This window comes from Nicotiana tabacum, chromosome 6 (genome assembly GCF_000715075.1).
Source record: "Nicotiana tabacum cultivar K326 chromosome 6, ASM71507v2, whole genome shotgun sequence".
Classification (NCBI taxonomy): Eukaryota; Viridiplantae; Streptophyta; class Magnoliopsida; order Solanales; family Solanaceae; genus Nicotiana; species Nicotiana tabacum.
The window spans coordinates 69,028,022-69,100,110 of NC_134085.1; the positions used below are offsets into that span (position 1 = coordinate 69,028,022).

Sequence of the window (72,089 nt, forward strand, 5' to 3'; positions counted from 1 at the left end):
ATGGGCTGCGACGGGCACCCGGTACCTTACTCAACCGAGTACCAACATAACATATCTTTTCTTATCATACTATCATAGATAACTGAGTCGTAGAAGCTGTTGTGAAGTAGGTAGAATACATCATGTAATGCCAACTTATACATAAGACATATGGGTCTCACCAAAATAACCATTCGTACACTGAACATAGGCCGATAAGGCCATACAATCATTTACGTACATGACATCTGTCTACAAACCTCTAAGGATACATAATTGTCATAAAGGCCAGGAGAGAGCCCCACCATATCAAACAATATATATCTAAATCATACTGACTAAACAAGCAACTCCGGAGCAAATGGAGTGCACCAACACCTTCTGTTAAGCTGATCGCCTACTTAGAGGACTCTCGACCTGTCTATCGAGACCTGCGGGCATGAAATGCAGAATCCCCGAGCAAAAGGGACGTCAGTACGAATAATGTACCAAGTATGTATGGCACATAAATAAGTACATAAAATACATGTAAGAAATATAGACTAAACGACTCAATCTGTAAGTCTAGATAACTTTGTAAATCATGAAATACTTATAGTGGCATGCATATGCGTATGAATGTCATGTCGCGCATAGGTACATGTGTTCATAACATTATCAAGCCTCTGAGGGCATCTCATCATATCATCTCGGCCACTTTGGGCAAAATCATCAACGTCATACCAGCAGATCAGGTGGTGGTGCATATATAACACTGTAACCTTTCACCATATCCCACATACATATGTTTACTGTGAAAATGGTAATAACAATTAAATTTTATTTAGTGGTTCTAAAAATACATGATCTATTTTTATGCTAGTTGTAAGGCAGTTGATGCTATGTAAAAGACTAAGAAACAAAATAAGAGCTTAAGGATGAGGGGTTAATCAAACCGAATCGCTGTCAACCGGGGTCTCGAGCTTGCCTATTCGAGGGCCTCGAGGTCGAGTCTAAAGCTCGGCTGGGAGCTATCAAAGATGGTCGATGGGGAATAACAGTTATAAAAAAATCAAAGACGGCTCTTTATGGCCAATAATAAGCAATAAATGATGACCAATAAATAGAACACAATAGATATGAGCAATAAATAAGATAACGAAACCAAGGGAATGTGTTAGAGAGCAGAGAGAATGTTCTAAAATATTTAGTATGGAGCAAAATAACCCTCCCAAATAACAAGGATCTCCTTTATATAGGAGGGGGAATCCCAACATAGTGCAAGTTCATTAATTACAAAGATATGGGGGTGGGACAGCTAGTTGACACCATGATTCGCGTCTAAACTTAGCTTACTAGACCTCATCAGCCCTAGTTGTGCGCCTTGGGAACTCCCCACCTTTCCATAATAGCCATTGGTCTGTGTTGCCCCGAGGTCAAGCGTCGGTAGCCCTCGAGGGTGAGCCTCGACCCTAGTCTCAAACCTTGTGAAATATGCTTACGAGCCATCATAATGACGGAAAACTGGATCCTCCGATTTTACCGTACACAGATAGTCCCCGCGTTTCTTAGAGTGAAAGTGATAAAAAATGACCTTGAGCTCCTGCACTTTCGGTATTCCCGTAATGACGGCAATCATAAGGTACCAAGAGACGACGTACACACAGCCCCTGAAGCCTTCACATTAATTACGGCGGTTGGCTGTCCCTTGGCATCCTTCAATGTGCATGTCAGGCCTCTATAAATACTTCTCTTCTAGTTCCTTACAACTCACTGCACCACCAATCCTCCCAAAAAGGTTCTTTCATCCTTTACTTTTGTTCTTTATTAGAAACTCAACTCCCTTTTCTCTTCCAGAATCTTTTAGGAATGGCAAAAACGTCCGCCTCTACTTCTCATGAGAGTGTGACCTCCTCCTCTTCACTTATATCTAAAGGCAAAATGTCAATTCCTCTTTTTGCTGAGGAATGTGTTCCGAAATGTTTTGCAACGGCTTCCGATTTCAAGGACGAGAGACCTTCTTCAAAACCTGGGCGTCACGAGCTCGTATCTTAATATATTAGATTGGTATCAGACGTCGAAATGGTGAGGACTGATTGCCATTGGGGGGATGCGGTGCTTGGGGAGGTCCCTTCTTAGGAGGAGGATGTAACAACATATAAAGCCGGTTTTCTTAGTGTGTATACTTACCCATTTACCCTTGGGCTGGTGGTGTAATCCTTGCCTCCGATTGACCCCATTATTCTCGACTTTTTCCAACGGTGCCAAGTGACCCTCGGCGAAATTCAACCTTTATTCTAGCAAACTATCTACATGATCAAGTACTATGTGAGCACGATTGAGGAGATGCCTTTAACCCTCGATCACCTGATCAGGATGTACAACCCCTGTCTCTTCCGCGGGGGTCTGATTAAGCTCCACTGCCGAGCTCCGAGGGCCCTATTTGCTTGTATCGAAGAAGTTGGGAATAGAGGTTAGATGAGCCGCTTTGTCCGAGTAAGGACTTCGGACCTGATCCTGACATAAATGATGTCATTCCCCGAAAGGTGGAATATAGAACATAAGTAGATACATTATCTAGCATTTCCTTGCATCTTTTTAGGTACACCTTTCCATGCGCTTAATTTTTTCTGCTGGTGCAGCCCTGGCAAATTATCCTGGCGCGGTCACGAACCTCTTTGGTTGGGTCGACCGAATGGACTCGATTTCTCATATGCCTAGCGAGTGTGGCGTGACCTATCTCGAACTCGATGGGAAGCTAAGGATCATGGTGAACTTTCGCCCCTGTTGTAGTCGTACTTTTTAACCTGCATTCTTACTAATAATGATCCCACTCCTTGTGCTTACCTCTTTTATTCGTGCATGTCTGGGGGAGATTCCCTTGATGAAGGGAACATCACTCGGTGAAGAGAGTACTTTGGGATCCGATAAAGGGAAGAAATGGCAGGGGGAGTCGTCGAATGATCCTTCAGAATCCAAGAGGTTCAAGGTGGAAGAAACTAGGGCCGACTCGGTTTCCCCAACTTCGGGAACAACTGGAAGTCCCCGAGTTGAAGGCGAGGGGGGAAATAATTTCTTGTTAATGCCCGAGGGAGGGGAAAACCTGATGATTCTCAGGCCGCAGAGAATGTGGCTCTTGGGCTGGAGCTTGATGGTGTCGTGGTCCAACTTCGGAATGAGGAGGCCACTGAGGGGGTATCAGGCGATGTCTCTGAGCCGGACGATAGACAGAATACCCCTCGAGATGGAGCGCATTTGGTAAGTGGTTCGGAGGAGCCCAGTTCTGGAGCCCTTCAAGGAGAAGTGATGGCCCTGATTGACTCTGCTGGTGCTGTTGTCATGAGTGATTCTCCTCAAGGAACGACCTTACCCCTAACTTGTCTTTTTCATGGTTTCAAGCCAAGGCGCTTTACAACCAGACTTTTGCCCGATTTCAGGCTGAGGTGACGCATTATGAGCGTGAGAAGAATCACCTTATTGAGCAAGTTACGTAGTTTGTATTTTGATATTGTCTGAATGTTTGTCGGATCCCAATGTTTTAATGTCTCTAATGTGATCCATGCAGTTTGAGAAGGAAGGTGCCCTACTGAGAGAGAGGCTCCGAGCTAGAGATTCTAAAGTCCTCAAACTCAAACGGCATGTGGGAGAGATAAACTCTGAGAGGGATATTCTTTGGGAAAGGATGGCCTCAGTTGGTCGTCAGCTTCAAGATGCGAGAGTAGACAATGACAAATATAGAGGTCTCCACTCCGAGTTAGTAGTTGCACTTTTTGGGATAAAAACAAAAGCTAAGACGCTTATAATGTGCACAAAGAGGATGCCATTGTAACAAATGCCCACACCGAAAGAGTGTCTGAGGGGGCTAAGAGGGTGAATGCTATAGAGGAGAGAGCTACTGCCCTGTTTGCTTCTGAAGATGTGCCGGGTAGTGGCTCAGAAGATGATGAGAATGGAAGAGGGACTGTAGCTAGAGCCATTGGGGCACAACCTCCGGTAGAGCTGTTGAAGATACAGACTGATGATGGGTCGGGGTTCTGTTTGGCCCCTTTTTTGTAGGGATTCTTCAAAATCCTTGTAAATGTACCTCCGCGAGCCATATGTATAATAGGATTTTCACTTTTTATCATTTATTTTCCCCTTTTCCTTTTGAGAATAATAAGCGATACTTTTGAAGATTGATTCGAGATCTTAGCCCTTCGATTATGACCTCGGGTTTTTTCTATTGCTGAGCGACCCATGATGCTCGAAATCGATCCATTCGAGTTAGACCTGTCTTTTATACATTGTGTCAATGTGACCTACAATTTTAGCTCTAGCGACAGTGGCTCTTACGCGTTTGGTCGGTGCGACCTTTAATTTTTAGTGCTGGGAACAATGGCTCTTATGCGTTTGCTCTTGGGCATATTCCGTAAACTGTTTTGGGTTAAGTCTCTGAATTAGGTTATGACTCAAGCTCATTCGACCCTCAAGTTTTTGAATTGCAAGCTGGCCCTTACGCTCTTATGCATTGGGCCGGTGGGACCTTTTATGTGGGCTGGCGACAATGGCTCTTACGCCTTGGGTCGATGAAACCTTTTATATAGGCTTTGATTTTCCCTCGTTAAGGATTTTTTGACAGCTTAATAAAAACCTGGATTGTTAGTCATTATATAGAGATGATCGAGCACCTCAGAAGGTTTGGCTCGGAGGCTGAGTATCTCTAAGCCAGTTATTTAGGAGCTGACGTGGTCAAAGCTTTTTTGCCTATGTCGAGGGTAGCCTATTTAACCCGTTCTTTCCGAAGTATATTCGACGTAATTGAAGGCTTGTGATTTGTAGCGACGGTCGGGCATCCCCGAGTCGTATTAGTTTGGCTGGTACAGCCTTGTGATCGGAGTCATTTGTGTTTGGCTGGAGCCTTTAAGTCCCGAGTGAAGTAGTTTCATTGCCTATATCAAGGGTATGCCTGTTTAAGGGTTTTAAAAGTTTGATATATAGCCGAAACTTTGAGATCGGGTTTATTCCTTTAGTAAGGTCTTACAAGTTTTACATACCTTTGAGGTCTTATAATTTTGGATACTTTGTACAAGTATGGTTCATGCCTTGTTTGAGGTCTTACAGATATTGTTGTTGCGTTATGCAGGTCTTACGAGACCGAGGCTGCCCGCATGTGGTCTTATGGCCTCGGGTTTTGATAAGTCAATGGATATGGCGATTGACGGCAGTCCCCGAGTGGCCGATGGTTTCTTGGCTCGGGAGCCATTGCTTGTGAACTTAGTATTGCCTCATCGAGGGCTTATGCTTTTGGAGTTTCCGACCCGGAGGTCGTGTAGCCTTTGAGTTTTCGACGCCAATCCCCGAGAGTTCGGGACGTCTGTGGCTCTGGAGTCACTTTGTGATCTTGTTGTTTCCTCATTGAGAGCTTATGAAGTAGGAGATCCGACCTGGGGGTACCCGGAGGTCATATAGCCTTTGAGTTTTTGACGCCAGTCCCTGAGTGTTCGGGACATTTTTTGGCTCTGGGGCCATTTTGTTTTGCAAAAATATCAAGCTTCATGAGATGCTAAATGCGTTTGGGAAGTATTCTTTGATTACTTGATACAAGTATACATGTTTTTGTCGTTGCGGGCTCGGTTGTTCTATGCGGACATGGTTCGTTCGACCGTTTGGCCTGCTATATTATTTTCCTACCGAGACCCTTCTTGGCGTATCTTGGCTTCTCTAAGTTGGTGACCCTCCAGGGGAATGCCCCCCATTATTCGGGGTTGATTGCAAAAGAAGCCTTGAATACTTATTGAGTCCTCCTCATGTAGCATATGGGTGTTACCTTATTAAAAACCTTGCCGGTAAAACCCTTTTTGGGATAAAATCCAGTTAAAGGAACAGAGTGCAACACATGCCATAGAAATAGTATTGTTTCAGCATCGATATGTTCCAATTGCTTGGAAGCTGGTCGCCTTCCATGGTGCCGATCTTGTAGGACCCTTTGCCGATTACTCCAAGGAAGCGGTACAGTCCTTCCCAATTCTGGCCTAGCTTTCCTTCATTAGGGTTTCAGGTGTTGAGGGTGAATTTCCTTAGGACCAAGTCCCCGATTCCGAGATGTTGAAGGTTTGTTCTCCTATTGTAATACCTTTCGATCCTTTGCTTTTGGGCGGTCATTTGGACCAGCGAGGCCTCTCGCTTTTCATCTAATAGATCGAGAGCTGTGGTCATAGCCTCGTTGTTCGAGATCTCAGTGGTGTGTCGGAATCTAGCGCTTAGCTCCCCGACCTCCACTAGTATCAGGGCCTCGGCGCCATATACTATAGATAAAGGCATTTCCCCTATGCTTGACTTTGAAGTTTTTCGATATGCCCACAGAACTTCGGGCAATATTTCTCTCCATTTTCCTTTAACGCTTTCCAACTTCTTTTTTATGTTTTGGAGGATAGTTTTGTTTGTGGATTCGGCCTGGCCATTTGCACACGGGTGGTAAGGCGTTGACATGATTCTCTTGATTTTGTGATCCTCAAGGGACTATGTTACTTTGCTTCCGATGAAATGCCTCCCATTATCGCATGTTATATCAGAAGGAATCCCGAATCGGCACATAATGTGGTCCTAGATGAAGTCAATGACTTCTTTTTCTCTTATCTTCTCAAAGGCCTGTGCTTCCACCCATTTTGAGAAATAGTCAGTCATAAATAAAATGAATTTAGCTTTACCTGGAACCATTAGTAGGGGTCCGACGATGTCCACTCCCCATTTCATGAATGGCCATGGCATTAAGACCGAATGCAGCTGTTCGTCGGGTTGGTGAATCATAGGGGCAAATCTATGGCATTTGTCGCACTTTTGGATGAATTCCTTAGTGTCCTTTTCCATGTTCTCCCAATAGTAGCCTGCCCTGATCACCTTTCGAACTAAGGAATCGGCACTAGAGTGATTTCCAAAAGTACCCTCATAGATTTCTCGGAGTGCATAGTCTGTGTCCCCTGCCCCCAGACATACTGCTAGGGGGCCAATGAAGGTCCTTCTGTATAGAGTCCCATTTTCATCGAGTGAGAACTGGGCTACTTTGGTTTGCAGGGCCATTTATTCCTTTGGGTCCATGGGTAATTTTCCGTCTTTCAGATAGTCAATGTATTTATTTCTCCAATCCCATGTTAGGCTAGTAGAATTGTTCTCAACATGACCTTCCTCGGCCATGGATTTGGAGAGCTGAATAACAGCCCTAGGGAGTAGGTCATCATCTTCAACAGATGATCCCAGATTTGCGAGGGCATCGTCCTCGCTGTTCTGCTCGCAAGGTATGTGGACCAGGGTCCATTCTTTGAAGTAGCGTAATGTGATTTGGATTTTGTCCAAATACCTTTGCATCTTGTTTTCTCGAACCTCGTAGCTCCCATTTACATGGTTAACTACCATGAGTGAATCACATTTTGCCTCAACGGACTCAGCTCCTAGGCTTTTGGCCAATTCTAGACCTGCAATCATAGCCTCATACTCGGCTTCATTGTTATTCAATTTTGCTGTTTTTATAGATTGCCTGATTATGCCACCCGTGGGCGGCTTCAGGACTATACCAAGCCCGGATCCTCGTATGTTTGTGGCACCGTCGGTGAATAGAGTCCATATCCTGGAAGATGCGCCCGATTTTAGCAAGAGTTGCTTTTCTACCTTGGGCATGAGGGAGGGTGAGAAGTTGGCCATGAAGTCTGCCAGAATTTAGGATTTGATGGCCTTTCGGGGTTGATATTCGATATCATATCCCTCGAGTTTGATAGCCCATTTGGCCAATCATCCCGATAGTTCGGTCTTATGCAATATGCTTCGGAGAGGGTACGTTGTTAAAACACAGATACGGTGGCATTGAAAATAGGGATTCAGTTTTCGCGATGCGCTTATTAATGCAAGAGCTAATTTTTGTAGGTGCGAATACCTAGTTTCGGCATCCCCTAAGGTCCAGCTTACATAATAAATAGGAAATTGCGTACCTTTCTCTTCTCAAACCAGCACACCACTTACTGCTATTTTGGATAAGGCTAGGTATAGATACAACGTTTCATCCTCTTTTGGCGTGTGGAGCAAAGGCGGACTAGTCAGATACCTCTTCAGTTCCTTTAAGGCGTGTTGGCATTCCGGAGTCCACTTGAAGTTGTTTTTCTTTTTGAGTAAAGAGAAGAAATGGTGACTCCTGTCCGACGACCTTGATATGAATCTACCTAGAACCGCTATTCGCCCCCGTCAGCCGTTGCACGGCCTTTACATTATTTACCACCATGATTTATTCGATGGCCTTGATTTTGTCGGGGTTGATCTCGATCCCCCTGTTCGATACCATGAAGCCTAAGAATTTGCCCGAACCCACTCTGAAGGCACATTTTTTGGGGTTAAGCTTCATGTTGTAACTTCTGAGGATGTCGAATGTTTCATGCAAATGGGTCAAATGGTCCTCTGCGCGCAGGGATTTAACTAGCATGTCATCAATATAAACTTCCATGGATTTGCCTATTTGGTTATCGAACATTTAATTAGGTACCATACTTCATGATGAACGAAGTATTTTCCCTATCCTCGGGGTTCATTTGAATTTGGTTATACCCCAATTAGGCATCGAGAAAGGTGAGGGTCTTATGGCTGATCGATATTAGGAAATGGGAAAGAATCCATAGGGCACGCCTTATTTAGATCTTTATAATCTACGCACATTCTCAAGTTATTTCCCTTTTTTAGCACCAACACAATGTTGGCCAGCCATTCGGGATACTTTACCTCTCTGATAGACCCTATTTTAAGGAGTTTCATTACCTCGCCCTTGATGAATGCGTGTTTTACTTCGGACTAGGGTCTTCTTTTTTGCTTCACCAGCTTAAACCTAGGGTCAATACTCAATCGGTAGGTGGTTATTTCCGGCGGGATTCCTGTCATATCTTAATGGGACCAAGCAAAACAGTCGATGTTGTTAATAATGAAGTGAATGTGTGTTTTCCTGAGTTTGGGGGTTAACCCCATTCCCAGGTATACTTTTCGGTCCGAGAGATGCTCAATCAAAACAGCTTCTCCAGTTCTTCAATTATCGATTTTGTTGCATCTCACTATTCGGGGGCAACGAAAGTTCGAGGAGCAAGGAAATCTTCTTCATTGTCCTCGGGGGTTTGTATGCTCCCAGACTCATCCGAGGCGGAGTTTATGGGTCTTGGTACCTCCTAATAAACTGCGAACATTTCCTTTGTCGCATGTTGCTCACTATATATGGTTGTTATGCCATCTTTTGTTGGAAATTTTATCATCTGGTCCAGAGTTGACGGCACCGCTCTCATGATGTGTATCCAAGGCCTGCCAAGCAATGCGTTTTACCTCATGTCACCAATGATGACATGGAACTTGGTATTCTAAACTGTACCGGACACATCAACCGGGAGGACGATCTCTCCTTTCATTAATTCGCCGGCCATGTTGAAGTCGTGGTGGACCCGGGAGGCAAGTACAATTTAGTTAAATAACCTGAGTTGTTCTACTACCTTTGACCTGATTACGTTGGCCGAACTGCCTGGATCTACGAGCACACATTTAATTTGAACGTTGCTTAAAAGGGATTAAATTGCCAGTGCATCGTTATGTGGTTCTGCCAAGGACTCGGGATCATCCTCGCTGAATGTGAGGGTGCTTTTGATCATGCGGTCTCGGATCGGCCCCTCGATTGTAGCGGACATTTTTATCCTTTTGATCACGGGTCCTTGGGGAATGTCGGTCCCCCCGACAATCATATGAACAACATGCCAAGGAATCTCTCTTTTTTCCCAGGTTGGATGTTTTCGAGTTTCCTGCTGAGTTTCTCGGTGCGCTTTCTAGTTAATGTGAGGACCGGCGATAACGCCATGGACATCGCATGAGGTTGTACCCTTAGGAATCGGCTCTGGTGTGTTCTCAGGGTTTCTTGGTGGCACACCCATACCTGGAGTAACTGTACCGCCCTTCCCATAGTTTTTGAGGCTGCTGTTTTCAAGCACGCTTACTAGTTTAAGCATATTGACCTAAAATCAAAGATCTTGGACAAGAAAAATCGTGAAAGATAACTTGCGTTGTGTAGTAAAACTAGCAAGATAATAATCACTATTATTCTTAGCCCCACATACATATGTTTACCGTGAAAATGGTAATAACAATTAAATTTGATTTAGTCGTTCTAAAAATACATGATATATTTTTATGCTAGTTGTAAGGAAGTTGATGCTATGTGAAAGACTAAGAAATGAAATAAGTGCTTAAGGATGAGGGGTTAATCAAACCGAATCGCTATCAATCGGGGTCTCGAGCTTGCCTGTTCGAGGGCATCGGGGTCGAGTCTAAAGCTCGGCTGGGAGCTATCGAAGATGATTGATGAGGAATGACAGTTATAAACAAATCAAAGACGGCTCTTATGGCCAATAATAAGAAATAAATGATGACCAATAAATAGAAAACAATATAATGAGCAATAAATAAGATAATGAAACCAAGAGAATGTGTTAGAAAGCAGAGAGAATGTTCTAGTATATTTAGTATGGAGCAACAGAACACTCCAAAATAAAAAGGATCCCCTTTATATAGGAGGGGGAATCCCAACATAGTACAAGTGCATTAATTACAAAGATATGGGGATGAGACAACTAGTTGACACCATGATTCGGGTCTGAACTTAGCTTACTAGACCTCATCAGCCCTAGTTGTGTGCCTTGGGAACTCCCCGCCTTTACATAATAGCAGTTGGTCTGTGTTGCCCCGAGGTCGAGCATCGGTAGCCCTCGAGGGTGAGCCTCGACCCTAGTCTCGAACCTTGTGAAATATGCTTATGACCCATCATAATGACGGAAAATTGGACCCTCCAATTTTACCGTACACAACATATATTATAAATATATACACGTATATAATGCCATCTTGTCATGGGTCAATGTACATGTATAAATGCATGAAATTCATAAGAAATACATTAATAATATTTCCTCGGATTGCCATAAAAATAAATATACCTTTCGGATAAACATTATCAAATACGTATTTTTCTGAGACCCATAGAAGATATAATATTAATTCACACGGGGAATCAAGAACATAAGCATCTCTAGTATTTCTAAGATTAGAGTCATTTATGGAAATTGTTCATTTGGTCATTTCTTTTATTTCATATGGATCATGCAAAAAGGAAAGAAGGGGTATCCTTATCATACATGGAGTAGGAAAATATCCGTATGATGTTCATGGAAAAGGTTGCAAGAACTCACGTTTTTGTTGAAAACTTGAATAACGGCTAACGTTATGATTTGTAGTGCTTCATAATTATCACATGAAGGCTATCGTTTTTGGATTGAAAGAATTTTTTTGTTGAAAACTTTGTAGGGATTTCTAACGTTCTGTTTGAAGGAATTTTTGTAGGACTTTTCTATGCGATTTTAGTTCTAAGGTGCCAAACCTCCATCTGATTATAGTATTGAATATCTTAGCAATGGAGTAGTGTGTAACTAGCATAATAATTAGCTACCTAATGAAACTTGATCAAGAGTCACAATTTGGACATTGTATTGCTGCCACGTGACATCCCCAAGACTTATCCAAATATCTTAGATAATTACCAATTTCTTTATTGACTTGGTAATTCTCCACTAATCAATAATTAACCAAATACCCACATAATTAAGAATTGTCTAAAATTACTTAAAATTCTACTTATTTTTAATACACTTTATATATCCTACTATACTTGTCATACGGTACCTTGTATATTACTATTCCGTAAATATCGGGCATTAATGCTCGACCCGTATTTTATCCCAACATGCCAAACTTGGACGAAATTCCTTTTCTTTGATTTGCTTATCCTTTCACTTTCATGGATTTACATATCACTTATTTTAAATAGTGTAATACTTATAATCCCAAAATAAATCTCATTCCTGAATTTACGTCGATTAATCTTACGACGAAGCTTTAACGTACAACAACACTTTAACATATGAAAATATGAAATATAATATCTCATTTCTGCACTTTCATCACTTTACGTATGGCATACTTTCACGCATGAAAACGTGGGGTGTAACATCATTCCCTCCTTTGGAACATTCGTCCTCGAATGTTGACTGGTGCACTTATCATTTTCGTAACTTATGTCTGCCGGATACTTTGTACTCTTCTTTCCATCTTGAAAACTTGTTCTATGAGTAAATCCAAATGCCAGGGCATTCCCCCATTTAGGTCTCCTTCTCACACCATGACTTGTGGTCGGAATTTGTCTAATCTTGTAACTATTGCTACCTTTTGTCATGCAGCATGTACGACTTCTTCCTATTATGTGCGCCTATTGGACTCTTTCCTTTAGCTTTTAGCCAATCACCTTTCCTTACTTTGGGATCATATATAGAACTTGATAAGATGTCCCTCTCGGTATCTATAGGTGTACTGAATTTCTTTGCTCGGTACTTTGTTGAACTTATAAATATTGCTATATCTTGTTTCATAGACCCAGTTATCTATTCGTATGACTTTACTATGTCAAGATAGGTCATACTACCAAACTCCAGGTTACTTTCGTCGTTTATCCTATAAGTATAAATCTAAGTCTTTTAATGTTCATCTTAAGAGTGACAGCCTAATCTCATCTCATATTTTTATAACTTTTATTCATCCATTGTTGATCCACATCAATGTTGATCTTCAATCTTTCATTGGTCACTTGAAACTTCTTACGTAATACATTGCCACTAGGGCTTACATTTCATCAACGAATATATGAAGTGTTTTCCATAATCGTATTTCATAGTATCGCGATGTGATTCACCTTATCGGGCTATTCTGATCTCGTATCGTCCGCAAATCTTTTCTCTTTCTCCCCGTTTTTTTCTTCAAATCATTATTAAATCGAAGTCCCAATCGTTATCTTTTATCTGTCATAGTTACACCTTTATTTCACTACCAGAGCAGCATTCCATCTCTTCTAAATCTTGCTAGTCTTAGTCTACTTTTGAGTTCTTTCAGCTATATTGAGCCTTCTATAACTTAGAGAACCCATTAGTTCTCTTATTTTCATGGGCTTAATCCCGAGAACTTATTTATTCTCGTCACTTTCTCACTCACCCTTTTGTTCTTACTCTTGTCTTCCTAAAACCTTGTCGCTTTATCCTACTTTAGCTTGCGGCCTACATATATCCCTTTATATTGCTCGTAATCTTGCTTTACCATAGATTTCCTTGTATTATTTTGGAACATCAAGCGAGACCTCATCGTCTCTATATCTTTTTTATTCTCTTGACTAGGACTCTCGATACCTAGACCATAGGCTGGAAGATATGCTACTGATGATTCCACTATTATTCCTGGATACTGAATCCCCATGCTTCTAGCCTTTTATCCATAGCATGGACTATTCACAACCTTCTGCATTTAAAATATCACTTTACATTCTTCTATCTTTCTTTCATAACCTCCCTCCCCGCATAATATAAATCATATCCACCATTTGAAGCTCTATTATAATACTTGCACCTCTAGTGCCTATACAATCCGGTAGGAGCTCCACACTGACTCCTTATGAGGCTGGTACTTCTTCTAACTGGATTTATCATAGAGCCGTTATAGGATATGATTGTTGTACTATCTCTCTTGTACCTATGATATTAAGAGTGATTCTGCAATGTTCTCAATCATGATGTCTATAATTTTCTGCGTCCAATACTCAGACTCCTGATTTACTTAGTTGGTGTAACCCTTTAGTTTCCTCTTCCTTCTAATCGGCCTTTATATAGGATTAAGCTATCTTCCAATCTGCGCCTCCTGTCATTACTCATTACCCTATCCCTTCATGGGTGTTAGGGAATATCCATGATACAATCTTCTAACAACTAAATCCTTTGTATATGCCCTAGGCTCAATTCATTCTTTTAACTTATACGAGAGTCTTCTAAGGCTGTATGATTGTCAACATATATGCTACATGGATAATACTCAAAAATCTTGAGTGTATCCATAAAGTACTAACTCTGGATCATTGGTCTAATAATTCCTTTAATTCCATCTCGGCTTTTTTTAAACTTACTCAATTACTTTTTCTGGTCTTTCTGCCCCCTTGTTGCGTGCATACTTAACTTATCCTAGTTCCCGCGCATGCCGGATTTTTTTTTGTGCAACTCATATGGTCTCGAATATTACCTTCAATTTTTCTTACGGTTCATTGGCCACGGTAGGTTCCACTTTATTTTGGAGTGCGAACAATTTTTGTAGTGAGACTGCTTTTGCATGACCATTTCTACTTCGAGTTTCTATGTTTAGGTTGAAGCCTTTTTTTCTTATTTCTTCAGCCAGTCTTCCATTGTAGTACATAACGAGGACCCTCTGACTCTTGTAAAGCTACAAGCTTATTACTTTGTATACCCAATGGAGTTTTTGATGTTCTTCCTCGCCTCTAATTATTCGTAGATACTTACCCCCACGCTCTTGTGCTTGTAGGGTTGCTTCTGAACGGATATTTTGACTATCTTCTTAGTGGCATTCTCTTTATTTCTGTAATACTCATACGGTACCTTTTTAACTTCCCTAACTATTATACAAATATATATCAAGTATTACAATGTTATTACTGGGAGGATGAATTCCCCATGTTGGGGTTCCCTGTGTTTATCTTGCACTGATCTGCTGATTTATCTTTATCCTCTCGTCTAGCTATAACTAGAATTTTCCTGAATCAACTACTAACTACTCGTTGGTCCATTCTCATATGAATACTCTGTGTAATCTTTCTTGGGTTATTTCCTATGTCTTAACTTACCTTTCGCACTGGCTACTTATTTATCCATAAAATCCCGAGCATGAACCCTTACTTCCTTTACTTGACGTCGTGTTTGCATATGCTCTGGAATCGTAGCATATATGTAGGCTTTGAATAAGTGCAATCTCGTCCCTTTTTCATTTTATCACATTCTTCCTTTACCTTTCTATAATTACTAGAACCACTAAATTCTGACTTAATGTCATATACTACATATTTCCCTCGTTAGGGGAGTATTAATATTTAGCGCTACGATGATTGGCCTATAGATGTTTTACCTTTTCATCTTTGGTGTCTTCTCACATTAGAGATGACCCTTACTTGCCTGGCGGTAATTCTTATGTGCCAATGATAACAAATTCCTTACTCGTGAAGGTGACACTTTGTGTATCTGGCAAATATAGTCCCTTAAGCTTAACTTTGCTCACATTGCTTGCTTTAGGGAAGTGTCTTCCTGAATGACCATTCTCTGAATTTCTCATAAGTCTTCTTCTGTTGTCCATTGTAATATCGCCGAAATGCAATATGAAATTCTCATGATGCTGACCATTGTCAAATCTCTTAGTCCCTAATTCATATTTAGTTTATCTTGTTAGCCAGCCTATACCGATTTCTATTATTCTAGGGTCTAACTTTTCCTCCGGGTAATCACGTTAGAATCACGAAATTATTTCTCGAAATGAGGATATGATTTTATGGCCTATACTCTTTTGTTGTCTCAAGGCCTATCACCTCTTGTTTCTTCCTTCACCAGACTATAGACTTTGTAATACTATTATTGTTTCTACCATTGTCATCTATGTATCACACCATATTCATAATGCTTCCTTATCTCTCTCCTTATTTCCCTACTAATATTTCTGCCTATCACTTTCTTTTGAAAACTTCAATAGGACATTCTTTTCTTTTTAGCTCCTCTTGCTCCATTCCTTGGTTCTTCGGTTTGCCAAGTATTTTTGCTCTACTAGCGATGGAAGCCATACAAAGGTAATATTTATCCCTTCAAGGCTTCTAGTGCCTATCTTTGTAGCACTCATATCTCGATGTACTATTATAGAGTGCACCATCCCGGTGTCTCACAAGGAGATCCACTACCATGTTTGTGCTATCCTTCGGAAATTTCAACTAACGCAAACAATTCATCCACCATTTTGGCTCACTCAGACACCGACCGGATCGTGGTATTATGGCCTTCTCTTAAACCGTACTGGTTAGCTCCCATAGAGCATAAATCCGATCGGTGTGGTCAACTATACATACCTCTGTTACTATTGAAGGTAACTCAAAATGCTTATATCTCTCTTCTTGAATGGTAAATAAGGATAATCTTTATTAACAGGGCGCCTTGTACTCTTCTTTAGCTTGAATCTTTTGCTTGTTGAACTTGTATTTATCTTCTGAATCTCTCATTGTTTTTCATCATTAAGTTGGATAGCTATTCTTGCCTCAAGGTTCCTCATCAAAAGGCTTACACTTTTTAGTATGCATATGATCTGCTGAGGACCTCACATTTACTTATCATAAGCATGATGCAAAGTCGAGTTCCTCTGACTCAATCTTCCATATCCATGTCTTTTACCAACCGTATTTGTGGATGTTGGCATCATCATATTATGAATAATATAGAGGTTAGGAAATTGATTTCTTACAACTGAGCTCTACCACACGATCTAGAGTAAGAAGAAAGAGTGACAGTCCTAAAAGCCCTGTAGCCTCCTACTTATAAGTGTGGTGCACGACACACCCATATATAAGACTCTACCAGACATGGCTTGTAGACTCCCTAGAAGAGAACTATTCTGACACCACTTTTGTCATGACCCAAATTGATGGGCCGCGACGGGCACCTGGTACCTTACTCAATCGAGTACCAACATAACATATCTTTTCTTATCATTATATCATAGAAAGTTGAGTCGTAGAGGCTGTTATGAAGTAGGTAGAATACAACACGTAATGCCAACTTATACATAAGATCTATCTTAGATCTATACTTATTACGAACCTCTTAAGTGTTTTCTTGAAGGTTCTTCGATTTTCTTTTAAAAGGACTTTTCATTTTTCATTGATTAAGGTTTCTCTTAACTTCTTTAAAAGATATCTTCTCTTATTTTTGGTGTTGTTTTACGATTTTACTATTTTCAAACAACTTGTTATGCTTTCCTTCTACTTGATTCAGCATGTTGAAAACCCTGATTCCTCTTTGGTCTCATCCGAGTTCTGAAATTGTTTGTTTAAATTAAGTTCTTTGTTTTTGACTTTCTTTTACTTGTTTGACTTACCTGATTTGATTTCTTATCATCTCTTAAACTCGACTACTATCAAAGCCCTAATTTATTAAAAGTGTTTTCCTCACTTGTTACTGTGAGACCTTTACTTGCTTCTAACCCTCTTACCTGTTATTGTGTTCTTCTTCACTGTTGATTCTATGTGACTACTTGACTACTGTGCTTTGAATATTTTTATTACTACTGAATCCCAACTTACCTCTACTGCTACTGTATGTTTGTGTTGCCTTTTTTTTGTCAACATATTTGACCTTGCATGCCTGTTCATTCATTGCTATTTAGATGTTGAGGTGCATAATCATGACACTTTCTTGATTGATTCTTACTCCCTCAATCTTACGACTGATTGCAAAGGGTTCCCTTATAAACCCTAATTTTTTACTCATTGGTTTAAAATTAATTGATCCCTTTCCTTTACTGTGATGTTTGATCTTACTGAATCCTCTCCCAAAACTTAGCATATTTTGTACTTAGACTTTAATATTTACTTCATGCTTTTACTACCCACTTATATGGAAATAATCAATTTGTCCCAAACTAATTTCTTTCCTTAATTAAACCCGTTAGTATCCGTTTAAGCAGTGATTCCTTAATTAAATGGAATCACTTATGTTAATTGATTCTGATTGTAATTATTTCCATGTCTGTGTTAAGACTTTACTTATTATATTATTTTTCACTCGGTTTCAAAACTATAAATACCCTCACTCTCTTCTTTCAAAGAGATGAACAATTTTGAGTCCCGAACATACACTTACACTCAAAAAAACTCTCTTTCTTTACTACTACTTGTGCTACTACTTTGTCTAGCCGGCTGAAAGCCAAGGCTAGACTGTGGAATCTTGCTTACTTTTCCTTTCTACACTTTGCTTCTCTACTGGTATGTCCTAGTTAATTTTTTAACGCCACAACAACAACATTTTTCTTTGATTGTTCCAATTTCTTTCATTCTTCTCTACTCCTTCTTATGTTTCTGCAGTTAAGTTATATTACTAGCATGTTGTAATATATTCTCTTCCCCTTTAAATTAATTCTTCCTTATGTGCGTACTCTGTCAGTCATTTGTTATGTGTTTGCTGACTTAGGAATCCCAAACCCCCATATCCCCTCTATGTGTTTGTGTTTTCAGGCTAGTTTGTGGGTATGCCAGCATCAGCTATTCCTGTGCATGACCAAACCTGACCCCTACCGGGGTCATATGCTTCATATAATTTATTCCCAAAACCCCTTGACCCCTTTGTGTGACTATTGATTCTGTGTGTTTGAGTTTTGTTCATTAACCCAACTAATTTTAAACACTTCTGCTACTAATTACTTTCAAAATGGACTTGTCAGTCCGGTTTTAAACAAACTCTTTTTTAACTATGTTTTGCACTTTCACTATATTCCTAGAATTCAGGTTCTGCCCCTCTGAACTTGGACACTTGAGCTCCCTCTGAGCTTGGACACACAAGGGCTGGCCCTTCCACACTCTCGTTTCTGTCTGGTTATGCAAACCTTGGTGTGAGCACTGCTGGGATCCCATGAGGTCCTTAGGGAACTTTGACACACCTATCATGAGAAAGGCTTTGAAACATCATTGGCATTGAGGTGGTTTATTCCATAACTCAGAGAGGAAGTCAGAATCAGGCTTCCTATGGTAGTAACTTCTTATTTTGCACCTTTTCTGATGTAATTCAATCATTTGGTCTGTAATAATTTGTAACAAATATTGGGTTGGCTAGTGGAAAGGGATAGGGTGATTATGCATGCTTTAGCGATTAGAAGGGTAGATAACATGTCTATGGGGTGTATCTCGATATGATCTGTTAGAGAACATGCATATAGGATCTGCTTTGGTTTAATGAAATTCTGCATGCTTTCCTTTCACACAAATAGAAATCATACCTATAGGATTAAAAGTCATTTTTTATAGAAATTATGCCTATAGGAATTTCGCTTTGATCAAATAAATCCTGCCTACTTCACTTCGTGTTCAATTAGATATCATGCCTATAAGACCAAATCAGCCTTTAATACTTAGATACAATGTCTATAGGAATTAAAATCAGCTATAATAGAGATCATGCCTATAACATCTAAAACCAGCTTAGTTAAAAATCAGTTTGACTCATGTCCGTCTGAATCATATTAATAACCTACTCCTCTTAATTAGTACGATTAGAAAGAATGCCTATAGGATCCAAATCGCTCATTTAAAAATTAATCACTGTCTTACTTTACTCTTAATCAGCGATAGATATCATGCTTATAAGGCATCACCATTACACGCCTAGGCAAGCTTTAGATAATAATGATAAAACTAAATCTGCCTTTTTAATTAGAAATTGCTACAACCAGTAGGCAGGCCTGGTTCAGACTTCTTATCCGAGTTATGTAATAAATTTGGTCTGCTTCAACACTTTAAACACCCTGACTTTGTACTTTAAATTCTGACCCTAACTGTGTTGAAGTCATGCTATTTATATGCTCTATTTGCGGAGGTGTACATAAGCCTTTAAATTGTTTATATGTTTCCCCTAAAAATGCAGTCCTACATGTTTTGTGTGCCGCTCTAGACTTTTACCTTTAAACTTAAGATTCAGCTTAAAATCCTCCCTCTTATAGGAATAGTAGTCCTAAATCCTTCCGGGACTGATAGGAATGGGACGGGTGATAGCATGCAATAGAGGTCGAGACCAGTCCGCGCTTTAATACCTTAATGGGGTGGGAAGGGTAGATATGGATATGATGACCGGTGCTCTAATATCGCGTGTATCCCCTCTTCTGAGGAGTGTCATACCGGGTATTGCATTGATGTGATCCATATTATAAACAAACCTAGGACCCCCATCCCTCCTTTTTACATTCTCAAGTATGTTTAAACTATAACTCCTTTTCAAAATTCATCGTTTAATAGTCATTTTCAAACCCTTATGTGTTCAAACCTAAATCTCCTAGTATTTGAGCCTATACTTGTCTATTTGTTAATTGTACAAAATTCACAAAACTATCTGGCCGGGAACCACACTAGTGGATCCTGAGGGGTGCCTAACACCTTCCCTTTAGGATAATCTCAAGCCCTTACCCTATCTCTGGTTATCCAACAAACTTAGAAATGAACCCTGTAGGTGTCCTAATGCAGCTTAAATCATTAGGTGGCAACTCTTCAAATATGAACCCAATTCCCAAAAGGAATGAGTTGTCCCATACCCAAATGGCATAAACCCGATTTTCCGATGTGAAGAGGGAAAAGGGGACACGATAACATGGCAACTCTACTGGGGATTTTAGGCTTTTAACATTTCAGATTATTTTGTGAATTTGTACCCCCTTATCTGCAATCACTTGTTTAAATTTCCTTAAGCATTTAATTCCTTCTTCAATTACGAAACTGACATGTCTTCTTTGTTTCTTTCCTTTATTGCCGCTTTAAATTATGAAATTGTTGTATTTATCGCTTTCCTAACGTGCAAATACATTCTAACATGCTTTTAGTTATTGCATAATCATGCTCAACATCATACTCCACTCGTGCCAAACAAATACTATAGCAACGCTTTTAATGAGTGGTTGCGCTCTTCCTATATCATTACCCCCTAAATTCGGAAAGGCATATTTGCAGTAAAATTAGTCGATCAGTGGAGCAGTCGATAGTTCCGTGCCATCCCCCCTTGAGTTGTCCGCTCAAGGGTACCAGTCAAAACCCCATAGAAACTTACTCTGTTTAAGTTGTGCATGCATCATGGTCAAACCTAGCCGGGTGAGTTATGTTGTCCGCATAATGATCCTTTAAGATAGCCTTGTCCAGAAGTCCACCGCGTTTCCCTAAAGCGAAATGAACGTCGTCACGTTCTGTACATTTATGTGGAGAACTAAATGCTTCATGCTAATTGTTGATATTAAATAGTCGAGTCTGGTGGGGGTAAGGGCCTAATCTTGTTTACCTTGCAGAAATATGAAGAACGAGGTCCCCAGCTTCGGTATGGTTAGCACACCCTCACTATTGCTAGACTTGTGGAGGAATCTTTCGTCAAATGACCAAATCAATGAATGAAAAGAGAGGGCCGCCAAATCCAGCAAAAAGCTGAAATATTTGGAATACAGCCTGTTGGAATTGGAAGGAAAGGTGAGGAAGAGAGTCGCCGATTGCCAAGACGCTGAGGGAAATGAAGGAGAACATTTGGCAAAGGCATTTTTACTGGTGAACCTACGTGAACTGGAGGATTTGATAAACGAGAACATTCAACCTGAGGAAGGTCCTTCTTGGACCAAATAGATAGGAGTTTACCTTTTCGCTTTATAAATGTAATAAGGCCAATGGCCATTAGTGACTTTTATTTTCCTGTTTATTTAGTGTCAATTTGGGATTCGTCTTATTTTTTACCAATAAAATGAGGCATTTAGCATTCTAAGTTCTCCAAAATAATTTTTCGCTAGGCCTACCTCGAGCACAAAGAGGTTCCCAGATTAGGACACGTTTTACATTCTGCACTATGTGTTTAAATACCGCAATGATTTTATAATCCGCACTAATTTGATTCCCTTTTGTTTTATTTTCTATTTTATTATTCCCCTCCCCAAAGGTTAGTTCGTGCACTCTGGCATCATCATCTTATTCTACGAGATCCAGGGGCCCTCCACCCACTCCTCCTCTTAGTCCTATCAGAAACAAGAACACAAGCAAAATGGAAGATCTGAACAACATTATGAAGGAGAATCCAACTGAATGGGTAGAGGCTACTAATGGCCATGGTACTCAGGTTCCTTAGAAGAGTGTATCCCAACTTGAACCGAAGCTGCTGAAATTCCAAGAAGAGCTCGATCAGGTTCGGAATCTGGCAAACCAGTCATTTTCCCTCAACACCACAGATATCAACTTCCCCAAAACTCAGAACCCTACACTTCCTCAAAATATCCCAATGCAACAGAATCATCATTCTCCTCACCATTACACCATTCCACCAAAAACTCAATGCAACACCTGCCATATCCCAAACAACAATCCACTACTCATCCGAAAGCCTCAAAACTCCACAAATGACCATTTTCACACCCACACACTAGGCAACCATAACACCCTCATCTATATGGAGACCATGACACACTCTACCCAACCTATCCCAGGCACACCTGAGTCTGATGAAAAGGATCCGCTTATCAGAAGCCCGACTGAGAAACTTAAGAAATTGACTAGCCGAATTCAGGGCGTTGAAGGAACTAAAGGAATCGATGGGCTGAACTATGAGTATCTTTGCATACAACCTGATGTCGAACTGCCCGAGGGGTACAAACCTCCCAAGTTCGAAATGTTTGATGGTACGGGTGATCCAAGGGTCCATCTGAGGACATACTGCGAAAAGATGGTTGGAGTACGGAAAGATGAGAGAATCCGCATGAAGATATTCATGAGGAATTTGAAAGAAGATGCATTATCTTGGTACATCAGCCAAGATCCAAAGAAGTGGTCAAGTTGGGTAGGCATGGCGTCCGACTTCATAGACAGGTTCAGGTTTAATACAGAGAATGCGCTAGATGTATTCAATATTCAAAATCTAAAGAAGAAGCCCGCATAGACGTTTCGCGAGTATGCCACTCGCTGGAGGTCCAAAGCTGCCAAGGTCAGACCTGCTTTACAAGAAGAACATATGAACAAGTTCTTTGTCCGGGATCAGGACCCGTAGTATTATGAACGCCTAATGATGATCGAGAACCACAAATTATCCGACATTATCAAAATGGGTGAGAGAATTAAATAAGGTATCAAAAGCGGCATGGTTACAAACTTCTAGGCCTTGCAAGCTACAAATAAGGCCTTACAATCTGGTGTTGTGTCCAAGAAAAGGGACGTAAGGGTCGTGATGGTTGCACAAAGGACCAAATCTCCCATCAAATACCAAACTTACCTAACACCTCTACTCAAATATCAGCCAACTCCGAACTACCAAGCACCCTCACCCTCATACCAAGCTCCACCACCAACTTATCAGTCACCTCTACCTCCTACATATCAACCTACTTCACTCAGATACTTCCAACCCGCTCATGTCTACCAAACCTATAATTCTCAATCATCCCACTATCAATCACCTCCTGCATGCCAAAAATTCCCTAGGTATCGGCCAAATTTTGATCGCAGACCTCCAAAACAATATACAACCATTACTGAACCCATTGACCAATTGTATGATAGACTCAAAGTTGCTGGTTATGTCACCCCCATCCCTGCTGCAACCCTAGAGAATCCTTCTCAGTGGGTTAAACCAAACAAATCCTGTGCATACCACTCTAGCATGAAAGTGCACACCATCGATGAATGTCGTTCTTTGCAAGACAAGATCCAGTCCTTGATTGATAACAAGATTATTGTGGCAAAGGAACCCACTCAAAATGTCCGAAACAACCCTCTACAGAACCATAAGGGTGTGGGTATCCACATGATTGAAATAGAAGATGATTTGGAGCCCGAGGGATCAATCGGGTTAATCGCAGAAGGCGATGATCCAAAGAAGCCAATAGTTACTCTCAATCCAATCATAGTCCAGATTCAACCATTTGAGGACGCTAAGGTGAATATGTCTGTGCCACTTGAGTTTGAAGCAAATTCATCTGCAAAGGCACCGGCGCCAATTGAGGTCGAATACGTGTCTCTAGCAAATGCACCCGCACCATTTGAGATTGCAGTTTTTCCACCCAAGGCACATGCTCCGTTTGTAGTGAGGATAGTAATGCCAATCCTAGTGGTAATGTCGACCATGACACTATTCCATACAAAGGCTGTACCCTGAGACTATACAGCCGAGGCAAGGAGGAAAGGCAAGTCAGGTTCGAAGAGACTGTTGCAGCACAGGGTATGACAAGAACTGGTAGAGTCTATACCCCTGAATATCTAGCTGAATCGAGCAAGCAGGCCTCAAATCGGCCACCCATCATTGAGACGGGTCCATATGACCTCTGGAGGAAAATACAGGCCAAGGGTATTCGGCCATCGACCAATTAAATAAGACGCCGACACAAATATCCATTCTCTCTTTGCTGCAGAATTCTGAGGCACACAAGAATGCTCTGTTAAAGGTGCTGAGTGAAGCATACATACCAAGCAATATCATAGGCGGGGAAATGGCTAACATGGTAGGAGAAGTGGTGGAGAGCCATAAGATCACCTTTCATAAGGACAAGCTGCTACCTGAAGGGTTGGGGCACAATAAAGCACTACACATCACCGTACAATGCAAAGACTATTTCATCACCAAAATCCTAATTGATGGAGGTTCCATTCTCGACATTTGTCCATTGGTAACGCTCAAGAACTGAGTAAAGGGATAATAGTCCGTCGAAGGCTTTCACACTGATTGCTCCATCTTTTGTCTCGTGCAGTCCTTTGCCAGAATAGCCATGAATGTTTGATGTCGACTTCCAGGTGATAGATGTGCCAGCATCTTACAACTTACTATTAGGAAGGCCATGGATTCATGTTGCTGGGGCAGTAGCATCAACACTGCATCAGGCCGTAAAGTTCGAATGGAATCACTAATAAGTGATCATTCATGGCGACGGTAGCAACCCTATATAAAGTTGCCAGACCATTTCGGTGATCGAGGGGAGAAGGAAGCTGGGTGGAGAGACTTACCAACACATCAAACGGGTCAATGCTATTGACAAAGACAAATGGTGCGATAACAACATCAAGAGTATAATGAATTGGAGTGGGTACGAACTTGGCAAGGGGATCGGCAAGAACCTCCAAGGAATCGTTAAGCCCGTAAAACTCAAGAAACATGGCATTACTTTCGGTCTGGGATATGAATATACCTGGGTCAACAATTGGTCGCCGCCATGGCGCGGTCCTTACTATCCACTAGAGAAGCCAATACCACGTCTGGAGCAAACTTTCCAACATGGCGACATTGTTTATGGGTTAGATGAAGAAGAAGCACTGGTAGCGGTGAAGAACTTGATCCAAGAGGACAACGTCATGGACTGTTGTGTTGTTCTCAAGGAGGAGGGGAAGGAAGGCCCTTCCATACAGGCTGTAAGCAGATGGGCATGCCTCAATAACTGGTCAATCAGGACAACTAGAGTCTGATGAGCCTCGGGGTAACAAGGCTAAAACAAGCATTGTCCATTGTTTTTAATAAATGATTTTCTTTTTGCATTTTTCAATTCCCGCAACAAGATCTTCAATGTTCAAAACAGTTATGCAATTTATCAAAGCATTTTGACTTTTCTTATGAATCAACACTCATTATCGTTTTCTCTTTTTACTTTACATATACAGCATTACTATTACTTGTCTTGATGAACCAATGACTGTGACATGCAATGAGACAATGCAACAAATGGACATGGATTCGGAAGAAGATGACATACCTGACGAGATTATAAACAAACCTAGGACCCCCCACCCTGCTTTTTACATTCTCAAATATGTGTAAACTATAACTCCTTTTCAAAATTCATCTTTTAATAGTTGTTTTCAAACCCTTATGTGTTGAAACCTAAATATCCTACTATTTGAGCCTATACTTTTCTATTTTCTAATTGTACAAAATTCACAAAACTGTCTGGCCGGGAACCACACTAGTGGATCTTGAGGGGTGCCTAACACCTTCCCCTTAGGATAATTTCAAGCCCTTACCCTATCTCTGGTTATCAAACCAACTTAGAAATAAACCCTATAGGTGTCCTAATGTACCTTAAATCATTAGGTGACGACTCTTCAAATTCAAACCCAATTCCCAAAAGGAATGACTTGTCCCATACCCAAATATCATAAACCCGATTTTCCGATGTTAAGAGGGAAAAAGGGGGCACGACAACATGCTGCGTGAGGCTTATTATGTATCGAGGCTAAGTTTAGACTCCCTATTTCTTTGGCCACGATATCAAGTTGTACCTGCACATATGTGTTAGCATCAACTTGGTGAACACTAGCTGATCTTCTTCTTTCAGCAATCTCAGAGGGCCACTGATTTGCGTCCTCAGACAACTTATCTTGAATTGTGAGTCTTTATCAATGGGCCTCTTGCTACATCTCTCAATGTTCTTGGTGAGGCTGATGTCAATCCATCCCAAAAATCCTGGAGTTGCATCATGAGTTCAATTCCGCTATGTTGACACCTTTGAACTAATTCATTAAACCTCTCACATGCTTCAAACACAGTTTCAATATCTTTCTGGCAGAAATTATGGATTTCTCTTCTAAACTTGCCCGTATTAGCTGAGGAGAAATACTTATTAAGAAATTTTCTATTGATCTCCTCCAATGTTCTAATTGATCTTTGGGGCAAGTTTCGAAGCCGCTGCTTTGCATCATCTTTGAGTGTGAAGGGGGAATGTCCTTAAATAAAATACATTTTGTAACACACCATCGTGTTGAAATGTGTTCATAATATCCTTGAAGTCCATTAGATGGTTGTTTGGATCTTTGTTTGGCTTTTCTCTGAAGACACAACAGTTCTGAACGGTTTGGAGCAACCCTTGCTTCAACTTGATTCGTGAAGGAAAGGTAATGTCATGGACCTCTAAGTTAGAGTAACTGAGTGAGTTGTGAATAATGTGTGGTACTTGTGAGTCAAATCTTGAGGGAAGGATGTTTCACTATTGTGCTTAATCTATTATAAATATTCTTGGTGCAATGAGTTAGGAGAATTGCTTAAAAAGGTTGTGCCAATATAAAGTGCAGTTTGATTGCTCAAGGACGAGCGATGGTTTAAGTGTGGGGTGTTAATGGTTGGCTGTAATCTTGTGTTTTAGTCGTTTGTTGCACTCTAATTTAATACACAATTATTGAGTTTGAGCTTTAATTGTTGTGTTTTTCACAAATTGTGTGTTTTATGCCATGTAGGAGTGATTCCGAGATATGTAGATGTTATGCAATTAATTCGAGTGATTTGGAGCTTTAAATTCTAAGTAAAAGCCCAAAGGATTAAGTTGGGATCGAGTTTGAGTGTCGAGGACCATGTTTGGATAGCAAAAACTCAAGAAAAGTCCAAGCTCTGAGAAATCTCCATAGTCGTGGAGCGTGGGGAGCCACGACTATGCATTTTGCCTACTGCCTTGGAACTACATGCTTCCTGATAAACTCCATTGTTTTCATGTGTGGCGCATCTCCCCATGCGGCGTGCTTATGCATTTTTTACAGGGTAACAATCCAAATTTCGGCAAAGAGAAGGTGGTTTATTTTGGGCTCGACCCTACTTAGTATAAATACATGTATAAACGTTATTTTTGGGACATTGGGCACATCTTAGACCTAAGGAAGCTAAGTAGGTGGTGGAGAAGCAAAAGCACTAGGATTTTATCATTCAATCCTCAATCAAGACAAGAGTTTTGATCATTTTATGTTTTCCCTTAACTTAAACATATTTGATATGAATTGCTCCTTATTTATGGAGTAGTTCTCTTGAGGGTTTGATGGATTTGGTGTATTGATCTTTGTTTGTGGGTATTAACTGTAGTTTTATGTATTGAATTATTTTGAATGTTTTAATCGTTGCATCTATATTCGCTTGTTCATGTAATCGAGAAAGGCATAACTTGTGATATTTTTGAATTCTATTTTATTGGTTGAATTCATTAATTCTTCTTAGTAATAGGAAAAGGCCAGTTGAATTGTTGATTAAACCTAGTTTGGAGGATAATCGATAGAGGTTCTCCTAAATACCAATCCACTACGAATTCTTGCATATCTTCACCAAGCTTGAATTGGTTTATCTTGTGTGGTTGAGACGTAATCGAGAGAGGAATTTCTATTAAACGATTGAACTAATAATTGTATGAATTAGAGAGAATCACTTGAACATTAGGAGTGAATTAACTAGAGTTAGATCCCAAATAATTGTCTTGCACCTATCCTATCAAAACCCTATTTTCTCCAATTGATATCTTTCCTTGCTTATTAGTTGCGTCAATCACACTAGTCAATAACTCTAGATCCTTAGTTAATTGTAGTTTTAATCACATAAATCTCAACTAGTGATCATCTTTGATAGAAATTAAACTAGAAACTACAAAAATATTATTTAAACACAATCCCTGTGTTTGTTTTTTGCTCATCCATATCATCATTACTTCTCTGAGGTTAGTCAAGATACTTACTGAGCATAATGGGATCGGTTGTACTCATGTTACACATCTACACCTTGCGTCTGGATTCTGAAGCTGAGTAGATGTAAAGATGGAGCTTTGCATTGGAGGCGTACTTGTGTGCCGAATTCATGTTACCTTTTTGTTCATTTAAGATTTCATTTTTATTTATGTAACTTTCAAATAGAGGTATAGCTTTGTAAATCTAAATTATAGTAGCTCATGACTTGTATTGCCAGTCCTTGGGATAGTTGTATTGAGTTTAATTGTAGTTTATTAATATATTGATAATTTCTCATTGTAGTAGTAACTTATGTTGTTTAGCTTCCCTAATTGGTTGGGTTAGATTCAATCATGACTTGTTCGAGTTTTGGATAGTGACACCAACTCATAGATCCTTATTCCTTGCTTTCATAATACTGCTAATGATGAAGGAAACATGTAGAAATTCATAAACACCCACTATAACAATAAGTCATGGATTTCTCTTCTTTGATAAGAACCATTGCCTATTCCAAATAGACCTTATCCAAATTAGATTTCACTAATTTCAAAGTTGTTTACTTCATCTCATCCTATACATGCTGCTCGACCCACAAATCATACCAAATTATATTTGGAACCTCAAACGAAATAGTTATGTGACATACTAGTAATTGTTCAAATATGTTGAAAAGAGCTATTCCTTATTAATATGTCTCTAAGAATTTGTATACCCTACTCAAGCTATCTGCCAAGTAGCAACTAAGAACCAACTCAACCTAGTTCGTGTACCCAAAACAACTAGCACAATGCCATATCATATTGTGAATTGCCAATACATTCTCCAAGTCACCCCGAACCAGATCAGTACCCAACAACCAAGCCTCTCCCGGCTTAGGCCAACTAACTGGAGAACAACATCGCCTCCCAAATAAGGCCTCATAAAAAACCATCTAAATACCTGATTAGTAGCTATTGTTGTAGGCAAACTCTGCAAGCCGTATAAAATGATCCCAAGAACCCCTAAAATGCATAAAAAAGGAACGTAACATATCCTTCAAGATCTGAATGGTGCGCTCAGACTGTTCGTCCGTTTGGGGGTGGAATGATGTACTCAATTCAACCTGTGTTCCCAACTCTCATTGCACAACTCTCCAAAACTGTGAGGTGAATTGTGTGCCTCGATTAGAAATAATGGACACTAACTAACCATAAAGACGAACAATCCCACAGGTACAGATCTTAGCCAGCCGCTCTGAAGAATAGGTAATCACAACCGGGATAAAATGTGCAGATTTAGTCAATAGGTCCACATTCACCCAAACTGCATCAAATTTCTTTAATGTGTGTAGGAGCCCAACAACAAAGTCCATGAGAACACGCTCCCATTTCCACTTAGGGATCTTAAGTCTGTGAAGCAAAACTCCTGACCTCTGATGCTTATACTTCACCAACTGATAGTTCAAACACCGAGCCACATATTCGACTATATCTTTCTTCATTCTTCTCTACCAATAATGTTTCCTCAAGTCCTGATATATCTTGGTAGAATCAGGATGATGGACGCAACACCACGTACATTCAGACTAGGTGTGGAAATGTTAAATGGGTATTAATTTTATATTTTAAGCATACGAATTCCTAGAGGGATGATTATTGGTGAAAATAGTTATTTCAGAATCAAGATGGAGAGAGAGGTGCATAAGATTTGACAAAATCGACTAAGTTTGCAGAAGGTCTGTCTTCCAGAAGGGTTTAGTGAAACTGTGTAAGGAATTCGGGAAAACTCAAAGCATGAAAGTTGTCGTCCTTTAAAATATCTTTCCAAAAATATATTGTGGTGCCCAAACAGAGCTTTGTGCAAACAGTTATGTGTGTTTTATAAAATAGTATGCGATATGCACGCCATGAGCGCGCCCCAAGCGTGGCCGCGCTTCTTTTGAGGCAGTGTTACTGCCATTTTGCGCGGCCAGGCGTACAGGTACATGGGCGCGCTCATGGGGGGTTGTTTTAAAGCACTACTTGGTCTCCCACGGCCCCAAAACATAAAAACTTGCTCTAGAAAGGGGAACTCTAAAAAAACTAACTCCTTAAGGGTCCCTCCACAATCCAAGATATGTTCTTATGGTGATTCTAAATTAATTTCAATTTCCCAACATCTTATTAACATGGGTAAACCCTACATATCATTAGATATTCAGTTGGGACATCATTGTGGGGAGAAAGAACCCTAGAACTCGAATTCAAGAAGATTGAACGTCAAGAAGGTAATATCTTCACCCTCTAATTGATTATAGTGTTGGATTAATGATTGTAGACTAAAAGTTCGTGAGATATGAGTTGATGGGTTTGATAGAAAAGCATGAACAATTATAGGTTTTGCTTGTTGATTGTTGATTATTGGTTAAGGGTGTTGTTTATCTTATGGTTGAAGAAAAATGACCTTGATCATAAGAAATTTGAGATTTTAGAATTTATCTAGGATCAAGAGAATGGCTTGTTGGGCGTAGAAACATCATTAATAAGGACTTTGAAGCTTTATGTTACCAAGTGTTTGAGAAAATGCCTAAATAACCAAAACATGAGTATTATTGCTAATATGGAATCCCTTTGACTTGTATTGATATAGATTAAAGTTGAAAGGGTTGGCAAATGTTGTATTACGCTCAAGAGTAGGAAGTTAAGGTACGTGAGGCTAACTTTCTATGTTTGGGAATGTTAATGATTCTCCCTATACTATGCTTCTTTTGCCACGTTACCAATTGCCTCAGAAATATAGTTAAGCTTAGTTTCCTTGAATAGTTGTAGAACTTCTATTCTCTAGCTTCGTAACTCGTTCATGACTTTCATTATGAATGTTGTGATCTCACTGTGTATTCAATATAGACTTGGGTTTGATGCCCCCGAGTTAGTATAGATTACTCAGTATGCCATAAACAGTTGAAGTTTCAGTATTCATAATCAGCTCAAGAATACATGTCTCAGCCTAGTCCTATTCAGTATTTCAGTATCATGTAACTCAGTGTGATTCAGTATTTCACTATCATGTATTGCAGTATGATTCTTAGTTCATGATTTTAAATCCCTGAATGTTGAACACCTGTATTTAGGCCTGAGGCCGCAGTTAATGCTTTATGCATCTTTGGGCCTAAGGCCGCAGTTTATGATTTATGCATCTTTGGCCCTGAGGTCGTAGTTATGTATACGTATACTTGGGCTCGAGGCCACAATTTGTGCATATATATACATATATTGGGCCTGAGGCCGCAGTTTATTTATTTAGATAAACAGGTTGTTCATAATTCAGAAGAGGGAGTATTCATATCCTTACTTCCTTAATCATTTCAGTTATCAGTTATCAGTTCAGTTACCAGTTATCAATTATCAGTTCAGTTATTAGTTATCATTTCAGTTTCAGTTTCAACAGTTATCATTTTAGTTATCAATTATCAATTCTCAGTTATCAACTAAGTATTAGTTTTAGCATTTATAGTTCTTTCTTTCAATTGCTTTATATACCAATGCAATTCAAATGAACTAAAGTCCCTATTTCTCGAGGCCTGCATCTCACGATGCAGGTAATGATTTACAGGTTGATGATTCAGAGCGCTAGGATTCTCGTACCATCTATTTTGTGATCCCCAATTCTTTTGGGCCATTATCATTACCTTACAGTCTTCAGTATTTTTAGACAGTCGGTGTTTTTAGTACTTCATTAGAGGCTTCATAGACTAGAGTAACAGTTAGAAAGAGTCTCAGGCTTTTTATGTTAAGCTATGTTAGCTACGAATATGTTTCAGAATTGTTTTAGTATTTCCACACTTTGATTTATATAATCCAGACTTACAATATATCAGCATGTGTTAGTTTATCTTCCGCATTTAGTATGTTATGATATCACATGTTGATTCAGCCAGCTAGTTAGTTCGTTCAGTCACATGTAGACAGGCACCGAGTGCCGTGTTACGTCCAGGACCATGTTCGGGGTGTGACAATGGAATACTATAAACTATGAACCATCTCAAGAATCAACTCACGCAACCCATCCACATTAGGTACACAAATCCGACCCTACATCCACAACACCTTATCATCTCCAATAGAAAACCTCCTTAGCATCACCTTGCTACACCGTGTCCTTAATGACAAGCAAATGAGGTTCATCATACTAACGCTCTTTGATACGCTCAAACAAAGAAGACTGAGAAACCACACAAGCATGAACCCGGTTAGACTCTGAAACATCTAACCTCATGAGCTTATTGGCTAAAGCCTTAACATCTGATGCTAGAAGTCTTTCACAAACCGGAATATATGCAAGGCTACCCATACTCATAGCCTTTCTACTGAGGTCCTCGACCAACACATTGGACTTCCTATTATGATATAAAATGGAGATATTATAGTCATTTAAAAGCTCTAACCACCTTCGATGCCTCAAGTTAGAACCTTCTACTTAAACAAATGTTGTAGACTCTGATGATCTATGAATACCTTGCAAGACATTCTGCAAAGATCGTGACGCCATATCTTTAATGCATTAACAATGGCTACCAACACTAAATCATGAATGAAGTAGTTCTTCTCATGAGGCTTCAACTGATGCGAAGCATAAGCAATTACCCTACCCTAATGCAGTAAGACACATCAAATGTCAATCCGCAAAGCATCACAATAAAACATATATGAACTCGATGCTGATGGGAAAACTAGAACTGGAGTTGTGGTCAAGTCAGTCTTGAGATTCTGGTAGCACTTATCACACTCGTCAGACCACCTAAGTAGGGAACCCTTCTGGGTCAATCTAGTTAAAACTTTAGTAATGGATGAGAAACCCTCCACAAAACGATGATAATCACCTGTAAAACCCAAGAAGCTCCGAATCTCACTAGCTGAAGACAGTCTAGGCCAACTCTGAACTACCTTAATCTTCTTCGAATCTTGCTTGATCCCCTTGATGGACATCACGTGCCCCAAGAACACCATAGAATCAAGCCAAGACTTACACTGGGAGAATTTAGCATATAACTTATTCTTCCTCAACGTTTGGATTACAATCCTCATAAGCAACTCATGTTCCTCCCAGCTGTGTGTGTACACCAAGATTGTTATGCCCTGCAATATTACGTTAATATTACATCCTACAGTATTATATTACGATGATGTTATGTTTTGGAGTATTAAATTACGACGATGTTCTATCCTATAGTATTGTACATTGAATTTGTCGTAAGGTAATTTACATCAGTCCAAGGAAAAGATTATTTGAAAATTATAAGGATTATGCTCTTTTAAACAAGTGATGAGTAAATTCGTGAAGGTGAGAGGGGAAGCAAGTCAAAGAAGATGAATTTTTGTCCAAGTCTGGCATGTTGGGATAAAATACGGGCTGAGCATTAATACCTGATATTTACAGACTAGTACCATACAAAGTACCATATGACCATGATAGTGGGAAATATAATGTGTATTAAAAATAAGTAGAATTTTAAGTAATTTGAGATAATTCTTAATTATGTGAACAATTGGTTAATTATTGGGTAGTGTGATATAACCTAATTAATTAGGAAATTATTGGATAACTTTAAAATTTGACTATGTGGCAACCCACTATTCAAACTATTGACTCACACATCAAATTGAAAGGTGCCAACTAAGTGATAAACACAAAGTGACTACATTCTTTATTATGTGTAAAGCCATTTAGAAGATTTTCATCTTTGCTTCATTTGGTCTTAGGTGTTCAAGTGGTTAACTTTATAATATCATTTCCATTACGAACACACTTTAGAAAGTATTAAGAGAGTTCATCCAAGCTTTTCAAATATATAGTAACGTGAGTGCTAACCTCTTAAGAAACATTTTAGCCAAGCTTTCCATTGAATAGCAATGTTAATACTAAATCTCTTGAGAAAGAGTTTCAACAGAGATGATTTTGCAATAGCAATGTTATTTCTTTGATCATTTCATACGGATTGTTCCCTATTTTGATTTCAGTGTTACGTGTTTTGTCGCAATTAACGGGTGTTAGAGGGATTGTTAAGAGAATCGACTCAGGTATGTTAAGGCTATCCCTTCTTTCTTTTGGCATGATCCATACGATGCAAACAAAATGTGCAAATGCATAACCTCCATAAATGACTCTATTCATAGAAATGTTAGAGATGCTTATGTTCTTGATTCTCCATGTCTCTTATTATTCTATTGTCTATTCATGGGTCTTAGAAAAATATGTATTTGGTAAAGTTTATCCGAAAGCCATATTGAGTTTTATGGCATTCTGAGTAAATCTTATTAACGTGTGTCTTATGCATTTCATGCATTTATACATGTACATTGAACCATGACTCAGACAACGTTATATACACGAATATATGTATATATATGTATATGAGATATGGAAAAATATTATAGCGTTATATATGCACTAGCATCTGATCAGCTGGTATACGTTGATAATTTTGCCACAGTGGCCAAGATGATATGATGGGATGCCCTTAGAGGCTGATGATGCTATGAAACATGTGCCTATGCATGACATTACATTTATACGCATATGCATGATACTATAAATATTTCATGATTTACAAAGTTATTCAGACTTATATGTGGAGTCATCTACTCTATATTTCCTCTATATCTGTTATGCACTTATTTATGTGCCTTACATACTTAGTACATTATTGGTACTAATGTCCCTTTTTGCCAGGGGATGCTGCATTTCATGCCCGCAGGTCCTGATAGACAGGTTGAGAGCCCTCCAAGTAGGCTATCATCTCATCGGAAGATGTTGGTGCGCTCCATTTGCTTCCGAGTTGCTTGTTTGGTTAGTATGAGTTAGATGTGTATTGTTTGGTATGGCGGGACTCTGTCCCAACCTTTATGAAAATTATGTATTCTTAGAGGCTTGTAGATAGTGTCATGTACATAAAAGATTATATGGACTTGTCGGCCTATTTGCAGTGTTCAAGTGGTTATTTTGGTCTTAGAGGCCCATATATCTTATGTATAAGTTGGCATTACCTGTTGTATTCTACCTATTTCACGGCAACCACTCCGGCTCAGTTATCTATGATAGTATGACATGAAAAGATACGTTATGTTGGTACTCGGTTGAGTAAGGTACCGGGTGCCCATCACGGCCTATCGGTTTGGGTCGTGACAAAAGTGGTATCAGAGCAGTTCTATCCTAGGGAGTCTACAAGTCGTGTCTAGAAGAGTCTTGTTTATGGGTATGTCATGCACCACACTTATAAGCAGGAGGATATAGGGCATTTAGGAGTGTCACTCTTTCTTCTTACTCTAGATCGTGTGGTAGAGCTCACATATAAGAATTCAAATTCCGAACATCTATTTTATTCGTAATTCAACAATGCCTACATTCAGAAAGATGGTAGGTGAGAGATATATATGTGGAAGTATTGAGTTAGAGGAACTCGATTTTGCATCTTGCTTATGATAGGTAAATGTGAGGTCTTCAGCAGATCATGCATGTACTAAAAGGTGTAAGGTTCTTGATAAGGAGCTTTAAGGAATAATACTTATCCACTCTTATGGTAAAAAAAAAGGAATCACAGAATCGGAAGTTAGACACAAGTTTCAGCAAGTAAAAGAAAGAAGGTGAAGAAGGGTGCGAGGTACTTATTTAATAAAGATTATCATTATTTACCATTTAAGAAGGGAGATATAAGCATTTTAAGTCACCTTCAACAGTAACAGATGTACGTTCAATCAGTCACACCAATCTTAGTCATGCCCTATGGGAGCTAACAGATATGGTTTAAGAGAAGGATAGGATATCAAGACCTGGTTGGGGTTAGAGTAAACCAAAATGGATGGATGGTTTGCGTTAGTTGACAATTTCGAAGGACATTGCAAAAAGTGCTAATAGATCTCCTTGTGAAACACCTAGATGGTGCATTTTAAAATAGTACCACTAGATATGAGTGCTACAAAGATAGGCGATGGAAGACCGAAAAGGATAAATATTATCTTAGTATGACTCCCGTCCCTAGTAGAGAGATAATGCTAGGCAACCCGAAGAGCCAGCAGATGGAGCAAAGGGGAGCTAAAAGCAAAAGAATTTCTTGTTAAAGTTTTCAGAATAAAGTGATAGACAGAAAGGTTAGCAGGAAATAAGAAAAGAGCTAATGAAGCATTAAGAGTAAGATGTGATACATGATTGGCAACGGTAGGTCAAAAAGATGATGGTATTACAGAGTCTAGAGTCAAGTAAAGGAAAAGATGAGAGGTAACAGTCCTTGAGACAACAAAAGATTATAGTCCATAATGTCATATCCTCACTTTGAGAAAAGAGTTCGTGACTCTAATGCAACTGCCGAAAGGAAAAGTTAGACCCTAGAATAATGGGAATCAGTATGGGCTGGTGAACAAGATAAACTAAATGTGAATCAGGGACAGAGTGATTGGATAATACTCAGTATCATGAGAGTTTCAGATTTTGTTTCGGCGATAATATAATAGACAACAGAAGAAGATTCATGAGAAATTCAGAGAATGGTCATTCAGGAAGACACTTCTCTAAAGTAAGCAATGTGAGAAAAGTTAAGGTTAAAGGACTATGTGTGCCAGTTACACTAAGTGCCACCCTCGCGAATAAGGAATTTCGTTATCCTTGATACAAAAGAATTACTGCAAGGCAAGTAAAGGTCATCGGTAATGTGAGAAGACGCTAATGATGAAGAGGTAAACCATCTATAGGTAAATCGTTGTAGCACTAAATATTAGTACTTCTCTAAAGGGGGAAATGTGGATTGAGGTGGAATTAAGTTAGAATTAAGTGGTTCGACGAATATGGAATAATAAAGGAAGAATGCGATAAAAATGAGAAAGGGATGAGGTTGCACTTATCCAAATGTTACAGATATGCTATGATTCCAGAACATTATGTAAGCACGACGTCAAAAAAAAGGAAGTAAGGGTTCCTACACGGGATGTTATTGATAGATAAGGAGCCAGTACCTAAGGTAAGTTAAGACAAGGAAATAATGCAAGAAAGATTACGCAGAATATGGATATGAGAATGGGCTGACGAGTAATTAGTAGTTGATTCAGGAAAAGCTTAGTCATGACTAGACAAGAAGTTACAGACAAATCAGCAGATCATGCAAGATAAATATAGTAAACCCCAACATGAAGAATTCAGCCTCCCAGTAATTTCATTATAATACTTGAGATATATTCAAATAGGAGTGGGGGTAGTTAAAGGTATCGTATTTGTGTTACGGGGATAAAAGAAAGTGCCACTGGGAAGGCAATCAAAATATCAGTTCAGAAGCAACGGTACAAGCACAAGGGCACAGAGGTAAGCAACTACATATAATTATAGGCAAGGAAGGACATCAAAAGGTCTGTAATAAGTTCACAGCTTTACGAGGGTCAAGGGTTCTCCCTAAGTACTAAAACGAAAGACTAGCTGGGGAAATAGGGAAGAAGGCTTCAACTTAAGCACAATGACTTAAATAGGAAATGGTCATGTAACAACAGTCTTACAACAACATTATATGCACTCTATAAGAAAATGGCACCTACCGTGGCTAATGAACAGGGAAGTAAAATCAGAGGTAATATTCAAGATCACATGAGTTGTATGGAATTCCAATATGCATGGGCGCTAAGATAAGCTAAGTATGCGCCCAAATAGGGGGCAGAATGACCAGGAAAAGTAATTACCTACGTTTAAAGAAAGCTAAGAAGGAACAAAAAGAATTATTCGATTAATGATCCAGAGTTGGTTACATTATGGACACACTTAAGAGTTCGGGGTATTATCTATGCAGTATACATGTTGACAATCATATAGCCGTAGAAGATTCTAGTTTAAGTTAAATGAAAGAATTGAGCCCGGGTCATAGACAATGGATCAAATTGTTAGAAGATTGAATCATGGATATTCCATAGCGTCCTTGGAGGGCTAAAGTAATAACTAACACCATGAGTCGCAGGATCAGAAGATAGTTTAAGCCTATATAAAGGTTGATCAGAGGAAAGAGGAAACTAAAGAATTACATCACCCAAGTAAATCAGGAGTTTGATTATTGGACACACAAAATTATAGACATTGTGATTGAGAACATTGTAGTATTACTCTTACTATCGGAGGTACAAGAGAGATAGTACAACAACTATATTCTATAACGTCCATATGATAAAGCCGGTTAAAAATGTACCAGCCTCATAAGAAGTCAGTACGAAGCTCTAACCGGATTGTGTATGCGTAGGGGTGAAAGTATTATAATATAGCTTCAAGTTACGTGAATTATACCTATGTGAAAGGGAGGTTACAAAAGAGATAAAACATATGATGCGAGGTTTTAAGGTACGTAAGGAAAATGTGAACAACGTACGTGATACTCAAATGCAGAAGATCGTGAATAGTCCATACTTTGAATAAAAGGTTAGAACTGTTGGGATTCAGTATCCATGAATAGTAATGGTAGCATCAGTTGCGTACCTTCCAGCCTACGGTTTCTAAGTACCGAGATATTTAGCCAAGGAAGTAAAGAGGAGTTAGAGACAGTGTGATGTCTCACTTGATGTTCCAGAATAACATAAGAAAATCTGTGGTGCAAGCAAGTTGAAGGAAGGTTGCGAATAGTAAAAACAGGTACATATAGGTTGCAAGCTAAAGTATGGTAGAGCGACAAGGTTTTAGGAAGACATGAGTACGGATAAGAAAAGACGAGTGAGAAGGTGACGAGAATGGATAAGTCCTCGGGATTAAGCCCATGAAAACAAGAAGAGCTGATGGTTTCTATAAGTTATATAAAGCTTAGTATAGCTTGAATGAACTCAAAGGAGTCTAAGACTGTAACGACCCGACCGGTCGTTTTGAGCTCCGGCGCGTCATTCAGCAGTTTGAGGCCATGAGAAGCTTCATCTCAGGTATATTAACTTGTGTGTATGGTCAGAATTAAAATTCAGGAAGTTTGGAGTCAAATCTAAATGGAAATTCTCATTTTGAAAGCTTAAAATTGAAGAAATGAACTAGGATTGGAATTTTGAGTAAACGACCTCGGAATTGGGATCCGAAGGTTCCATCAGGTTCGTATGATGATTTCGGACTTGGGAGTATGCCCGGATCGGGTTTTGGATAACCCGGGAGCGTTTTGGCGCCTATTGTGGAAGATAGCATTTTAGAAGAAATTGCATCAGTTTGGTTTAAAATGCATTTCAGTGTTATTGACGTCTGTTTGGGATTCCGAGACTGGGAGTAGCTCCGTATGGTGATTCTAGATTTGGGAGCGCGATCGGAAGTGAATTCGGAGGTCCACTGGGAATTTTGGAGTCATTCGGCTAAAGATGGAAAATTGAAGGTTTTTGAGAAAATTTGGCCGGAAGTGGAAATTTTGATATCGGATTCGAAATGCAAATTTTATGGTTTGGATAGCTTCGTTAGGTTATTTGGGACTTAGGAGTGTGTCCGGAATATCTTTGTGTTGAAATATATGAATTATGGGAAAAATTTGAAAATTTTTGATATTTAATATTGTTAAAGTTGACTTTGGTCAACATTTTTGGTAAACGGACCCGGACCCATGATTTTTCGATCTCGAAAGGTCCATAGAAAAATATGGGAGTTGAACGTGTTTCCGGAATCGAATTCCGAGGTCCCAGGCCCGAGAAATGAATTTTTTCGTGAAATTGTTTTCTAAAAATGTTTAAGGAAAATGAAAATGAAATTTGATCAGAAAGTAATGGTATCGGGCTCGTATTTTGGTTTTGACGCCCGGTACAGGTCATATATGTTGATTAAGCGCTTCCTGTAAAGTTTGGTTACAAATGGACGTTGTTTGACGGGTTTCGGCCTTAAATTGGAAAATTTGAAAGTTTATGAAATTTGAAAGAATTCTTGGATTTAAGGCACAAATCATTGATTTTGATGTTATTTTGGCGATTTGATCGCTCGAGCAAGTTCGTGTGATGTTTTAGAGTCAGTGTTCATATTTGGTTTGGAGCCCCGTGGGCTCGGGAGTGTTTCGGAGGTGTCGCGGAGTGATTTCGGACATGGGACAAATTGCAGAAAATTGCAGAAAATTCTGCTGTGCCCAGAAAATTTTAGGTGCGAGTAGTCCAGTTTGGAATCTCATATCTTGTAATATATAAGAAATCAGAAAAAGTACAAAACACAAAAGTTGTAGCCCATACATTCTAGTATTCGGAAAGTTAAACCATTCGCGATTTGGATATCATCTCAGAAAGTTACGATGGATCGAAAAGGGCTGCTGGAGCAATTTCGGCAGAATTTACTATGCAATTTAGAAGCTCATATCTCGGGATATATAAAGAGTTATATGGTGTACAACCTATCAAATTAAATATCTTTGAGTCTAGTTTCTAAATCTTTAAACCGTTTGTCATTTGGATCTTTATACAAGATGTTATGGGTGTTTAAACAGAAGGTGTCCGACAAGGAACAATTTTAATAGGATGTACAACTTGTATAGCACAAGTGAAAGGTACAACTCGACGAAGCACAGATAGATTCTTTTATACACGGATTTAGCTCACTTTTCTTCATTTCTTCAAAGTATGGACGATTTTTGGGGAGCTTCAAGAGGGGATTTTCATCATCAATGTGAAGGTAAGTTATCCCCACCTATTTTGAGTTAAGTACATCAATTATCTATGGTTTTGAGCATGAAAATTGCAGAAAAATTGAGGATGTAGGCCTAGGGATTGGAAAATAAGATTTGGTGATTTGAGGGGTCAAATGAACTCTGATTTTGGTAAATTTTATATGTACGGACTCGTGGTGAGACGAGGAATCCGGTGATGTGACTTTCATAATTTTTCGAGAAGTGGGCCCGGGGCTCGGGTTTTGCAAATTTCGTGATTTTCGATATTTTTCGAGTCTTTTCGATTGGGTTATATTCCCTTAGCCTATTGTAATATATTCCTTGTGGTTTTGGCAAGATTCGACGCGCGAGGAGGTCGATTCGAAAGGAAAGGGCATCGCGGAGTAGACTTTTGGCCATCTTGAGGTGAGTAATAGATGTAAATGTTGTTCTGAGGGTTTGAAACCCCGGACTTTCACATTGTAACTCTATATTGATGCGTGACACGCACTCCATGGCGAGTGCGGGGTCGGATACTATTGGGGATTGTGAATTGGTCCATCCCATGTGATGTTTATACTATACTGGTGATTGATACACATACTTCATTGATATTACTAGGCTTGATGCCATGTTTGGGGCCTTGTGCCGATTTGTAAAATCCTTCGAGGATTGATATTACTGCTTAGCATGATTTGCATATCATTTAATTTCAGTCCAAGGTTTTAAATGTTGTTTTGCAAACTCAACCATAATTCTAAGTGTTGAAAACTTAAATGATATTTTTAAATGTATTCCGGGCTGGGAACTTCTGTTTTGTAAATGCCCAAGGGGCTTATTATATTATTTTCTGGACTGATTATAAAGTGACTTGAAACAGTGGTAACAATGACACTGTTTGATATACTTGAAACAGTGGTAACAATGACACTGTGTGATATACTTGAAACAGTGGTAACAATGACACTGTGTGATATACTTAAAATAGTGGTAACAATGACACTGGATAATATACTTGAACAGTGGTAACAATGGCATTGTATGATATAAATTGGTCAGGTAACAATGGCTGACCGGTCAGGTAACAATGACTGACCAAGATATTGCGCTTGGGCTGTAGGAGCCCCTCCGCAGTCTGTACACACCCCTAGTGAGCACCGTCGACCATAAATAAATATGGATGGCTCGGGCTGCACACCGCAGTGGGTAATGGAATGTACCATCATATGCATTGCATTGCATTCATGTATTTGTATTTATACTGGTGTTTAGTTGCTCAGTTCCATATGTTGCTGTATATTCGGATTGTAGCTTACTTTGTGTATTTACTGGATTTTCTTATCTTCGGACTGTAGTTACTTTTATTACTCACTGGGTCGGAGTACTCACTTTATTCCCTGCACCTTGTGTGCAGATCCAGGGCAGTCTCAGGCTCAGTAGATCTAGTTGATCAGCAGATCCAGCCTCTAGGAGTATCGAGGTAGCTGCACGGCGTTCGCAGCCATTGATCTTCTCCCTCCTATCCTATCTCTTTATTTCCGCATTATCGGACTTTGGATATACCGTGTATTACGATGATATTCTGTATTCTAGAGGCTCAGATTCGTGACACCAGGTCCTAGTGAGATTATATTGTGTATTTTGTTAAAATCTTCAGTACTTTAATCTGGCTTAATTGATATTTCTTTCCGCTATTTTTGATAAATTGGGTTAAGTGTTGAATAATGGTCGGGCTTGCCTTGTAGTGTGCTGGGCGCTATCACGACCGGGATTTGGGTCGCGAAAAGTTAGTATCAGAGCCTAGGTTACTTGGTCTCGCGAGTTATGAGCCAGTTTAGTAGAGTCTCGCGGATCGGTACGGAGACGTCTGTACTTATCCTCGAGAGGATGCCGAACCTTTAAGAAAACTTCACATTCTTGAATTCTTATTGTGCGTCCTTGATTCAGCTTGAAAAAAAACTTTTGAAATTCCTTCCGCGTGATCGTATACACCAACGGGCGCTCAGTATCAGATGTGTCTCGATGGCTTTTAATTCCTAGATCGAGGGGCGAGGTGTAATCTCTGTGAGTTTGAAGTTAGACCAGTCTGGAGGACTTGAGGCCAAATCTTTGCCAATGGCTTGAGCACCGAGGTGCTGATTTTGTGAGCAAGTGTTTTGAACTCATATGTTCATTATTGTCCTTGTTAGCCGGAATGGCGGTTGGATATCCACGTGATGAGTATGTTAGTGTTGCGAGGTGTATTTGTATGACTTGGTAGTGGCGAAGAAGCCTACTGGATAGTAGATAAACTGTCAAGTGATTCGTTTCTTATTGTGATTTGTTGAGTAGCCCGAGTTATGGGCGCGTGAAGAATATTTTTCATGTCTCCTAGTTAGATAAGTCTGGGAGCTGAGATCGCTTCCGTAAATGTATTATGACGAAATCGTTGAGTCAAGGAGACCACCTTGAAGGTCGAAAATATTAAAGGAAGAATATGTTCCTACTTGGTTGAATAGCCCAATAATGGAGGGTTGAAGGGTATTTTCTATGTGTTATGATTCAAATAGGTGCAACGCATGTCCATGTATCAATTTAGATTTATGTAATTGATATGCATTGTGATGCTTTGTCAAGTTGTGGATGTGTTGTTAGGATGATTTTGGTGATTCTCTGGCAGGTGGATAGGACCAATTACAAAGGAGGCTCTGCCGAAATTTTTGAAAAATTTAGGACTTAGTAAGTGAAAAATTTGGTCGCCTAGAGAGTGGGCTTAACTGTTGTGTGAGTAAATGCAAGAATTGCAGAAGAGTTAAAATTCCAGATGATTCGTGTTTCCACAAGCTTATGATGGAGTGAGTTTAATCTCACCATGATATTACGACAGCAATAGAGTATATGTGTTATGATCTATGGCTTCGAGCCAAGTTTGGGAGCTTGCTATTGATTAGCTGATTGCACGGTTTATTACCTGCATGAATTCTGGTTATTGGCGTATTGGTGGGTTATTGCAGCTACGGAAAAGGACCATGAGTGGTAATTTGAGTAAATGAATTGTTGGATGCAATCTATGGTTAGCCTTATTAGCTCATGTTCAGACTTGAGGGAAGATTCATGATTTATGCCTTGTATAGGTGAAGGCTTCGAGGGAAGTGATCCCTCTAGGTGCTTTATCGAGAGGGTATTCATATGTTATAAAATTCAGCAGAGTTGGTTGCATTCGGGGCCAATTCAGAGATGGGTGGCTCTCAATAGCGGTCCTAGTTAATTCAAGAGGTAAAGTGTGGTGCCTAATGATTTTGAGTCTATAAGTACGGTTAAGAGTCAAGATTTTGAAGAAGCTTATGAAGAAAGGCACAAAATGTTCTATGATGTTTTGACTTGCGGTGTAGCATTTGAGAGACATGAAATGGTCATGGTATTTGAAACAGCATTGTCTCGTGATTTAAGGTCACTCGGGGTGAGTTTGGTTGAAATAAGTTAGGTGTTAAAGGGAGATATTATTATTTCTAAGGCAATCAAGGATAAATTGGAAGGAAGTAGATTGATTAGCCATAGTTGAGTTGGTATACTGGTGTCAGTGATCGAGTTATGCATGTGAGGCTTGTCGGCGGCAGTGTTTGATGTTTTTATGAAGCATTCTTTTGTTAGGGCCTATTATGAGTAGGCAGATCCCAGAAAGTGTTATGGTGGCTTGGACAACTACTTAGAGATTGGCATATTCGACGATTATGAGGATTCGCCTGCTTGCTGCTATAGTTCTCCTGAAGTGAGTTGAATGGAAAGTCTTATGTGATGAAGTATTAGCCTATCGGCGGTTCCATAGTTGTGATGGAAATTGCATCTATCGTATATTGGCACGTGAGGTGCAGTGAGTGGTATGGAATTTGAAGTAAGGACCAAGGTTGCAGTTTGGTCAATGACTGTGATGTCACGATCTCGGATGAGCAGTATATGAGTTTCAGTGTTTTGAGTAAGATGGGTATTGACGTCAGTATCACCTGAGGTCGGTGTTCTGTGAGAAAGGCTTTGCATCCTGGTTAGGGATTCTTGATCGCTTTTCAGCATTAGTGCAGCCGGTGGTTTGGATGTGCATGCCCGTTAATTATTTTGAAAGATGGTGGGAGCTTGTCCCACAGGAATATTGTATAAGTGTGACATGTAGTCACTTGATTAATTAGAAATTTAAACCAAGTATGAGGATTTTGGTAATATCATCCATTTGAGAATTTATGCCTGGAGGGCACTCTGTTTATTGGGTTATGGACCTGTGAAAGATTATTGGCCTAGCTTGGCACGATCAGGATCGACTTGAGGTCGGTGGATAGATTTAAATGTGGAAGTGAGCCTTACGTCAGGCCAGTTGTGTTTATTTCAGCAATGCGCTCTTTATGGAAGGATAGTCGTGGTCTTATTTCGTGGTCAGTTAATTCATGTAAAGATATATTGCACCGTATGAGTTGTGAGACGGCTTGGTAAATTCCTTATGTGTTGAGGTTCCGCTCAGCGGTGATGTTATATGAGCAGGATGAGACTTAGATCATGTATCACACCTCAGTTGTGCTTGAGTTTGTAGCCTATAGCGCTATATGTTTCCTTGGGAATGATATTATGCACCTTAGTGTGTTTATGACCGATATTCGGTATTTTGATGTGATGAGCTATTCAGCTCGACCTATATCTCCTTATGTGAGTTCTATATGTGGATCGGGTGGCACACCGCCATGGGTATGTTGTTTGGATCGGGTTGCACGCCGCAACAGTGTGATGTTCAGTTCAGTGCCCATATTTGCTTTTGTGTGTTCTGTTTCCCTGTTTTCTAAGGAAGTCTATGTTAGTGTGCGAGTTGAGTAGTTCCTTCTAGAGTTCGCCTTCCTTTTGTATCGCGTTCGAATTGATAGCATACTGGCACATTGTGGCGTCTTGTGGGATTTTTGATTATGTCTGAGGTGGCTTATTACCTGAGTAGTTCGTACTAGGTGAGACGAGATTACTAGATTTGGGGTCAGTGCAAACTGATTATATGAAGTATATTATATAGCAAAGATCATTCTTTGGTTTGGGACAAGGTAATGTAACTTGGCAGGAGTGTAGATCCAATGAATTGTTGATTCAACAGTTGGTTGTGAATTTCGGCACATCTCTTCAGTCGTATCGGTGTTGGAAAAAAAAATAGAGCAAGTCCTGTGTAGATCATGAGATGCAATGGGAGCATCAGATTCGTGGAATTTCAACTATTATGTTTAAAAAATGTTATTGTGGTTCTATGAGTAAAGTGATGCAAAGTGTTAATTCAGCAAAGTTATGCAGTCATGTTTGGGTACAACGTGTGGAGATTGATATGGTAGTCGTATGATGGAAACATGCTTGGCAGGGAAATTCAGGATGTTGGAATTGGGCCTAATGACTTATTTACTTGAATAAATAAGTATATCTACAGAATTATTGAGCTAATGTGCTCAACGGAGTAGTGGTAGCATGGGAAGGTGCATGATGTGTTAAACAAGTGATTTCAGACTACTTCAGTGTAGTTCTCAGCACGTTCGAGGACGAACGTATGTTTAAGTGGGGGAGATTGTAACGACCTGACCGATCGTTTTGAGCTCCGGTGCGTCATTCAGCAGTTTGAGGCCATGAGCGGCTTCATCTCAGGTATATTGACTTGTGTGTATGGTCAGAATTAAAATTCAGGAAGTTTGGAGTCAAATCTAAATGGAAATTCTCATTTTGAAAGCTTAAAATTGAAGAAATGAACTAGGATTGGAATTTTGAGTAAACCACCTCGGAATTGGGATTCGAAGGTTCCAGCAGGTTTGTATGATGATTTCGGACTTGGGCGTATGCCCGGATCTGATTTTGGATAACCCGGGAGCGTTTTGGCGCCTATTGTGGAAGATAGCATTTTAGAAGAAATAGCATCAGTTTGGTTTAAAAAGCATTTCAGTGTTATTGATGTCCGTTTGGGATTCCGAGACTGGGAGTAGCTCTGTATGGTGATTTTGGATTTGGGAGAGCGATCGGAAGTGAATTCGGAGGCCCGTAGGTCATTTTAGAGCCGTTCGGCTAAAGATGGAAAATTGAAGGTTTTTGAGAAAATTTGGCCGGAAGTGGAAATTTTGATATCGGATTCGAAATGCAAATTTTATGGTTTGGATAGCTTCGTTAGGTTATTTGGGACTTAGGAGTGTGTCCGGAATATCTTTGTGTTGAAATATATGAATTATGGGAAAATTTTGAAAAGTTTTGATATTTAATATTGTTAAAGTTGACTTTGGTCAACATTTTTGGTAAACGGACCTGGACCCGTGATTTTTTGGTCTCGAAAGGTCCATAGAAAAATATGGGAGTTGAACGTGTTTCCGGAATCGAATTCCGAGGTCCCAGGCCCGAGAAATGAATTTTTTCGTGAAATTATTTTCTGAAAATGTTTAAGGAAAATGAAAAAGAAATTTGATAAGAAATTAATGGTATCGGGCTCGTATTTTAGTTCCGACGCCCGGTACAGGTCATATATGTTGGTTAAGTGCTTCCTGTAAAGTTTGGTTACAAACTGACGTTGTTTGATGGGTTTCGGCCTTAAATTGGAAAATTTGAAAGTTTATGAAATTTGAAAGAATTCTTGGATTTAACGCTCAAATCATTGATTTTGATGTTATTTTCGCAATTTAATCGCTCGATCAAGTTCGTGTGATGTTTTAGAGTCAGTGTTCATATTTGGTTTGGAGCCCCGAGGGCTCAGGAGTGTTTCGGAGGTGTCTCAGAGTGATTTCGGACTTAGGAAAAAATGCAGAAAATTCTGTTGTGCCCAGAAAAATTTAGATGCGAGTAGTCCAGTTTGGAAGCTCATATCTTGTAATCTATAAGAAATCAGAAAAAGTACAAAACACGAAAATTGTAGCCCATACATTCTAGTTTTCGTAAAATTAAACTATTCGCGATTTGGATATCATCTCAGAACGTTACGATGGATCAAAAAGGGCTGCTGGAGCAATTTCGGCAGAATTTACGATGCACTTTAGAAGCTCATATCTCGGGATATAAAAAGAGTTATATGGTGTACAACCTATCAAATTAAAGATCTTTGAGTCTAGTTTCTGAATCTTCAAACCGTTTGTCATTTAGATATTTATACAAGACGTTATGGCTGTTTAAACAGAAGGTGTCCGACAAGGAACAATTTTAATATGATGTACAACTTGTATAGCACAAGTGCAAGGTATAACTCGACGAAGCACAGGCAGATTCTTTTATACACGGATTTAGCTCACTTTTCTTCATTTCTTCAAAGTATGGACGATTTTTGGGGAGCTTCAAGAGGGGATTTTCATCATCAATGTGAAGGTAAGTTATCCCCACCTATTTTGAGTTAAGTACATCAATTATGTATGGATTTGAGCATGAAAATTGTAGAAAAATTGAGGATTTAGACCTAGGGATTTGAAAATAAGATTTGATGATTTGAGGGGTCAAATAAACTCCGATTTTGGTAAATTTTATATGTACGGACTCGTGGCGAGACGAGAAATCCGGTGATGTGACTTTCGTAATTTTTCGAGAAGTGGGCCCGGGGCTCGGGTTTTAGAAATTTCGTGATTTTCGATATTTTTCGAGTCTTTTCGATTGGGTTATATTCCCTTATCCTATTGTAATATATTCCTTGTGGTTTTGGCAAGATTCGACGCGCGAGGAGGTCGATTCGAAAGGAAAGGGCATCGCATAGTAGAATTTTGGCCATCTTGAGGTGAGTAATAGATGTAAATGTTGTTCTGAGGGTTTGAAACCCCGGACTTTCACATCGTAACGCTATATTGAGGCATGACACGCACTCCATGGGGAGTGCGGGGTCGGATACTATTGGAGATTGTGACTTGGTCCATCCGGTGTGATGTTTATACTATACTGGTGATTGATACACATACTTCATTGATATTACTAGGCTTGATGCCATGTTTGGGGCCTTGTGCCGATTTGTAAAATCCTTCGAGGATTGATATTAGTGCTTAGCATGATTTACATATCATTTAATTTCAGTCCAAGGTTTTAAATGTTGTTTTGCAAACTCAGCCATAATTCTAAGTGTTGAAAACTTAAATGATATTTTTAAATGTATTCCGGGCTGGGAACTTCTGTTTTGTAAATGCCCAAGGGGCTTATTATATTATTTTTTGGACTGATTATAAAGTGACTTGAAACAGTGGTAACAATGACACTGTGTGATATACTTGAAACAGTGGTAACAATGACACTGTGTGATATACTTGAAACAGTGGTAACAATGATACTGTGTGATATACTTGAAATAGTGGTAACGATGACACTGTGTGATATACTTGAAATATTGGTAACAATGACACTGGATGATATACTTGAATAGTGGTAACAATGACACTGTATGATATAAATTTGTTAGGTAACAATGGCTGACCGGTCAGGTAACAATGACTGACCAAGATATTGCGCTTGGGCTGTAGGAGCCCCTCCGGAGTCTGTACACACCCCCAGTAAGCGCCGTCGACGATAAATAAATACGGATGGCTCGGGCTGCACGCCGCAGTGGGTACTGGAATGTACCATCATACGCATTGCATTGCATTCATGTATTTGTATTTATACTGGTGTTTAGCTGGTCAGTTCCATATGTTGCTGTATATTCGGATTGTAGCTTACTTTGTGTATTTACTGGATTTTCTTATCTTCGGACTGTAGTTACTTTTATTACTCACTGGGTCGGAGTACTCACTTTACTCCCTGCACCTTGTGTGCAGATCCAGGGCAGTCTCAGGCTCAGTAGATCCAGTTGATCAGCAGATCCAGCCTCTGGGAGTATCGAGGTAGCTGCACGGCGTTCGCAGCCATTGATCTTCTCCCTCCTATCCTATCTCTTTATTTCCGCATTATCGGACTTTGGATATACCGTGTATTAGGATGATATTCTGTATTCTAGAGGCTCAGATTCATGACACCGGGTCCTAGTGAGATTATATTGTGTATTTTGTTAAAATCTTCAGTACTTTAATCTTGTTTAATTGATATTTCGTTCCGCTATTTTTGATAAATTGGGTTAAGTGTTGAATAATGGTCGGGCTTGCCTAGTAGTGTGATGTGCGCCATCACGACCGGGATTTGGGTCGAGACAAAGACTAATGGCATTTAGAACAAATGAAATGCTGCCCTGGTAGTAGAATGAGGGTGTAATTGTGATGGATAAAGGATGACGGTTGGGCCTTCGATTGAGTAATGTCTTGAAGAGGATTTCATGAATTGTACGGGAATAAAATACCCACGTAAGGTGAATCCAATTGGGATACTATGAAGTACGGTTATGGAAGCATAGTATCGCCCCTAGGTGGATCAATCTAATTCCTCCATATGTCTCTAATGAGACACAAGCCCTAGTGGCAGCGTTACATAAGAGATTAAGTTAGCAGTGGCAGATGATAAATCAATATTGAGGCGAATCAACAATGGATGGGCACAAGTTACAAAGTATGAGGTGAGATTAGGTTGCCATTCTTAAGATGAACAATTAATGATTAAAGGACTTAGATTTATACATATAGAATAAGCAACGAGAGTAACCTGGAGTTTGATAGCAGACCTCAGTGACAATAAATCAAAGTAAGAGTTATGGTATAGTATGACCTACCTATGTGCATTAAAGTCATACGAATGGATAACCGAGTTATGGAATAGTATGACCTACCTAGGTGCATTAAAGTCGTATGAATGGATAACCGACAAAGTACCGAGCGAAGAACTTCAGTATACTTATAGATGCCCAGAGGGACATCTTACCAAGATCTGTATATATTCACAAAGTGATACCTAGAGGATGGCTAAAAGCTGGTGAAAAAAAGAGAGAAGATCACATAGGCGTACTTACAAGGTTAAAGTTGTACAAGTTGCATGTTAGGAGGTAGAAACAGTTGCGAGATTGGAAGGAATTTGATCACGAGTCATCGCGTGGGAAAGAGGCCTAAAGGGGGAATGCCCTGGCCGTTGGATTTATTCAAAGAACAGTTGCCTAAATAGAAAGGAGAAGAGTAAAGTATTCGCAAGAGCTGTGGGTTATGAGAATGATAAGTGCATCAACCAACATTTGAGGACGAATGTTCCAAAGGGGGGACTGATGTTATGCCCTGCAATATTACGTCGATATTACATCCTGCAGTATTATATTACGATGATGTTACGCTTCGCAGTATTAAATTATGACGATGTTGCACCCTGTAGTATTGTACATTGAATTTTTCGTAAGGTAATTGCATCAGTTCAAGGAAAAGATTATTTGAAGATTATAAGGATTATGCTATTTTAAACAAGTGATGAGTATATTCGTGAAGGTGAGAGGAGAAGCCAGTCAAAGAAGATGAGTTTTTGTCCAAGTTTGGCATGTTGGAATAAAATACGAGCCTAGCGTTAGTACCCATTATTTACGGACTAGTACCATATGACCATGATAGTGGGATATATAATTTGTATTAAAAATAAGTAGAATTTTAAGTAATTTGAGATAATTCTTAATTATGTGGGCAATATTGATTAATTATTGGATAGTGGGATATTACCTAATTAATTAAGGAATTATTGGATAAGGTTTAAAATTTGACTACGTGGCAGCCCACTATTCAAACTAGTGACTTATACATCAAATTGAAAGGTGGCAACTAAGTGATAAACACAAGGTGACTACATTCTTTATTAGTGTAAAGCAATTTAGAAGATTTTCATCTTTGCTTCATTTGGTCTTAGGTGTTCAAGTGGTTAACTTTATAATATCCTTCCCATTACAAACACACTTTAGAAAGTATTAAGAGAGTTCAACCAAGCTTCAAATACATAGTAACGTGAGTTCTAACCTCTTAAGAAACATTTTAGCCAAGCTTTCCATTGAATAGCAACGTTAATACTAAATCACTTGAGAAAGAGTTTCAACAGAGAGGATTTTGCAATAGCAATGTTATTTCTTTGAGCATTTCATAGGGATTGTTCCCTATTTCAATCTCAGTGTTACATGTTTTGTCACAATTAACGGGTATTAGAGGGATTGTCAAGAGAATCGACTCAGGTATGTTAAGCCTATCCCTTCTTTCTTTTGGCATGATCCATACGATGCAAACGAAACGTGCAAATGCACAACTCTGTAAATGACTCAATTTATAGAAATGCTAGAGATGCTTATATTCTTGATTCTCCATGTGTATTATTATTCTATCGTCTATTTATGGGTCTTAGAAAAATACGTATTTGATAAAGTTTATCTGAAAGGCATATTGAGTTTTATGGCATTCTGAGAAAATCATATTAACGTATTTCTTATGCATTTCATGTATTTATACATGTACATTGATCCATGACTCAGACGACGTTATATACGCATATATATGTATATATATGGGATATGGGAAAAGGTTACGACATTATATACGCACCACCACCTGATCAGCTGGTATACATTGATGATTTTGCCCACCGTGGCCAAGATGATATGATGGGATGCCCTCAGAGGCTGATGATGTTATGAAACATGTACCTATGCACGACATGACATTCATATGAATATACATGATACTATAATTATTTCATGATTTACAAAGTTATTCAAACTTACAAGTGGAGTAATTTACTCTATATTTCCTCCATGTCTATTATGCACTCATTTATGTACCGTACATACTCAGTACATTATTCGTACTAACGTCCCTTTTTTCCTAGGGTTGTTGCGTTTCATGCCCGTTGGTCCCGATAGACAGGTCGAGATCCCTCCAACTTGGCTAGCAGCTCAGTGGAAGATGTTGGTGCGCTCCATTTGCTTCGGAGTTGCTTGTTTGGTTAGTATGAGTTAGATGTGTATTGTTTGGTATGGCGGGACTCTATCTCGACCTTTATGAAAATTATGTATTCTAGAGACTTGTAGACAGATATCTTGTACGTAAAAGATTGTATGACCTTTTCGGCCTATGTTTAGTGTTCAAGTGGTTATTTTGGTCTTAGAGGCTCAAATGTCTTATGTATGAGTTAGCATTACCTGTTGTATTCTACCTATTTAACGGCAGCCTCTTCGGCTTAGTTATCTATGATAGTATGACATGAAAAGATACGTTATGTTGGTACTCGATTGAGTAAGGTACCGGGTGCCCGTCGCGGCCCATCGTTTTCAGTCGTGACAAAGATGTTGTCAATGTACACGATGACAAGATATGATTGAAATATACTTTTCATCAGTTGCATAAATTCCATTGGGGTATTGGTCAGCCCAAAAGACATCACAAGAAACACATAGCGGCTCCTGAATGCCATCTTCAGAATATCAGAATCCCGAATATTCAGCTGATGATACCCAGACCTCAAATCAATCTTTGAAAGACTCTAGCTCTATAAAGCTGGTCAAATAAGTCATCAATGTGCAATAGTGAGTACTTGTTATTAATTGTAACTTTGTTCAACTGCTTGTAATCAATGTACATGCGCATAGTACTTTCCTTCTTCATCACAAACAGAATGAGTGCACCCCAAAGTGACACACTGGGCCTAATGAATCCCTTATCCAGTAGCTCCTAAAGTTATTGTTTCAATTCCTTCAACTCTATTGGTGCCATGTGATATGGAGGAATAAAGATGGGCTGAGTTCCTGGCACCAGGTCAATAACAAAATCAATGTCCTTGTTGGGGGGTATGCCTAACAAGTCTGCAGGAAACACATCTGAAAAGTCTCACACTAACGAAATGGAATCCATGATAGGAGTATCAGCACCAACATCCCTCACAAAGGACAAATATGTCAAACATCCCTTCCCAAATATCAATTGAGCCTTCAAGTATGAAATCACTCTATTGGGAGCATAATCTAGGGAACCTCTTCACTCGAACCATTGCAATCTCGGCATCACCAATGTCACGGTCTTAGCGTGAAAATCTAGAATAACATGATACGGTGACAACTAATCCATGCCTATGATCATGTCAAAATCAATCATGCTAAGGAGTAAAAGATAAACTCTTGTCTCCAATCCCCCAATAGTCACCACAAACGACCGATACATACGGAGCACGATAATAGACTCACCCACGAGCGCAGATACATGAATAGGCATAACTAAGGAATCATGAGGCATATTCAAATAACAAGAAAAGTACGATGATACATATGAATAAGTGGAACCAGGGTCAAATAATACTAAAGCATACATGTGTCATACAGAAATAATACCACTGATCATTGCGTATGAAGAAACTACCTCTCGCATGGAGGGAAAAGCATAACATCGAGCATGACCACCACCAGATTGACCTACCCCTCAAGGCAATCTCAAATAGCCTACCTTCCAAATCGAGCTAGTTGAGCGGGTGGTGAAGTAACTGGTGCAGAAGTCATAGCCTGACCTCTCTACTGAACTGGACCTCCAATAAGAGGGGGGAATACCTCCTCACATGTATCAACTCTCCACACATGAAGCAACCTCGATCCAAAGTTGGTAGAGGGGACTGAACCGGACCCCAAGAACTAGAATAGCCACTAGAAGAACCTAGTACAAATGAACCTTGAACTGATAGAGCATGGGATGAACTCTAAGCTAGGAGGGCACTAAAAGATGAGTGACCCAGACAAGCACTATATGAACCATGACTAGTTGATGCACCATAATGAATTGGACGAGCCATCTGAGTGGGCCTATAAGGACGACCCCTACTATGATGTGACTAACCTCCAAATGAGGTAGCACTAAAACTACCTGAAATATGGGGACTCTTGCCCTCCTGCTACTCACGCTCAAGCCTATGAACCAACTCTAAGCACATAACAATCTTGACCAAATTTTCAAACCTAACATCTATCTCGGCCTCTCGGGCCAAACCGAAGCTTAAGCCATAGTTGAGGCCATCAATGAACCTCCTGATCCTTTCTCTCTCTCTCTCTCTATGTGTGTGTGTGTAGGAACCAACCACACTACTTGACGGGTCAGATCTGTGAATCTCATCTCATACTAAGTCATTGTCATACCATCATGGCGTAGCTGCTCAAACTGCCAATGTAACTCCTCTCTGCAAGTTGATGGAACAAACTTCTCGAAGAAGAGAACTGAGAACTCATGCCACGTAAGTGGTGTTGCGTCGACTATCCTGCTCAACTCATAAGCCTACCACTATATGTAGGTTGCCCTGTCAGCTGAAATGTAGTGAATGACACCCAATTGGTCTCCAAGATACTCGCGGTGCGAAGGATCCACTGACACTTGTTCATAAAGTCATGAGCATCCTCTAACTCTTCCCCACTGAACTCTTGAGGCTTAAGCCTCTTATATCGCTCTAGTCTCTTTTGATCCTCATCACTCATAGGTGGGCCAACCTCGGCCCAACCCGTCGTAACCGACTAGGCTAGTAGTACCCCCGGTATCTAGAGTGCCTGAGCTATCTGCACTGGAGTACGGGCAGTGGGAGTCTAGTCACCTCTCCCAACCTACGAAGTGGTTAGTGTAATTAGAACTGAAACTGCCTGACCAAGGCTCATGCATGCATTTAAAATTTGGGCCAATGCCTCCTAAAGATGTGGGATCATAATGGGCACTGCTGGTGCCTGAGCTAGTCCCACCATCTCAACAACATCAGGTATCTAATCCTCAATTGGAGCAACTGGTGGCTTCACAAGTGATGCTCTCACTGTAGTACAAGATGCACCTCAGCCTCTACCATGGCCTTGGCCTCTCGTGGCCCTAGCTTGTGGTACTAGTGGTTGTCTTCCAGATTTTTTTGTACATCTCCTTACTATCTGTGAGAAAATAGAAGAGTAGAAGTTCATATCCTAGAATTACAAATCCACACGGCAAGAATGCAAGAAAGTGAAGTTTGCTAACAGTTCGGTAGCCTCCCGAAAAAAACTACAAACATCTTTGTACCAATTTTCAAGACTATACTAAACCTGCTGCTCATGACTCGTGAGTCCATAGAAACCTAGTGCTCTGATACCAACCTATCATATGGGTGCCTAAAACACTTGCTAGGCATGCAAACAATCACATAACAACTAAACATTTGAATAAACATGTTATAATAAAACTCAACAACAGAAATCTCATAAATATTTGATAGAAATAACTGAAATACTACTACGACCACCCCAATATCTAGTGTCAATGAGTAAATGAGCACTACTACGTATCAACATAATACAAGTCTCTAGTACATGTGTCTGAGTAATAGAACAGTACTGAAGAAAATAAAAGGGAAAATAATCAAGGTATGTGGACGTCGTAGCAGCTACCTCGAAGTCTCCGAGCAGGTACGGAATAGATCTAGCAATCACCATATCCAGATGTACCTGGATCTGTACACGAAATGCAGAAGTAGTATGAGTACAACCGACCCCATATACTTAATAAGTAATAGAACTAACCTTGGGCTGAAAGTAGTGACAAGCTTAGAAGAAGGCAATCATACTCGTTCATGTTATGAAAATTTAGACATGATTTCAAGTTTAACAATTAAAGCCCAATACTAATAGGAACATGTCAATTACACCTAGCATGAAGAATGCTACATCTTTATTCCTACATGTCGGATACGTATGTCAAATGAATGATTTTACGGTAATATCCCCAATTACTCACCTTCTCAGAAATACTCAATCTGTCTACCAAATGCCCACCCAAAATATAATCACACTTAGCATTATACGGGTGCCTGGCATCAATGCCCCTCATCAAACAAACATGTATGTATGTGTGTGTATATATATATATATATATATATATATATATATATATATATCACTGTGCTTGCGCTCATTGCTAGTATGTCAGACTCCAGAGGGGCGGATCCTGTACAAGAGCTAATATAAAGCCTATAAGGTCTAATGCGGTGTGCAGCTCGATCCACATAAAAATCATAAAGCCAATATGTTCTGCTGCGGCGTGCAGCCCGATCCATAATAACACTCACAACTCGGCTCCCAGGCCCACCTCAGTCATTAATCTCTCAAGTCTCAAGGGCTCACAATCTTGTACCACTCAGCCTGAAAAATAATAACAAGTGGTGTAACAGTGAATGATAATAGAGACTGAGATATGAAATGCAAATTGAGAATCATTAATGAGTATATAACTACAGTTAAAGCAGATAATGCAAAGCAACAGAAATAACCTCATTAGGTCTCAACCTAATAAGCACATAGCCTAAATATGATTTTCTAACATGAATTACAGCTCAACTACTCTAACAAGTAGGGATTATATGGATAAAACAAGACTTAATAGCAATATAGTTCAAAATGAACACGCACCATGATTACTAAGGTGCACGCCCACACGCCCGTCACCTAGCATATGTCTCACCCCCAACACGACACAAATAACACACTTTGCAGGAATATATGCCCTCAATTCAAAGTTTAGAAATGTTACGTACCTCAAAGAGCGCAACTCAATGCTCCAACAAACCCTTTCCATGCAAATCAGCCTCCGAGCGACTCGAATCTAGCCAAAGAAACTTAATTCGATCAGTAATAGCTATAGGAAAAAATTCCAAAGATAAAGCTAAGGTCTTTACCCAAAATAAAAAAAGTCAACCCAAATTATCCAATTCCAACCACAAACCGACCCTTAGATCCCCTAATCTCACTCTCCAATACAAAGTCCAAAAATCCCAAAACTTTACCTCAAACACACATACTCTAGATGTAAAAATCAATGGGTACACAATATTTATCAATAAAAGTGATGAATGTTCACTTAGATCTTCAATTATATCCAAAACCCTCTCAAAAATCATCCCTAGCCAAGCTCCACAAGTCCAAATGAGAATAATGCAAAACCCTTCAATTACATGACACTGCCATTCATTCACACCTGCGCTCCTTTTTCCCACTTTTGTGGTCAAAATTGCACATCTACCCTTTCCACTTAAACTCTGTGCCACCACATCTACGGTCCAACACATGCACCTACGGGATTGCACCTGCAAAAATTCTCTGCATATGTGGCTCCTGCTCACCTAGTTGCCCTTTGATTCTATGGACCATTCCTCGTATCTACAGATGCGCTTCTGTGCACCTACGTCCACTTCTTCGGACTACCATGCCCAACTCATCCTCCGCACCTACGGTCACATGTAAGCATCTGCGGCCTTACATGTGCGATAAGTCCTCGCATATGTTTATCTTCCCCTCTCTCTCAAAATCACATATTTGGGCATACATGGCCACTTCTGTGGCTCCGTACCTACATCCAAAACCTCACAAGTGCGGTTATACTAGAATTGAAGCCAACATCATTTCTCTTAGTATAACCTCAATACGATTTCAATTTGAATCACACCCGAGCCCCCGCGGCCCCATCCAAACATAACAACACATCCTAAAACACGATAACTTAGTCAAAACCTAAATTCACATCAAACATTATCAAAATCATGAATCACACCCCAATTCAAGCCTAATGAAACTAATGAACTTCCAACTTCTAAAACTAATGTCGAATAATATCAAACTAACTTCGATTGATCTCAAATTTTGCAAACAAGTCACAAATAACACAACGGACCTATTCCAACTCTTGGAACAAAAATTCGAGCCCATTGTCAACAGAGTCAATCCTCTCAACGTTCCAAATCTTCAACTTTTACAAATTTAAGCCAAAACAACCTACAAACCTCTAAATAAATATCCAGAAATATTTCTAAGTCAAAAAATAACCATATGAAGCTATTGGAACCATCAAAACTCTATTTTGTAGTCGTCTACACAAAAGTAAAACTCTGATCAACTCTTTCAACTTAAGCTTCCAGCTTTATAACTAAGTGTTCCAGTTCACTCCGAATCATTCTCAGAACCATGCCAACTACCCTGTCAAGTGACATAACCACAATTGAACATATAAGGATCAATAAACAGGGGAACATGGTTACAATACATGAAACCACCAGCTAGGTCGTTACAATATTATTTGACTATAACATGTTTTGTTCAATTTACTAGTCCTAGTAGGTGTCTTGAACTAGCCTTGTCATTACTCTATGAAGGATAGGCTCGATACTTACTAGATACTGTTATGGTATACTCATGCTACATTTCTATATGTTTATGTGCAAATCCGAGTACATCTGCTCGTGTCAGAAACCAGTGATCGTTTAGATATTTTCAAAGACTTCAAAGTATACCCGCTCGATGTTTGTAGGCCTCGGAGTCACATTCTACTATTTTCTTATTATTGTTATTCATGTTATTAGACAGTGTTGTCTTAGAGATTTTTGTACCTTTTTGTAGAGCCTATGACTCAGTTCCATCGATTTTGGGGATAATGTTGTTGGTGTTTCATTTTGGAGTTATTATGAGTGTTATCGGTTTATTTTATTATCTTATTTTTGTTATATCTGTTAAGCTATCACTGAAATTTAGGCTTTTAGACGTCATCACAACATCCTAAGGTAGGAAATTGGGTTCGTGACAGGTTGGTACGAAAGCTGTAGGTTCATAGGTGTTACGATTCATAAACAAGTTTAAGAGTCTTGCAGATTGGTTCGGAGACGTCTATACTTATATTCGAAATGCCACAAAACGGTTAGAAAATTCCACTTCCTTAATTGCTTATGGTGCGAATTGTTGATTTTGAAATTTGAGTCCTTGCCTTTCTATTCTCTCACGGATGGTGAGGACACGCACTACTAGATCCTATGATCTCACACTCGCGCCCCCTGCTAGAGTTGCACGAGGCCGAAACCGGGATAGAGGGAGAGGAAGGTCATGTCATATACTATTTTATTATTGCTCGAGGGGCTTATGTAATTTCTGGACTGAGTAATGGATCGGGCTGCGCGTCGCAGCAGTATTATATTGATATTGAGGCTGAGGGCCTAGTTGATGCCACGAGATGGCTGATTATTGCGCTTGGGCCGTAAGGGGCCCCTTCAGACTGGGGGAGGAGTTAAAACTCCCGCGGCCCATACACCCGAGCAGGGGATTCAATTGATCAAGATCCGGGTGTTATGCCAGCACACCCCATTATTTCAGTTCAGTTTGAGGTCAGTTTAGAGGCATCTGAGGAGGAGTAGAGGATACTTGAGAGATTCAAGAAGTATGATCCTCCTACTTTTAGCGGCACAACTACCGAGGATACACAGGATTTTCTAAAGAAGTGCCATCATATTCTTTGCGCCATCGATATTGTGGAGTTGAGCAGAGTTGGTTTTACTTCATTTTAGTTGTCAAGAGCAGTGTATCGGTGATGGAAGGCTTATAAGGAGGGTAGGCTAGCTAATGCAGCCCCACTCACTTGAGATCAATTTTCAGAGATGTTCTTGAGAGAGTTTGTTCCCCAGACCCTTTATGATGCATCGCGCATTGAGTTTGAGCAGCTGCATTAGGGGACTATGTCGGTGTCAGAGTATTCTATCAAATTTAGTGAATTGTCTCAACATGCTTTCTACAGTCAAAGAGCGAGTACGACAATTCATCAAGGGGCTCAATTATGGTCTTATATTCAATATGGCTCGAGAGTTGGAAGCAAAAACTCCATTTGAGAAGATAGTAAAGATCGATCAGGGACAGGAAGGTATATGGGGCCGAGAGAGTGAAGACAGGGAGGCCAAGAGGCCTCGAGGTACAGGATTTAGTTGTGGCCACCCTACAATTTTAGGTTGTCATGGAAGGGGATATATGAGCCAACTAGCTCATTCAGCACTTCTAGCTTCTAGCAATGCTCTGACTACTCCAAGGTCTCAAGTTTCCATTTTGTTCACCCACTTTGTAGTGCACCTCCTGCACGGGGTGCCTTCAGCCATCAATCTAGCCGACCAAGCCAGAGTCAATTTTAGTAGCCACGCCCATCGATATCTTGTTTTGAGTGTGGTGATACTAGACGTATGGTGATAGACTTCCTTGGACTCAGGAGGGACGCAGCTCCACAGACTGCACAAGCTCTACAGATTAAATAGGGTCCATAAACTTTACTTGCTGCTCTAGTTTCTGCTCCACCTGCACTGTTAGGTAGGGGTGGAGGTCAGGCGGGTATAGTTTGCCCTAGTGGGGGAGTCTAGGCTTGTTTCTATGCTTTTATTGGGAGGACGGTGGTAATTTTATTTGTTATTATCATCATAGGTATTGTTCTGATTTTTCATATGGATGCTTCAGTCTTATTTGATCCATGTTCCACTTATTCATATTTGTCATCTTACTTTACTCTATATTTTGATATATCTCATGATTCTTTGAATGCTCCTATATATGTGTTCATGCCTGTGGGAGATTCTACAATCGTGGACCATGTGTATCAGTCGTGTTTGGTCGTTATTGGTGGATATGAGACCAGAGTTGATCTATTGTTGTTTAGTATGGTATACTTTAACGTGATCATATCTAGCCTTTGTGAGAGATGTCAGTGCTTATACTCTTACCGTCGAGTTAGTTCCGGTAGTTAGAAATTTCCCATAACTATTCCCAGCAGACCTTCCAAGCATGCCACCCGATAGAGATATTGATTTTGGTGATGACCAAGTGTCGGTCACTCAGCCCATTTTCATTCCACCATATCGTATGGCACCAGTGGAGTTGAAGAAGTTAAAGGAACAACTTCAGGGGTTTCGGGTTTCATCTGGCCGAGTGTTTCACCTTTGGGTGCTCCGATTCTGTTTGTGAAGAAGAAGGATGGTACTATGTGGATATGTATTTATTATAGATAGTCGAACAAGGTAACAGTGAAGAATAAGTACATATTACCGCGCATTGATGACTTATTTGACCAGCTTCAAGGTGTCAGAGTCTTCTTGAAGATTGATTTGAGGTAAGGGTATTATTAGGTGAAGATTTGGCATTCAAATGTTCTTAAGGCTGCTTTCAGGACTCGGTATGGTCACTACGAGTTTTTTTGTGATGTCATTTAGGCGGACCAATGCCCTAGTAGCATTTATACACATAATGAACAGTGTATTCAAGTCATATCTTGACATATTCATCATCGTGTTTATTGACGACATCTTGGTATATTCTCGCAGCCGGGAGGATCATGCTCCAAACCTTGAGGGAAAAGAAGTTATATGAAAAATTCTCCATGTATGAGTTCTGGCTTGATTCGGTGACATTTTTGAGTCATATGGTGTCTATTAGAAGGGATCAAGGTAGATCCGAAGAAGATTGAGGTAGTTTAGAGTTGGATCAGACTGTCTTCGGCTACTGAAATCCGGAGTTTTCTTGGGTTGGCTAGGTATTAACGCTGTTTCGTGGAGGGTATCTCACCTATTATTGCACCTTTGACTAGAATGACCCAGAAAGGTACTCCTTTAAGATGGTATCATGAGTGTTTGGCGAGCTTTCAAAAGCTCAAGATTGCATTGACTACAGCCCCAGTGCTGGTTTTACGTACAGTCTTAGGATTTTATACTGCGTACTGTGATGCGTTGCATATTGGGCTTGGCGTAGTGTTGATGCAAGAAGGTAGGGTGATTACCTAATGACTACGCATCTCGGAAATTGAAGGTTCATGAGAAGAACTACTAGGTTCACGACTTAGAGTTGACAGCTATTACTCATGCATTGAAAATTTGGAGGTACTATCTGTATGGTGTTCTATGTGAGGTCTACACCAACCACCGGAGTCTCCAGCATCTGTTCAAGCAGAAGGAACTTAACTTGCAGCAGTGGAGATGGTTAGAGTTGCTGAAAGACTATGTATCACTATTTTGTATCATCCTGGGAAGGCCAATGTGGTGGCCAATACCTTAAGTAGGAAGGCAGAGAGTATGGGTAGTTTTGCATACCTATTGGTAGCAGAGACGCCACTAGCCATGGATGTTCAGGCCTTGGCAAATCAATTCGTGAGATTGGATATTTTAGAGCCCAGTCGGGTTCTTGCTTGTGTGGTTTCTCTGTCTTCTTTGTATGAGCACAACAGAGAGTGTCAGTATGACGTCCCCCATTTACTTATACTTAATGACATGGTGCAGCACAACGATGCCAAGGAGGTTCTATTGGAGATGATTTGGTGTTGCAGATGTCGGGCCGGATATGTGTGCCTAATGTGGATGGGCTCCGAGAGTTTATTTTAGAGGAGGCCCATAGTTCTAGGTACTCTATTCATTCGGGTGCCACTAAGATGTATTAGGATTTGCGGGAGCTTTATTGGTAGGAAGAATGAAGAAAGATATAGTGGAGTTTTTAGCTTGGTGCTTGAACTGTCAGCAGGTGAAGTACGAGCATCAGAGGTCGGGCGATTTTCTTCAGATACATGAGATTCCTGAGTGGAAGTGGGAGCGTATTACCATGGATTTCATTGTTGGGCTCCCACGGATTTTGAAGAAATTCGACATAGTTTGGGTTATTATGGATAGGCTAAACAAGTCGGCACATTTCATTCCGTGGTGACTACCTATTATTTAGAGAAGTTGGCTCATATCTATATATCTATGAGATTGTTTGTTTCTATGGTATGCCGATGTCCATCATCTCTGACCAAGGCACGCAGTTCACATCGCTTTTCTAGAGAGGCATGTTGTGTAAGTTAGGAACATGGGCTGAGTTGAGTACAATATTTCACCCCTAGAGGGATAGGTAGTCTGAGTGCACCATTCATCTTGAAGGCATGTGTTATGGGTTTCGGTGGTTCATGGGATCATTTCTTACCGCTTTCTGAGTCCGCCTACAACAACAGCTACCAATCTAGTATTTAGATGGCTCCTTATGATGCCCTATATGGGAGGAGGTGTCGTTCTTCTGTTGGTTGGATTGAGTCGGGACAGGCTATGTTGTTAGGCCCTAATTTGGTTCTGGATGCCTTGAAGAAAGTTAAGTTAATTCAGAATTGGCTTCGCACATCATAGTCTACATAGAAGAGTTAAGCTGATCGAAGGGCGTGTGATATAGCATTTATGGTAAGAGAGAGCATTTTGCTGCGAGTTTCACCCATGAAGGGCGTGATGAGGTTCGGAAAGAAAGGCAAGTTGAGCCCTAGGTATATTGGACCTTTTGAAATCCTTGACACCATTGGTGAGGTTGCCTACCAACTTGCATTGCCACCCACCCTATTGGCAGTCCACTCGACCAAGTCATTTTGTGTATTTGTACCTCGTTTTCCCTTTTGATGCTTTATACATGTGTATTTGCAGCTTTACGACTTGCTCGGTTTGTTAGTTTCGTTTCACGAAGGTTTTGGGTTGATTTGGACCCATTGGTTCTTGTCTTAGAAGCCTAAGTTAGAAATGTTGATCATATCATGATTTGGGACTTAGGTGTATGCCCGGAATTGAATTCGCAGGTCCGTATGTTGATTTGTGTTGTTTTGCCGAATGTTGCAAATATGAGGTTTAGATGTTTTTTCCCAAGTTTGACATTAGGTTAAATTTTTAGCTACCGGGTTCGGAATTTTGTTTTGGTACTTGGAATAGGTCCATTTTTCTATTTGGAATGTGTCTGAAAAAATTTGTGTTATTTGTAGTTGATTTGATAGGATTCAGACGCCTGGTTGCAATTTTAGAGGTTCTTGAACCTATTTTTGAAATTTATGTATTTTGATGTCTGATTCATATTTCTATATGTTATTTTCGTGTTTCAATTGCACGAACGCGTTTGTATGATGTTGTTAGACTTGTGTGGATGTTTCCTTTGGAGCTCCGAGGGCTCGGATATGTTTCAGAATACTTTTGGACTGATACAGGTTGTTGGTGTGATGGTGTCTCTACTGTCACAATTGCAAGCACAAGACTCGCAATTGCAAAGTGAACACGTGAGGGCCAGGTATCACAATTGTGATGCCTCACTAGCAATTGCGAATATAAGCTAGGCCGGGTAGGATTGCATTTGCGACATATTTTGTCGCATTTGCGATGGGAGAAGGGTTTGCAATTGCAAAAATTGTCGCATTTATGACTTATCCCTTAGGCTGTCAGTAGACGTATTTGAGAGATTTTCTTCACAATTATGCGGGTTTGCAATTGCGAACACAGCGTCGCAATTACGACATCTGAAACTGAACGAAAAGGCTGGGAGTCAGGATTGCATCTTATTTTCTCTCATTTTAAAACCCTAGACTCGGTAGGAGGCGATTTGGAAAGGGTATTTTTTTTTACAATCATTGGGTAAGTGATTCTATTCAATTTCCAATAATATTTCATGATTATATCATAGATTTAACATCAAATTTATGAGAATCAAAAAGGAAATTATGGATTTTTTGTCAAAGTTTTGAAAAATAAAATTTTGATTTTGAGGGTTGATTTGGACTTGGATTTTAAAAAAAAAATACATATATGGACTCGTGGGGTTATGAGTTGCCAGAATCTACCCTTGGACTAGGTTTCTATCGGGCAGGCCCGGGGTTGGCTTTTGTTGACTTTTGGGGAATTGTGTAAAGATCATAGCTTTATCTATCTTAATTGGTTTCCCCTTGCATTGTTTGATGATATTAAGTCATTTTGGTTAGATTTGAGCCATGTGAAGGCAAATTTTAGGGGGGAAACTATTTTCGAGGGTTGATTTGGCCTAGTTGAAGTAAGTATCTTATCTAATTTTATGTGGGGGAAACTACCCCTTAGGATGTGGGTTGTTTATGTTATTAGTACTATGTTGAAGACGTGTACTCTAGGTGAGGAGTGTGTACATGGGCTATATGTGGTATTTTTATCGGTTTAGACTTTTAAACTTCTTCTATGCATTTGATTGAAATTATCATAACATGTTATATCTTTCTTTGTTAAATTTAGTCTCACATGCTCTATTTGACATTTTTATCCCTTGTTCTATATTTTGTTGTTATGTTTGCTCCTACATGCCATAGCTATAGTTGTTGCCTCTCTTATTGTCTTGTTACCTCTATTATTGTAGAATTACTCTTGCTTGAAGTAGTTATTTTTGGGAATATCTTCTTGTTCAGTTATTGATGTTGAAGGTGTGAAAGCGATCATCACACTGAGGTTAAAGATGTTTATTATTGAGGTATCTTTCCTTGTTGAGTATTTCTCAATTCATTTGTTATTATTGAGATTTTTGCCTACATTGTGGTTGAGTTGTGGGCTATATGTTATGGCAAAATTGATATTGTTGATTTTTTGTAAATTATGGCATATCGACACATGTGGTGCGAGTTATGTTTGTGTTGTGATGTTGATGCGCATGTGGAAATATAAAGGTAGGGGTTGATGTGCATGCAACGATATAAGGTGGGATTTATGTGCCTGTTGATAGTAAGGGAATTACTTGAAGCCACGCGACAATATAAGGGGGCTAAAACGAGTGTGGCTATTTCGGGAAAACTATTTTTCAAAATATCTAGATGTAAGGCTCACTCGACGATATAAGGAAAGATTGTGACTGAGATTGTGAAATGTGAGTACGAGGTATGGTACCTCAGTTGTGACACTTGTTATACATTCTACGTAAAGAGGCTGGTTGGTTGAACAAATTTGTTATCTCTTCATTTGCCTTACTTGTATTTGTCCTTATTGATTTCTTGTTGTTCTTATCATGTCTTCACTCGGTGTTGCCCGTATTGCTTTAAATTCCATTGTTAGCTTACATTATTGAACTGCTTTATTGTCATTCATTTCATCGCTTTCTATTATGTCATGACCCAAACTGAAGGGACGCGATGAGCACTCGGCGCTTTACTCAATAGAATACCAATGTAACATATTTTTCTTATCACACCATCATAGGTAAATGGGCCAAAAGGGTCGTCATGAGATTATCGGAATAAAACATGAGGGAATACTCGAAATAGGATGACTCAACATGATAGACAAGCTTATACATGTGACATGCGGCCTAGAAGGTCGACATGATTATTTGTACACTCAAACCATAGGACGACAAAGCCATAAAAAGTATCCATGCACATGACATCTATCTACAAACTCCTAAGAGTCCATAAATATCATAAAGGTTGGGACAGGGCCCCGCCATACCAATAAATACATGTCCAAATCATATTGACCAAATAGGCAAATCCGGAGCAAGTGGAGTGCACCAACACCTTCTGCTGAGTTGATAGCCTACTAGGAGGACTGTCAACCTGCCAATCCGGACTTGCAGGCATGAAATGCAGCATTCCCAAGAAAAAGGGATGTCAGTATGAATAAAGTGTCGAGTAAGTAAGGAAGGAAAGCATAAATAAGAATAGTAATGCAACGAGAGATATAGAGAAGATACAACCTATAACATATGAGTGCCTATGAGGACGACTGAATATATATATATATACACACACACACACACACATACACACACACACACACACATATATATATATATATATATATATATATATATATATAAACTTTTAAAACATACGCCTCTGTGGGAATCATCACCATCAAATCGTACCTGGTCGTAATAGGCTCAGTAAAAACGTACCCGCCATCATAAGGCTCAGTAGAATTGTATCCGACCACATGGAGCTTAGTAAAACCCAACTGATCAGTGGTTAGGTGCCATACCCGGCCAACTATAGCGTTGCTCGGTAGAGTAAAATAGATATATATATAATGCATGTTGGACTCATGGAATCACGTTCTAAACCTTTTAGAGTGACATAGGGTCGTTACACTTTCGATTAATATTATGGACATCATACCATCAATATGATCCTCAATAGAATTCAAGCATCATATATACATGCTTAGAATAACTTTATAAGGAAAGAACAACATGGATAGCCTTAGTTTCTAGGAGTATATACGTTATTAAATAGCGTATCGTTTATGTACATTTCACTTTAGATCATACCAAAATAAAGAAGGGAGTGTCTTAACATGCCTTTGCAATCTTCTCTCTAATCGTCAACCAAGGTCAATATGATCTTCTTACATCTATAATAAGTAAACCGACTTCGTCGTCATCATATAAGTGTTATAACTACTTTAAAAACCAATATTCTACAATAAAATGGACAGCAACTCTCATGTTTTTACAACATCCCATAAGTTACTAAAAGTCACAAAACAGCCAAAAAATAATAATATAATTCACAATAAGCCCTCTGATTAATTTAACAACCATTTTGAGCGGCAAGCTCGATTTATAATTAAAAAAATATAATTTAATCCAAATTATTTTTCATGAATCTGCCTACAAAATCTATAACATCATACTTATTCTTAACATGTCATTTTCATCCCAAAACATCATAAGAATAATCTTCAAAAATAGTCCACACGCCTAGCACCATAACTGTTATCGTTAACCTCTTGTTTTTCATGTTATCTTGTTCAATCAACTGAATTAGCACATGGATAAACTTAACAACAACAACCACAACATAATAAAATTATTTATAACAACTTCCAGCCATAACAAACTATTTATATAGCATCAACACAACCCACAAAAAAAGATAACGATTCCTTATAACATGTCAATTACTATCTTGTATATTTTCACTCAAACAACTCAACAGACACATGATTTGTTATATCCCGCATTTCGTACGTAAAGTTTTCACCGTAAGTTAATCGACGTAGACTCGGGTTGAGATTATTTTTGAGGTTATAAGCATTTATGCTATTTATAATAGGTGATAAGTAAGTGCCGTGAAGGTTAAAGGGTAAACGAATCAAAGAAAATGAGTTTCGTTGAAGGTTGTCGATTTGGAATAAAATATGGTCCGAGCTATAATACCCTTTATTTATATACTAGTGTCATGCAAGGCACCATACGGTCACGATAGTAAGATGTATATGGTATGTTAAACGTGAGTAGTATTTTAAGTAATTTGAGATGATTCTTAATTGTGTGGGTAATTGATTAATTATTGGTTAATGGGAGATTAACTAGTTAAGGAATTGTTGGGTGATTAATTAAAGACTTTGGATAAGACTAACCCCTCCCCCCAACGTGGCAGCAAATCACCACAAAATGAATGACTCTTAATTCAATAGGGTAAGGTGGAAATTTAAAGGGTTATGTGATTAAGCCACCACATGAAGTGGGGCCCACACCCATCCAAAATATAAGACCTCTCTAATTTAAAGAGAGGTGCATATATCAAATGTTAAGTAACATTATATTTCATAGCATCTTCAACAATTCAAATAAGATTTCATAGCATCTTAAGCAACATGAGATTTTGCAATTATAATGATGCACATCACAATCTTTCTCAAGAATATCATAAGAATTTTTCCCTACTCCGATCTTACCCTCACATGTTTTGTCGCAATTAACATGTGTTAGAGGGATTTTCAATAGAATCGACTCAGGTATGTTAAGGCTTTCCCTTCTTTCCTTTTATCACGACACAAATCGATGGGCCGGGACGGGTGCCCGAGTCCTACCTATCGAACAACCGTAAGCATGCGTCTAAGATATAAACATGAAAAACATATGTCAATAACCTACTAAACTATGAGAATAACATATGTGAGGGAAACCTATCCAAAAGAACATATATACATATACATGTGGAATACGGTAGGGCGAGCCGACAAGGCTGCTATAGATAACTATATATCCAAAATTGAAAGCCGACAAGGCCACATACTATCCAACTATATATAACTCTCTACAGACCTCTAATAGAATATACAAGTGTACAAGGATGGGACTGGGCCCCGTCATACCCATATATGTATACAAACACATCATACCAAAACTCAAAGCAGCTCCGGATCAAATGGAGCACACCAACTCTCGCTGATCAAGGATCCTAAGAAGGGGGACCATCAACTTGTCTACCTGCACCTATGGGCATGAAACACAGACCCCGGGAAATAGTGCATCAGTATGAATAATGTACTGAGTATGTAAGGCATGAAAATCAGTACATAACAGATATAGATGAAACATGGAATAAAGAATCATTCCTGTAAGTCTAAATAAATTTGTAAATCATGTACATTTATAATGCCATGCACGTGTGTATTAATGTCGTATCATGCATAGCTATAGGTGTACATAACATCATCAAGCCTCTAAGGGCATCCCATCATATGATGTCGGTCACTGTGGGCAAAATCATCAACATATACCAGCTGATCAGGTGGTGGTGCGTATATAACATCGTAACCTTTTCCAATATCCCATATACATATAATATACTCGTATATAATATCATCTGGTCATGGGTCAATGTGCATGTATAAATGGATGAAATGCATAAAAAATATGTTAATAAGATTAATGTATCTTTAGGATAAACTTTATCAACTACATATTTTTCTAAGACTCGTGAATAGAAGATATAATAATATGTCATATGGGGAATCAAGAACATAGACACCCCTAGTACTTCTATAAATAGAGTCATTTGTGTATATGTATATATGTCTTTTGGACAGGTTTCCTTCACGTATATTATTCTCTTAGTTCAGCAGGTTATTGACATATGTTATTTATTTTTATATCTTACACGCATGCTTAAGGGTGTTCAACGGGTAGGACTCGGGCAACCGTCATGGCCCATCAGTTTGGGTCGTGACATGATTAACATTAAGCACAACCAAGAACATGATTTAAATATCTTAGGAAATAGATACAACTTGAAATCCCAACTGGTGCAGCTCACAACAATCCTCAATCACACCACAACACTATAGGAGTTGTATTCTCTTCTTGAATCAACTTTTCTGTTCAAGTTGGTGTACAGACACTTATATTTCTCCTTGAAAATCCAATATATATGAGGTAGGGACTGATTCTTACCTTAATCAACAAGAACAACATGAAATCTTAGGTTACATCACTTTGAATGATCCTCCAAAATAGTCACAAGAAGAAAAACTATGATCTAGGAAGCACCACGACATTTCTAGCATTGGATTCATGTTTTTATCTTTGATTTTCTCTCTAGAATCATGGAGACTGATTTGAGAATGTTTTGAGAGAGTATAGGGTCTATTTTTGTCGAAAAGTGACCCATAATGAGCCTTTCCCCGATCTTTAGAGGTTGGAGAATCACCCACCGCCTAAGTGGGTCCCATGAGAGCTGCTTGGGTAGTCTCACGAAACTATGAATATCTCTCTACTCTGACGTCATATCGATGAAAAGTTTAATGCGTTGGAAACTAGACTTGTAGAACATAAATTTTGGTATGTGTATCATCCCATAATTCCAAGTATATTGGGATCCATGATCATCTACATTTGACCTAATTTTCAGCACATTATGAATGTAACTTGTGATGACCTTTGCCAACGTTTGTTCTACAACTCCCTTGACTTCAAAACGTAATACACGACTACAATATGAATAAAATAATTAATAATATAACCTTCTTATCATGTTAATCACACTAGTCTTACCCCAAAAGTACATGTTATAACATTCCAAACTTATCGACTTTCGACGAAACTTATTTTCTTCAATTCATTTATCTTCTAAGCTTTCCAACTCTCTTGCTACTTGTTATTCATGATATTAAATATTTGTAACCTACAAGGTAACATGATTAAATTACTTTATGTACTTTAAAATATAATCTCATTTCTGAGCTTACATTAATAATCTTAAGACGTACTCTCACGTACGAAAATATGGGATGTAACATTATTCCCCCCATTGGAACATTCGTCATTTAAGATTTGAACTGAGATTTTTGTGAATTCTCCAGTTGCCTTTTCTCCTTCTCCTTATTGGATGCATTTAATTTTTTCTGATTCTCCTTCTCCTTAATTGAACCATCTTCTTTGCCACTCGTAATTTGTGGAATTGGTGGATCAATTTCCTCCACTTCAAGTGCATCAATTTTGTTTTTTATAGATAATGCCTCAACCTTGTTTTTTCCCTTCACATTGTCAACTTCCTACTTCTTTGTTGTTTCAATAATATGGCCTCTATTATCTCGTTGGTACTTGTTCTTTCTTCTTTGCAGCCACTCCTGTTTGGCAGGATTTGAAATTGGCTTTCCTAGTACCTTACCACTCGAGAGAACCTTAGATGAGGCAGCTGTTGGGCCAACTATCTCCTTCTCAGTACCTTGATCCTCTACAACTTCATCATATCTTTTATGTATCTCAGGATGAATTACTCAACAATCAAGCTCATTGTGACCTTGCTTCTTAAAAGTCTTACAATACTTTGGCATGTAGTCATACTTAATCTTGATCCACTTGAATTTCTCAGGCCCAGCCTCACCTTCTGCCTCTACAATTTTAATTCTTTGGGGGGGAACCTAAACAACAATTTAACCTCAACATTGACCTTTGCACAACTAGGTCTCGTACTATTTTGATTTGCAAGATCAACATGCCAAGGATTACCTACTGCACTAGCTAATGAAAAAACAAATTCCTTACCAAAGATATTAGGTGGTAGTTCAGGAAAACTATTCCATGCTATAGCAATTGGTGTTTCTTCATCAGGCTTCCACCATGGATTCCACTTCGTACACCTCATCTGCCACATCTCACCTTGAGCTTTCAAATATAAAGGAGGCGTAGAAAGAAGATGAACATAATCCTCCATTAAAAGACAACCTTATCAGCACATGATTATCTTCAATTAAAACTATTAAGCATGCTCCTTTAATCGCACACTAGAAGGGAATAACCTTATGTAATTCACT

At 39.4% G+C, this 72,089-nt stretch overlaps 1 non-coding gene across 1 annotated transcript; it reads left to right on the forward strand.

Annotated features, from left to right (window-relative positions):
- The first annotated feature begins 26,091 nt into the window (after positions 1–26,091).
- LOC142182396 (small nucleolar RNA R71) lies at positions 26,092–26,198 on the forward strand. The gene has a single exon (XR_012711231.1). It is a non-coding gene; the product is annotated as a small nucleolar RNA R71 (small nucleolar RNA).
- Positions 26,199–72,089: the final 45,891 nt, after the last annotated feature.